This window comes from Aricia agestis, chromosome 3, assembly GCF_905147365.1.
Source record: "Aricia agestis chromosome 3, ilAriAges1.1, whole genome shotgun sequence".
NCBI lineage: Eukaryota > Metazoa > Arthropoda > Insecta > Lepidoptera > Lycaenidae > Aricia > Aricia agestis.
Window position 1 is genome coordinate 20179594 of NC_056408.1, and position 72089 is coordinate 20251682.

Sequence of the window (72089 nt, forward strand, 5' to 3'; positions counted from 1 at the left end):
CAGGAGGTTTGTTTCCCGCTTTAGGTATTAATTTTATGCAACCGGAACGCCAAATTTTTGGAAATATACCTTCTGCGATACATCTGTTGTAAACATATAGAATCGATGAATTGGCCGCTAAACACGCTTGCTTTATCATAATATTCGATATTTTATCCTCGCCCGCAGATTTTTTTATAGGCAAAAGGTTTACTATTTTAATAAACTCCTCCGGGGTTGGTACATCTGAGACCGGTGTATGAATGGGGTCTAACATTCTACTCCTAATGTCGCGATGGTGTTCATCATCCAAGGAGGGCTCGTCGTCTGGAATGAGAACGTTTAGATATGCCTTCGCCGTTTCCTCTAAACTACAAGTGTAAGAGTTGTTAATTTTAATATTTGAGAAAAAGTTTGGCTCATTACTACTACTGGGTTTAAGCTCGTGATATAAAGAGGACCAGGGACCCTCTTTATCCAGTCTATTCGAGGCATTCTTCAGCATATTATTTTTCGCTAATGTAACGGCAGCGCGATAACGTGACCTTGAAATGCGTAGGTTATTTAAACTAATTATGTAATTATCATCCGAACGGTCGTGGCCAGATTTACGAAGATTATTAATTTTGCGCCTGGCCCTTCTAAATTCCCGACGAAGATTAAGAAGATTACTGTTCCACCATTTACAGTTGTGATCTTTTTTAAGAGGTCTACGACCCAAGGCTACATCGGCACAGTAAACAAATGTGTTTGACATAATTTCCGCGCACTCATTGACGTTTAAATCCGGCCGAGTGAAGTCTCCGGCATGAGCGGTAATGAGGGAGCGGAATAATTTCCAATCGCCGTTCTTAACATTGTATTTATAGTCATTAGAATTGACTACGGTATCACTCGGGACCGCACGAGAAAACTCGTACACCAGTAAGCGGTGATCACTACATGACGCATCGGGAAGGACACGCCAATTCCTAATCTGTTCTGGACGTACGCGCTAGATAGCGTGACGTCAATCGACGATTCGCCCGTTGGGCTACTATAGGTAGGTGGTGCATCGGGGGTGTTGTGAATATGGAGGTTAAACTCCGCAATAAAGTCTTCTACAGCGGTACGTCGGTCGCGGTCAGTGTACCTAAGCTGGCCGTGCCATAAGGGCGAGGATGCATTGACGTCGGCGCCAATAATAATTTTATTACCCGCGAGAGATTGTAATACGCGGCGAAGTTGATGTAAATGTGGACTTACGGAGTCCGAGTACTGAAAATAGCAGCTTACAACGTAAAATCTAAACTGAGAAGACGAGACCTCGGCTACCGCACAGTGCGACGTCGAAAGGTTAGTTAAGGCCGTGACTGAAAATCTAGACTGAGGTGTGTAAATACCCGCGCGAGCTAGGTTATTAATTTGTACTATCTTCGACCGTAGCGACGCGAGTTGATATTGCTCCTGTACGAGCACCAAGTCTAAATTGTAATCGGAAACCAACTTTTCTAATTCTATCGTTGCGTGCTTATTATTGTGGAGGTTTAACTGTCCTATATTTAAACTATCCATACCGAGTCGTTAAAATAAGTTGCTCCATTTTAGACTTATACGTAGGACAATCTGGGGAGCCTGTGGGGTGGTCGGTCGGTTTTTTATATCGCAAACAACTACCGCAAACCGGCTTAAAGTCGTCTTTATCTTTTTTTGGGCAGCTATCCGAGCTATGACCTTCAGCGCAATGTTTACAGCATGGCTTTGTGTCACGACAGAATTTAGCGGTGTGCCCATACTGTTGACAGTTAGCGCAGCGCACGAGTTCGACGTCATCTACAAAGCGACACATCGCCCAGTCGATAAAAAGTTTTTCTTTTGTTTCGATGAGGTGTTGACGCACTTTAGGGTCTAGTTCGATACCTATCCATTTACGGTTATTGTATTCTTTGTTTAAAATACGACGTCTTACTATTTTTGTCGAACTCATGAATTGATCTTGTGTCACATTAATTTCGCCGTTTACGTTTTGGTTGTACAGGGATAATAGAAAATTATCGTCTGTAATGTGTTGTGGAACATCTTTGATGAGGATGCGCGGGCTACGCCCCTTGGGTGTCTCGAGACGGAGGCCGGCAGATTTTAGCGCTTCGACTGACTTTAATTTTTTAACTTGCGACTCGCTCGTGAGGCGCAGAAGCACGCCCGAATTAGCTGTTTTCTTAACGCCGTGAAATTGAAAACCGTCGGCCGGGTTTATGACCTTCATCAAAGCCTGCTTGGTCTCAGTTGCCGATTTTAATTCCGCCGATTTTTCTTGCGTGGGGTAGGCTATAACACATGGGAGTGGTTTACGTGTCTCGACGGGGGGAACCGATTTCGCGAGTTTCAGTTTGAGGGCCTCGGAATAAGAGACCGGAGTCGCCGCGGGGGCCGGTTTCACGACCTGATTAAGTTTAACGGATAGTAAATCTCGCTCCAAATTCGCGACTTTGGTTTCAAGTGACGAGTTTTTAATGGCAAGAAGAGAAACTATGGTTGTCAGTTTTTGTGTTAAGTTCATTATATCGGATTTATTGGCAAAGTTATTGCGCCTCGAGACAGTGTCGTTAGCGAATTCGTTAATTTTTCCCAAGTAGGAGGACGCTTCACGGACTAACTCGCAGTAATTAAACGAATCATCGACTGCGCTGCTAGTGTCTAATAATGAAATTACCGGGGACTGCGGTTCGTCCCTTATGGGTTGGTGACGTTTTTCGACTGGTGACACGGATGAAGGCGATAGTTGGGACAGCAAACGTTTGCCGGTTGAAGTTGGCGGGGAACGAGGTATGCCGTCCCTTCTTTCAAATGGGTTGGTATTTTTATCTGGCGGCATGTTATTATGGCTAGACATTATGTCTTGTTTTCAAAGTTAACAACAACAATAACACTATTTATGACTAGCTGATCGCAAGGCCGGGCGCCCGGCGCAGCGCGCGCGGTACCGACGATACAATATTTTTACCTACCTACAATTCCTTACTGTTAAAAATGAACAAAGGAAATTACTTACCGAGTTTAAATCCAATAAAATACGGGAAAATGTGTTCAAAAACTTACAGTAAACGTAGATTACACCGTTACCTAGCTTTTTACACACACTCAGCACGCAGTTAACGATTTTAACCACCGAAAACGATTTTAATTCCCGGAGCGCACGTCAGACGATGTTAACCGTACCGAGTTCGCGGAGGGAGGGGGGGGGGATTTTCCACTTTAAAGCTTCATATTTCAAAAATGGATGCCTAAATCGCGAAATGATTTTTAAATACTCGTAATATTTAAAAAAAACCTATCCAACGACACCCCACACGGTGGGGTGGACACGAAATAAAAAAATCATCCCCGCTTTGTGTGTACCTACCATAAAAAAAGTTTTATATACTTATACTTACCATTTTGTCGGCATCATTAATCCATGCCGAATTACGGCTTTGTAAGCCCTATAATATAGTCATAGCAAAACCGCAACCGCAAACTATATAAGTTTCGTTTATCGTACAGCTAAATCATACATTTTTGATAAAAGTATCCTACGTCCTATCCCAGGACTCAAAGTATCAGCAGTTTGGGCGTGATGAGGTACCGGACAGACAGACAGACAGACACTTTCGCAATTATAAATTATAATATTATTATGGATTCGAGTATAAGTAAGGTTATCAATACATAAACAAAACAAGGTTTGTCGATAAGCAACATCAAAACATTGGACATAATATGTTTTGATGTTGCTTATCGACAAACAGTGACCATATTATTATATTCTTATCAAAGCGGGAAATCTAGGTAGTCGCACTAAAAAAACCCAAAATGTCATCTCTAAGGACGTAGAATTCTACCTAAAAAGACGGTTTAGTTACAATCTATTAGAAGATTGCAAATCTATTAGAAGTTTGCCATTAAGACAACATCGACTTCGTAGGACACCCGACGGCCGACACGGGAACGAGTAAACAAAAGTGTTCCTGGCAAAAGATTTCGCTGAACGGCCTCGACCTATCGATTATTACTTTTTAACAAAACAATTAAACTGACTTCCAAGGTAAAAACAATATTCTTAAAAATATGATCTAAAAAGTATGAAATAATTCTTATTCTTCATAGCGCCTTTTTCGAAATTCGACTAAACCTCAACTAATTCTGTTGCGCTACTGAAGAATAAGAATTATTTCATACTTTTTAGATCATATTTTTAAGAATATTGTTTTTACCTTGGAAGTCGGTTTAAATTTTTTCTAAAAAAGTAATAATTTTACTATTTTTAGTTATCTACAAGACAAGGCTTCATACGTATCTCATAATCAGATCACCACTTTTGTGAACATGGTACCAAATTCGAGCTAAACCACATAAGAGCTAAACCCTAGACAACACAAAAATAATTTTGAAAATCGGACCATAAACGGCTGAGTAATCGTTGAACATAGAAAAAAAAGATACATACAGCCGAACGTATTACCTCCTCCTTTTTGGAAGTCGGTCAAAAACGGCCTAAGCGACTCTATAAATATATTACATGATTATTCTTGCTTGATAGCGAAAAGTGGGGCATTTTGCGTCTTGTGGGGGACAGCGGGACAAACGCACAGTGGATCGAATCGACAATTTCGGGGACATAGGGACCAATTTTTGTTTTTCAAATTTTTTTTTGTGCCAATGGATAGAGCTAATTAATCTTAACAAATGTTGTTCTTTGAAATTTTTTCTTAGGGTTATTATTTAAGTAGAAAAAAACATATTTTTAAATTTCTTGTATGGAATATATAATTGGAATATATAAAAAAAATATATAATCCCAAATTTTTGTCAAGTCCTGATAGATCCCGCGCTCAAACCTTTTTTTTTATATATTTTGGCTACATTGCTAGTATTATGTACCATAAATGTGTGCCTAAAGTTGCCACTCTGCCAGAAATAGCCGAAGAAAATTACAAAAGATTTAATTAGTAACTAATGACTTCTTAAAATTCCTTAAACTATTCTAGGCATATTTCATGCAAAATAATTATTATGCTAGTAAAACAATACTTATAATTACTTAAAATTAGAAAAAAAAAGAAAAATCGATTCCATGTAAATATTGTGATCGGTCATTAACTTCAAGTAACTAATCCGTTTGACAATAGTAAATAATCTTTTGTATTGTGTATTTTCTAACAATCGCTTAATGACAATGAACAGAACAACATTCAAAATAAATAGCTTAAGTAGCCTTGCATAAGGGCTTTTAATTATACCCTCATTAGCTATTATTAGTGTGGCATGGAATATAATACTATCTCGTTTTGTTTTGCTAATAGCGTAGTGTTTTAAAAATTTGCGAAGGAATTAAAAAAAAATCCAATTTTTGATACTTAAATTTTATTATTAAGTATCGAAAAAAACATAAAAAAATAGCATTAATATGGTTTTTTAACAATAAAGATTACAAATAATAATATTTTCTCCATTTAAGCGGTACATACATATTCCCTATTAATAATAAAATTGAAAAATAAAAAATAGTGAGTATACATAAAAATTACGATACCATACATACTATAATAAAAGTAATAAAATTATTTCTAAATAAATATTGCATTTAATTTACAAAACTCAAAAAGCTTGCTCACTATCAGAATGATTATCCTGTAATTCATTAACGTCAATGAACTCTATCTCAGATTCTGTCGGCAAATTTAACAGAAGCTCTTTAGCCCGTGAAGAGAGAGCTATTTTGTTATGCTTTGATAGTCTTGGTCTAAAACTTGTGATATTTGGATCTGATGATATTAAAAGATTATGTAAAATATCCTCATTTGTGGCTTTTCTACTTAATTTTCTGGAATAACTCTCTCTGAATTTCCGGAAATCTTTGTTACGAGCTTCTGCTGCTTCTTCTGACAGATTGCCGATAGGTATGGTAGCAAAATGCTGGATAATATCAGCGCCATGTATAAGCAGCTTATGTAAACTAGAAGGCATATAATACCAGGGATATAAATTTATGTAGAGTTCTGCAGTCTCTCTACAGAATAAGGAGAATTTAGAAAGGTTGACGCACTCTCCAGATGCTACAGTCTGGAGTATTACATGTAACCTTTCTATTAATTCCTTGCTTATACCAGTAATACGGGCTGCAGTGTCTGCGTCCCTGAAAAATCTTCGGGCAGTATTGCCATCATTAGTTGTTCCCTCTCCTTGTTTCACCTGGTCTATTAGTAATCCGCAATCTTCTCTAAATGCTCGCTGAATTTCGAACTTTCTAAGCTTAATTTTTTGTTGATCTTCGCCCCTGCCACTCCATTTTTTAAAATCCATACGATAGGCTGCATAAGAAAAATGGGACATTTTTTTTTTTTTTTTTTTTTTTTAATTTATTTATTTAAAGTCGCTTTAAACATCGAAGGTCATTAGCGACTACAAGTAATAACAATAATACATTAAATTACAGAATAATATTCGGTTAACCTTAGAAATTTTAAAGTGTTTTCCCAATCTAACAAACAATCTTTTAATGTACTTTGAAGTTTTACACTACTTCTTTCTGGATTGAACATAGGACAATCAATAAGAAAATGTTTTACGGTCAATTCACAATCACATCTTGTGCATTTGCTCTTAGGGGTTTTAGTAATTAGGTGAATGTGTGTAGCATTACAATGTCCTATTCTTAGTCTATTTATTACCATTTCATCTCTTCTTTTGTTAAATTTATAGGTACATTTTTCGAAGATTGATTTTCTTATTTCATATAAATAACTCTTATTATTTGTAACCCAATAGCTGTTCCATAGTTTTTTAATATTTAACCGAAAAAATTTTTTAAGATCAGAAACATTAGAAGTTAACAAACTACACTGATTTAATTTCGTAGCCTCCTTAGCTTGAGCGTCTGCTTTTTCGTTCCCCGGAATGCCCTGGTGACTAGGAATCCAAATAATTTCTATAGAAAAGTTATTACTTATTAGATTTATTAGGTTTTCTTTTATAGTATTAATTAAGGGATCAATATTTTTATTATTTAATAATGCAGTTAAACACGATAGTGAATCAGAAAATATTACATAATTTCTTGAAACAGTAGGAGTAATTCTAATAATCTCCAAACATTTTAGGATAGCTATGGCCTCACAAGTTAATATAGAAGTATAATCAGGTAGTCTATATTTATAATTACAATTTTCTGAAACGACTGCACAGCCTGTTCTGTTATTAAAAATAGATCCATCAGTATAAAACATTGTATAATCTGAATATTTCTCCGTCAGTTCATAATAATAGTTTCTATAAATATAATCTGGAGTAGATTCACGAGGGTATATTTCAGCTAGATCTACATTTATTTTAAGTACATTTTTGTCCCAAGGTGGTACCTTAAAAGGAAAATGACGTGTAAATAATGGAGGTAAGTCTAATTTAATTTCGTGTAAATAGTTTTTGACCCTTAGTCTTAGGGGAACAGCAAGAGAAGGCCGTAAACTAAATTCTATGTCTGATAATAAAGCAGATTTTAAAAAGAGAGAATCTATATTATTGACAACATGCTTGGCTGCATATGTTAGGCACAGTTCCTTCCTTCTATAAGATAAAGGCATTTCGTTACACTCAACGAGAATACTATTAACAGGACTAGTACGAAAGGCTCCTAAACTTAATCTCAAACACGTATTATGAATACTATCTAAAATTTTTAAAATATTATTTGATGCTGAGTCATATAAAACTGAACCGTAATCAATCTTTTGCATAATTAAAGCTTTGTACGTATTTTTTATACACTTACTGTCAGATCCCCAATTATTTGATGATAAAATTTTTATAATATTCATTCTGTTAAAACATTCGGACTTAAGTTTTTTTATGTGTGATACCCAATTTAATCGAGAATCGAAGGTAAGACCTAAAATTTTTATTTCATTTACTTCATTAATTTTACAGTTGTTAATGAATAGGTTAACATTTTCCTTATTTTTATTTTTTGACATTACCATTAGTTCTGTTTTGGTTTCAGAAAACTTAAAGCCCGTTTCTAGACTCCATTTACTCAAATTATTTAAAGTCTCTTGTAGTATTTTTTCAACGAGTTTTAGGTTTTTTCCAGTACATAAAATTGTTAAGTCGTCTGCAAATAAATATCCTTTAACGGGTCGTTTTATAACTTCCAAGACATTATTAATTGACAACAAAAATAAAATTACACTCAAAACAGAACCCTGTGGAAGTCCATTTTCAGTGCAGAGGGGCTCAGAAAGGACATCATTTATTTTAACCCTTATAAACCTATCTGACAAAAAATTTATAACAAAAGCTAAAACGTTACCTTTTAAATTTAACTGTTGTAAAAGCAATATTACTCTGTGTTTCCAAACCATTTCGTAAGCCTTCTCCAAATCTAGGGCAATTAGTACTACTTTATTCTTATTTGCAAACGACCTAAGGATATCTTCTTCTAAAAGGCTCAGATGATCTAGGGTTGATTTAAGTTGTCTGAAACCAAACTGAAAAGATGACAAAAATTGATTACGTTCTAAGTACCATCTGATCCTATTACTAACAATTTTTTCCAAAATTTTACAAAGGTTACATGTGAGTGAAATCGGTCTGTAACTCGATGTAGTAGTAGCTAATTTACCGGGTTTTAAGATGGGTATTACAATAGCTTCTCTCCATAAATCAGGAAAAACCTGGTTAACCCAAATGTAATTGTAAATGTCTAAAAGTCTTTCAAGAGCCAATAATGGAAGTTTTTTAATCATAACATTTGATATTTTATCAGGACCAGGGCTGGAATTTCCTAATTTTTGAATAACGAGCTTAAGTTCCTCTAAGGTAATTTTATTGTTAATAGTATTTTCATTATTTAGCTTATCAAAACCTGAACAGCTATCTTCTTTTTCTTTTTTATAACATAAAAACTCTTGTCTATAATTGTTTGAGCTTGAATTTGCAGCAAAAGCTCTAACCAATAACTCTGAATTAAGTTTAGGATTACCACAAAGCTTTCCTTCGTTATTTTTTAAAATTATTTCTGTTTTATTCTTCTTTTTACCATTTATAGAATTAATTCTCTGCCACACAGTTCCTATCTGTGTTTGACTATTTATTGATGAAACAAATTTTTGCCAATTAACTTTTATACTTTCTTTGAAAATTCTTCTAGTCTTAGATCTTACTTTACGATATTCTGTCTTCAATATTTCTTCCCTACGTTTATCCTCTTCATTATATTCTTCCAAAATTTGTTTATTTAAATTAACTTTTTTTATTTTTATATATTTTCTGTAAGCTCTTTTTGTATCTTTCAGTAACTTAGAACACTCATCGTTCCACCATGGTACCTGATTATTTCTTAGCTTACCACTTGTCCTAGGTATGTTTAATTCAGCGGAGTTAAAAATGATGTCTTTGAATTCCTTTAAAGTTTTATTGATGCAAACACATGACGTAATATTTAATTTTTCTAATTGTTTTATATGGTTTTCGATGTCATCATGGAATTTTAACCAATTAGCGTTTGAATATTTCCAATGCTTAGAACCTAATGCACGATCAGGATTTAATTCAACTTCTGCAGATATAACAATAGGATAATGGTCACTGTCATAAAGGTAGTCCAATGCATTCCAATCAAAATAAGTTGATATATTTTGAGAAGCAAAAGATAAATCAATATTACTTGTGTGGCCATTACTAGAATTAAAATGTGTGGGTTGGTTTTTATTTAAAAGGATCAAAGTATCACTTAAATCTAACCATTCTGCTATTATTTTTCCTCTTTGATCGCAACGATTAGAGCCCCAATAAAAATGGTGTCCATTGAAGTCACCTAATAGAAGAAAAGGTGTTGGAAGCTGATTAAGTAAATTGTCCAATACTAGATGGTTAATAGAACAGCTATTAGGTATGTACACGTTACAAATAGTAATCTCTAAAGGGAATTTTATTCTTATCACTACAACTTCGAGGCAGCTATTAATACAAATAACTTCAGGTAACAAATGGGGCTTAACATATGTGGCTACACCACCACTAGCAATACTGCTGTTATTTCGGTTTTTATAGAAACATTCATAATTTTTTAATTTAGCAAAATAATTATTTTTAAAATTAGTTTCTTGTATGCAAAAGCATAAAGGATCGACATCATTCAAAAGTAGTTTTATGCTTTCAAATCTTACATGAAAACCATTTACATTCCACTGCAAAATTCGCATTATGTTTATAAGCTTACCAATATATGTATATGGAATTATGTATTTTAATATTACAACTTATATAAATAATATATACCAAAAGGAAATCACTTATCTTTCATTAAACTAAGCTCTTGTAGTTTTCTCGTTAGTCTCGAACATCGGTTTTTTAAATTCCTACTAAGTTTCGGATGAATGAATAGGCACATTGTAACTAACTCAGCGGTGTTTTCAGTATAATCTTGTAAAATTTCTTGTATATTCTGTTTGTTGCGCGTTTCGTCAAGGAGTTTTCTAAATCGGTCTAATGTTAAGGGGAAGTGTGGTAAGGCATCTTCATTTTCTAATTCCTTGATTTCAATTTTAATATCCGTCCAAACCTGTTCTTCCGATCTGTTATCTAGTGTTTTCTTCTTCTTCTTTAGGTTTTTCTTACTAGGTATTTCTTCTTCTAATGAAAAATTACTATCGGTGTCATTAGTATAATCACTCGATGGTACGATTTCTTCCATAACAAGGTCAGTGGTTTGATTTAAATCAGAATGAGAAGGTTCTGATGTCGTAGAAGAACGGATTCTTTTAATACCCTTGCTGGTTTCAAAATCTTTAGACGGTAAATTAGTATTGTCTGCCTGCGACAGAACTTTTGAATTTGAAGACTCTTCTAAAATATAGTTGGGGTTTTCGGTAGGTCCTAGTGTGACATCACTAGTGTTTTTAGGAGTAGATAATATGTGGTTACCTTGAGGACAGTTTTTAGCCAAGTGTCCCATAGTATTACAAACGAAACATTTCATCGACTCGTTTGATACATATATCCAGTAATTGGTGTCTTCGTACTGGATCTGTAATGATTCCGGCAGTCTTTTTTCGTCCTCGGGGGAAACGTACAATTGTCGCCTAAAACTCATTATATGCGAGAAGCCAGGGTCCGGTATACCTACTTTCATAAAAGTAATCGGGCTTAAGATTTTAATGTTAATATCGTTAAATTTTTCTATCAAAACCTCGTTGGGAATGATCGGGCAAACATTCGATAAAACAATCCTTTTGTTTCTTGAAATCAATGGGCGAATCTCTAATAAATAATCTTTAACTTTTATTGTCTTAATTACATCAACTAGCTCATTTACAGTTTCTTTGGAATCCATGTAAACACAAATTCTTGAGTTAGCAATCCGGGAAATAAATCGAATATTCGTCGACTTTGTTACAGTTGAGAGTGCCATTAAATAATCTCTTAGCATCAATCCGTCAATCGAATCTATTACGATGGCTTGGTCTTTCTTGGGGTACATTATTCTGGAGGTAACGTTGGCATAACTTACAGTGGGGGTACTCGACATCTTCTCCATCACAAATAAGGTGCTCCTGCAGGCAGGAGCACCCGCGATAATGTTAGTTAGGTAGTTACGATAACTAGTAGGCGAGCCTTGCGTACGTCGGTGTGCGATAACGCGTGGACCGAGCGCGGTGGTCGCGAGGTAACTGAAAATGGGACATTATTAATATTGAAAATGAATATTTCGTAAAAGAACAATGACTTGCGGCTGTAAAGTAATTAATAGCTAAGGTATGATAAATAAGAATAATTATTGTTACCTATGTGAAGAAGGCACTCTACACCTTATCCAGCAGTGTAAAGATGATAGTCCGTACTGGTGAATTTCTTCATTCTTGTGTTTTTGGTCAAGCAGTTCAATATTGTTCATTTCCGATGGCTTTGCTTTGCAAATATCGCAAACGGCTGTCGACGTCTCTGATAAATATAACGTTATCTTTCCGTCAATCATCGTCAAAAGTAACTGGTGAGACACTTCAATTTGATTCAGTTTTGATGGCTGAAGCGCTTTTATTTCTTCTGTTATTCTGTTTTTAATTGACATAACAGTGGACTGGGTTTCTTTCGTAAATTGAAACATTAATGGACGACAGTAAAACGTGGACGATGGTCTTTCGTTTTCCCAAACAATAGTTCCATCGGATTGTTGTAGCCTAACTGGTACTAGACTGGCCATAAAAATACTGGAGTCTTCAAATTCTTTGTTTACTTTTTGCTTGTACACACTTTGACCAGAAGCTCCGTCAAAACCCCATTTACTTACAAGCTCTAAATTTATTGTTGCGTCCAAATCCATGGATATTGCATCCAAAAGTCTTGATACAGTCAAGTTGAGTAAAGCTTGCAGTTTAATTGAAGCCCCGTCCTCAGTAATACATAAATCTTTTTTATCTGGATAACAATTCAATTTAGCTTGTTGCAATTTGTAGTACGATGGATATAACTCTGAACCATTTTCACTCGCAGACTCTCTTAAGTTTATATATTGCCACTTTGATAACTTTAGCGAAACTAATAAAGCTAGTGCCTTATCAGGTGAATACGTATCACTCTTACTTAACCTTATCGTTGTTTAAGCATGCCTTGACTTTATTTAAATCTTCTGGATGATTGAGTAAATGGTTCATTATTTTTGAAATATCTTCGTTTCCACTATTTTTTAAACTCCTTGTTGATATGGCAGACATTTCTTCCGGAGAAAATGAAAGATTTTTATTTATTTCATCTAAACGTCTCCGTTTTTGTCGATCACATAAATCTTCAAAAGGTTTCCTCGGAGTAAACGTAGATGTGGAAGCGTCTGAAGTAGAAAGTGCTGGTGGTAGATTCTCAGTATTATCATAAACCTCGAGTTCTATTGGTTCAGTATTGATAACATCAAAATTGATTTCTTGGGGCCAATTTATTGACGATTCTAACCAATCGCCATTTTTTTTAATAAATTTAGCTAATGTTCGGTTGCATTTTTCCCATCTGGCACATATATTAGAACAAAAACGCGTACAGAACTTTCTAAGCACGGCACTATTCTCTTCAGTCACATTTATTTTCGATTGTAGAAAATCAAATAGTTTTTTACTATCTGACAAACTTTTCAATTGGTCTCTTAATACCATAAATAAATCTATACTATTCACAAGACCGTCCATTATACCAAAATAAAGAAAATTAAACACTGTGAAAATACGATGTATGTAGTAGCACGTTTAAACAATAACTAATTTTGAAATATCAATTACGATCCTTTTATAATTTTCCACACCTAACAAAGATAATTATAACTATTAATGATTGGCTAATGAGGGTATAAGCCCTTATGCAATTACTTAAGCTCTTTATTTTGAATGTTGTTCGATTCATTATCATTAGGTAAGCGATTGTTAGAAAATACACAATTCAAATTAATTACGAATTCGGCAGCCCGGGCTTCCAAAAAAAACCAGAAATTATCTAAGAAATTTATTAAACTAACTTATATTTCATTTACAATAATTGTTCCGCGATCGATCCTAGACCGGAATGGAATGACAATTTTTGATAGAACATGAATAATTACGAAAACGCGGTTATGCTGAAACTGCTGATGTGTTACCTCGAAGGCGATGGCGTTGACCGGGCACGTGCGGCTGCATCAGCATTCTCCTTTAGGGGTCCGTGCGTTATTCCTCCACCCCCAGAGAAGCAACTATTTGAGGACTTTGAGCGAGAAAGTTGCTGGCAGAGATTCTTGATTCTTTACAGGAACTGCGTAGACTGGTTGATCAGCTTGGCTGGTTGGAGTGACACCCTCGTTTAGACCACTGTCCTTTTGTCGACGCAAGCGGCGACGTCGGATGATAAGAATAAGGGAAATTGTAACTATACCAAATACTAACGTGTATAGGGGCAACGTTGTATGGTACAGTGAAGAAGATATTTGATTTAGTTGGACAGGGTTCTGTAGAATTAATTGTTCTTCCAGGTTATGTAGATTCTTCAGGTCGAAAGAATTGAGGGTCATATGGGGAATCGATATTTCTAGTTTTTTTTTTCTAATTTTAAGTAATTATAAGTATTGTTTTACTAGCATAATAATTATTTTGCATGAAATATGCCTAGAATAGTTTAAGGAATTTTAAGAAGTCATTAGTTACTAATTAAATCTTTTGTAATTTTCTTCGGCTATTTCTGGCAGAGTGGCAACTTTAGGCACACATTTATGGTACATAATACTAGCAATGTAGCCAAAATATATAAAAAAAAAGGTTTGAGCGCGGGATCTATCAGGACTTGATAAAAATTTGGGATTATATATTTTTTTCCATACAAGAAATTTAAAAATATGTTTTTTTCTACTTAAATAATAACCCTAAGAAAAAATTGCAAAGAATAACATTTGTTAAGATTAATTAGCTCTATCCATTGGCACAAAAAAAAATTTAAAAACAAAAATTGGTCCCTATGTCCCCGAAATTGTCGATTCGATCCACTGTGAAACGGCCTGAAAGCGGGACTGTCCCACCGAAATCGGGACGGATGGTCACATTATTTATAACTAGTTATGTTTTCCTCATGACATCTTGTGGTGCTGACCGCAGTCTCGGTTCGGAACCGGTGCAACACGCTGCCCCAATGGCCGTTCTACAGTAAGCTACTTTGCTATAATATTAATATTATCATAAATAATCATCAATAACATTATAAATTACAATTTTATCAGCTAATTCTATGGATCATCGCAGTGGCATAAGGTTAAATTCTAAAGCGTTGATATTATTTATTTGTTTCTCGTATTTATAAAAAGATAAAACCGGAGTCAATAAATTTTTATGATTTAAACGTTATTCGAGGTCTGTTTTACAGATTATTATTAATGTTTATTGCACATTTGTCTCGAAAGATTTTTTAATAATTTTTGATTCATTTAGATACCTACTGTTGGCGCTTTTTTTTGTTTAAATTAGTTATTTTTAGATACTGCAATTATAATAATTAAAACATGTTTTTTTGTAAGGTTAAGGATTCCGTTGTTCTGAAAATACTATACTAAATGTGTAAAATACTCGTGTCGCTGTGTTTCTTGGTTTCTTGCCAAACACAGCCAGGGCAAATAGTAGAGGAGTAATAATATACAAAAAAATATGAATAATGAGAACTATCGAAGAGTAACAAGTCAAAAATATATTAGGTTGGGGAAAAAGTTTCTTCGCATTTTATATAAAAATCAAATGGTTTTTTTTATTCTTAAAGTTTATTTACAATTGACTAAAGTATTATTATACTTAGGTGCCATTTTGTTCGATAACTTTTGCCGTCTTGTTGGTAGGGAGTAGGGACATGATCCCATTGCTATAAAAATTTTGGGGCTTCTGATGAAAAAACTGCAACAAGTGGTTTTGGCAGTCCTCTTGTGATGTCAACCTGACACTGCCTAAGGAATTCTGTAGCGACCGAAACAGGTGGAAATCTGAAGATGCAAGGTCAGGATCACTCAGGACGGCGGATGCATTAACACATCCCAGCCAAACTCCCGTAATTTTTACTGAGTGGCTAAATATGTGTGAGGTCTAGCGTTATCATGGTGAAAAACCACACCCCCTTCTGTTGATTAATTCCGGCCGCTTTCTCTTAACTTCTTGCTTTAATCTCATCAGTTGTTCGCAGTACAGTTCAGAATCGATGGTCCTGCCTGGCGGTAACAGCTCATAATGAATAATGCCCTTCCAATCCCACCACACACACATCATCACCTTGTTACGAGTTAACCCGGGTTTCGCCACAGTCTGTGAAGCCTGACCGGCCTTTGACCACGTTCTTTTTCATACGTTCTTGTCGTACGTGATCCACTTTTCATCACCAGTTATCAGCTTCTTCAAAAATGGTTCGGTTTCATTACGACGTAATAAAGAATCACCAATGAGTACACGGTTCATTAGGTTTCTTTCAGTGAGCTATTGAGGCATCCAAGTATCGAGCTTTTTTGTGTATACAGCTTTTAAAAAAAGCTGGGTACACAAAAAAGCAGGACCATCGATTTTGAACTGTACTGCGAACAACTGATTAGATTAAAGCAAGAAGTTGTGCGAAAGCGGCCGGAATTAATAATGGGGATTGATGGTCTTCAATTATTATTAAATAAAAATAAAAAAATAAAAAAAATCTTTATTCCAATTTTTAACATTACACAACCACAATAAACAAAAAATACAAAAGAAAAAAAAAGTGTACATAAGAGAATGAGAAAAAAAAGAAAGCACTATCCTAAAATAAAAGTAACAAAAATTGCATATTTAAACAACATAATATTTATGGCAGTGCAATGCCAAAAAATAAGGAAAAGGGGACCGCTCAGGTTTTGACAGCGACAGTCGCCGCTGTCCCTGGTCTTCCGCGAACCCCTACCCCCATAAATCGAGTTACGGAAAAGAAATAAAATAGTTTAAATACAAAAGGTCGATATTATATATAACATACAAGAACCTTAAGGTATTTGTTACAATATTGACATGGTGTAGGGAAATGTTTATGAATAATGTTAATTATCATAAAAATGATTATTAGGTAATTTGCGTCGACTCTACGTAAAGTTTTAAAGATTTGATCAAATATGAATTTCAGATTAGCCCTCGTGGGCCTCCTGTGTGCTGCCGTGAGCTGCCAGGAGCCTAAATCCCTCAGGTGGGTGATGCAGCAGGTCGCGAGCGAGACCAAGAACAAGTTCAACGATGACCAGAAATATGGTAAATCAGGGCCGGATTTATATTTTTTATGAGTCTATGCCACTTTAATTTTGCTGCCCATATGTACGAACTCTGCCGCCATCCCAGGACGCTGCCGCCCCCCCTAGGACGCCATAGGAAGCTACCGCCTATAGGACATGACTAATATGCCTATACATAAATCATGAGTTGTGGTAAACACTGTCAGATTTTCGACGTATTAATAGCGCTAACGTTATAACGGGCTGCTTTAGGGTTCCGTAGTCTACAAGGAACCCTTAAAATTTCGGTCTGTCCGTCCGTCTGTACGTCTGTCCGTCTGTCTGTCCGTCTGTCCATCTGTCCATCTGTCCGTCTGTCTGTCCGCGATTTTGCTTAGAGACTATAAATAGCAAAGCTGTAATTTGGCATGAATACATGTAAGTATATTAATGATGCCGACAAAATGGTACATAAAATCTTAAAAAAATATTTTTATGGTACTTCCCCTACCTACACATGAGGCGGGGGATGATTTTTTTTCTCGCATCATCATGGGGTGTTGTTGGATAGGTTTTTTTAAAATATTATAAGTATTTATACTTAGATCATTTTTCCGATTTAGGGATCCATTTGTGAACGATTAAGTTTTAAACTGGAAAAAAATCGTTAAGAGTCCAGTGTCCCCCCCCCCCCCCATTCTACCAGCTAAACGGTTGCTTCTGGAAATGTGAAAAAATTCACGGGAGTAGGAACTATGCTGAATTTAAAAGGAAAGCTACGGACAGACGGACAGACCGAAACTATAAGGGTTCCTTGTTGACTTCGGAACCCTAAAAAGGAGGAGGTTCCATGTTTGTAGATTATCCCCCTTACTAATAAAAAATAAATAAATAAATAAAATGTCTTTATTTCAGGCATAATTAATGTACCCATACAGATTATATAAAATATTATGTAAAAATAAAATAATGTTGACACTGTAAAGGGGTGTCCAGTCATAAAATCACTTCTTGTTCTGGTTCATGTGAACAGAGATCCACCGCACGTACATTAGATTATTGTAGTAGTCGTCAGAGATAGCCGCGAGTATCCTATTGCCAGAGCTGCGCAGTCTCTGCCGAAATGCAGCCACCCGAGATCTAATGATAGCAAAAAAGTCAGGGACTCCCGCCTCCGCACACATACCCGAAGCACTGCAGCTTCGCGGGAGCCGCATAAGAGTTCGGTATGCATCATTATACTGAACTCTTATACGGCTCATCGTCTTTTGTTTAAACGTTATCCACAGCTGGCAGGTGTACATGCTAAGGCAATACGCCTTAAAAAGTGTGGTTTTAACGTCCCTGCTGCAGTTGGCAAAACGTCGAGCGATCATGTTAGCTCTGACGGTAAGAGCCCTGCGCTCTCGCTCAATGTCAGCATCATCCTCCAGCCGGTCAGTCAGCAGGTGATCTAGATACCGGAACTAAACGTTGTATAAGCTTTGAATAGTTATACAGTGTTTTGTTCCTGTCACACAAGTGACATTTTTAGTTGGATTGAAGAAAACAAAACACTGTATAACTATTCAAAGCTTAAACAGCGTTTATTAGTAAGGGGGTATATGTCCAACGATTACTCCGCCGTTTATATACTGATTTTCTGTTTTTTTCTAATTGACAGATTGCACGACCTCTGAAGGCAAGAACGGGTTCTGCGTGAAGAAGGCGCAGTGCGACACTCCCACACAGAACGTCATAGACCCAACTACGGTCTTCACTTACAGGTATGTTCAGCTTATGGCGGATTATTGATTGATTGTAATTCAGTAGCCCAATTATCAGGGATCATAGGCAATTAGAATTTTGTAACCTAGATGATGTTGATGATGTTTCTGATATAGATATCAGAAACATAATCATTATTAGTAATAAAAAACGATTTAGGCTTGATGCCCAAAAAAGAGTGGGATTTTTCCAAAACAAAAATGGTAGTATAGAATATGATGATCCCAATTTTTTTCCCTTAGGTTTTGTTTCTTTGATAGACGTGACACCTTCACCTCGTGCATACGTATAGCCAGGGTTATCTCCCAACTGTTGGAAACCCTTTATAAATGAGATTTAAGCAGTCGCCATTCGTATGTCCCAGTAACTGAATAGTTAGTACTACGTAAGTTACATTCATTGGTACTTACTTAGTTTGTAACATGTTCGTAATGAAATCTACAGGGGTAAAGAATGCCACTTCCTGGAGGAATGCTGCGAGAAGAGCAAGGTGATCACGAAGACTCCCCCAGGGCCCTACAAGCCGCCAGCGCTCTGCGGCATTAGCAACCCTGGAGCCCTGTCCTTCAGAGAGACAACCGACCAGAACTTCTCTGATTTCGCCGACTTCCCCTGGATGGTCGCCATACTCAAGTGAGTTTTGTCAAAAATACTTTCATAAATTTCGGCAGTTTGCAACGGGCTGCCTCTATCGATTTTTTTAAATGAAATAAGGGGGCAAACGAGCAAACGGGTCAAAGCAACTTCCGTCGCCCATAGACACTCGCAGCATCAGAAGTGCTGCAAGTGCGTTGCCGGCCTTTTAAGAGGGAATAGGGTAATAGGGGAGGATAGAGAAGGGAAGGGTATAGGGGAGGGTAGGGAAAGGAATAGGGTAGGGGACTGGGCCTCCGGTAAACTCACTCACTCGGCGAAGCACAGTGCAAGCGCTGTTTCACGCCGGCTTTCTGTGAGAACTTGGTATTTCTCCGGTCGAGCCGGCCCATTCGTGCCGAAGCATGGCTCTCCCACGTATAAAATCCTCATATCGGGCAGCATACTAAATCCATTCATTGTTTTTCTACTAGCACTGACGACGCAGGCATACTTCACCTGGGTAGGTGAAGTAGATTGTAGCGGACCAAACGATGTCCAATCTTAAATCGCCCAATTTAATTTTCTAAAGTCGGCGCGACATACATGAGTACTAAAATGTCATCGTCATAACTCAGAGAGAATGGCTAATAGCTTATCAGAAATGTGATCGTGTCACGTGTGTTCCTCATTTCCAGAACGGGTAAGACCGATTGGGACAACGAGGACTACATCGGCGGCGGCAGCATCATCAGTCCCTCTGTGGTCATCACCGCAGCCCACAAAATCGACGACTACAACCCCGGACAGGTAACATTACTAATGCCAGTTTTCACCAACCGTCTCCTAACGCTGAGTGATCCCTAGCAGTCTTTTAGCGGGCCCTAGACGAGCAATTTTATTGCGTAATATTATTGAACGTCTAGGAGTATTGAACATCGTGCGCCTTCAATCTAATTATCAAATAAACTATTCAATAAAGTTGAAGCGTTATATTGCACATTACAATAATTGATCGTCTAAGGGCCGGCTTAGGATCATCTATCTCTCAAAGCAAACATGTTTTTGAAAAAAAATGTTTTACAAAAGTTCTTACGCCCTGGACGTAGGTGATACGCAAACATATTTTATGAAATCTTGATGCATTTATGTACCCTCGCCGCTAGATGCCTAAGCGTTAGGAGGCAGTCGGTGAAAACAAACAGCCATGTCTTGTTTTTTTGTTTTTATTTGAGATTTTTTTACTTTTTTATTTTTAACATTATGACGCACTTGTTTTGGAACCTTCGATAAGTCATAAGTATATCGATACAAGATTGTGCGTCCTATGTTAATTTTTTCTCACATTTACATCTCTTTCATCTAATTTACTGATGTAAATCCTATCTTGTTATTTCAGATAAAATGCAGAGCTGGAGAGTGGGACACGCAAGTCACGAAGGAGGTTCTCCCTCACCAAGACAGACTTGTGAAGAAAATTGTCCTTCATCCCGAATTCTTGAAACGTATGTCTTGCAAGTATTTAGCTTAGCTCCTTTTTTATAATATAATATCACATTGTAGCTCATACATTAAATTTTGTTTTACCCTCGACCCATATTAAAATCGGTATCGATGGACTCAAAAAATGAGGAGGTTTCTCATTTCGACGATTTTATATTTATATGCGGATAACTTCATCATTTACTAAAAGAAACTTAATCATTGACTAAAAGATTTTGAAGACTCTTCTCTTGGAAAGATTTTCCAAAGGTGGTCCTACGATAAGGAGATACTGTTTAAAGTAGATTTTTGTTGAACATTCTAATAACCATCATGATTTTGCAGTCCATGCGCACAACGACGTGGCGCTGCTGATCCTCAGCGAGCCCTTCACCCTGGCCCCGCACGTGGGCGTCGCCTGCCTGGGCCGCATCATGCCGCCCGCGGGCACCGAGTGCTACAGCATGGGCTGGGGCGCCCACATAAAAAAAAACACCAGCTACTCTGGAATTCTTAAGAAGGTGCTTTTCTTTTTCATTTTTTTTTTTACTTTTCCTAGAGATATTTCTAGGAGAAGTCAAAACTGTTAACTGCAGTTTGCTTTTAATGAGTTAGGGATTTTATCGCGAAGCACTTTTCTCGTTCCCAACTTTTCGCCTGATTTTCAGCCGTGGTTACGGGTGGTCTGAACTGAAAGTCTTAGAGATTCCTAGAATCATAAGATTTTCCCCAGACCGGCTTAAAGTTATCGTTGATTAAATTTTAAGTTATCTTAAGACTTACATTAACTTAACGAGTACCTATGTCATCAACGCAATCAGTTGCTTTGAGAATATTCATAATTTCGCAGTATTGTGAATATCTGGTACGATACGATAGATTTAGAAGCATCGTGGCATCGCTTCGGTAGCTCTACTGTAGGAATAGACCAATCCCTGGCGCCAGGGGCGGATCTACTATAAGGCTTTTTGGGCTGCAGCCCAGGGCCCCGCGAATACAGAGGGCCCCCAACCGAACTGAAACCAATAGACGATATTGTCAATAATAAAAATTATCCAGAATTAAAAAAAATCCGATCATAAGGTTGGCGCATTGTCCAAATGCCGTAGACGAACATATAAGGAATGAGTGCATTCAGTTAAAATACTACTTACTGCAGTATAAGACAGAGTCTTACACCTCTTGCAGTGAAATTTTTTGGATAATTTATGAAAAGAAACTTGTTGATGTTTTCCCAAACTGCTATACCATCTTAAAGATTTTTCAACGATGCCGACCACTAGCTGTGAATCAGAGCCATAGAGAAATATAATACACGGGGAGCAGAGCGTTCTTTCTCCGATGTCGTATATACTATATAGAAAATAAATACAGGACCACAATGTCATCATTAATTATCAGTTCTTTCGATAAATTTCGATTTAACAAAAGACCTACAGTGCGATGACCAAATAAAAGAATTTACAGTTTGTTAGTTGAACGCGCTAATCTCAGAAACTACTGGTCCGATTTGAAAAATTCTTTCAGTGTTAGATAGGCCGTTTATCGAGAAAGGGTAAAGGCTATATTTTATCACGCTAAGACTAATAGGAGCGAAGAAATAGAGGAAAATGTGGAAAAAACGGGGAGAAATTATTTGACAGGGCTTATTTGAACGCGCTAATCTCAAGAACTACTGGTCCGTTCTTATATGTGCCAAATAACAGAAAAATTCCTCCAGTAGTTCGTGAAATTTTTTTTTTGAGAATTTTTCAAATCTGACCAGTAGTTCCTGAGATTAGCGCGTTCAAATAAGCCTTTTCAAAAGGAAAATGTTGAAAAAACGGGAGGAAATTATTTGAAAGGGCTTATTATAAAATTATTTAATTTCCTCCCGTTTTTTTCAACATTTTCCTCTATTTCTTCGCTCCTATTAGTCGTAGCGTGATAAAATATAGCCCATAGCCTTTTTCGATAAATGGACTATCTAACACTGAAATAATTTTTCAAATCAAACCAGTAGTTCCTGAGATTAGCGCGTTCAAATTAGCCCTTTCAAATATATTTCCTCCCGTTTTTTTTTTCCACATTTTCCTCTATTTCTTCGCTCCTATTAGTCTTAGCGATAGCGTGATAAAGTATAGCCTATAGCCTTCCTCGATAAATGGGCTATCTAACACTGAAAGATTTTTTTAAATCGGACCATTAGTTCCAGAGATTAGCGCGTTCAAACAAACAAACTAAATAACAAACTCTTCCGCTTTATAATATTATTAGCATAGAATATACCTACATCACTACAGAAAACAGTTTCTTGTCAAAATAGCAATTAGTTGAGTAATTAGGTAGGGCCCCTAAGCAGTATTAGCCCAGGGCCCCACAAATTCAAGATCCGCCCCTGCCTGGCGCTCTGACTAAATAATTGAAGACGTGAGTGGAACAATCGAACAAACTGTAACATTTCGCAACATACGGACAATAACTCATTTTGCCCTAATTATTTTAATAAAACTTGTGATTTATCTACTTCATAACAGGGAAGTTTTTTCATGTTAGTTACCCTATTCATCCACTCATGACTCACGTCTTGAATAATTATGAATAGCAATGGCTCAGTCTGGCGCAAATGGTCCTAGTTGTATCTTAACATGATATTATAAAGTCACAAACACAAGAATGTGTTCTTTTTCGATCAGAATTCATTAACAATACAATACGTATGTTGTTTTCAGATTCTCCTAAAGCTAGTCCGTGACAAGCAGTGCGAGATCAACCTGAAGAACACGAAGCTCGGCTCCACGTACACCCTGCACAACTCGCTGACCTGCGCCGGCGGCGAGGAGGGCGTGGACACGTGTGTCGGTGACGGAGGGTCACCGCTTGTCTGTCCTCTGCCGGTAGGTTTCACTACTTCTTGTAACGGTAATGCTTAGTACTGACATACGGTTTGGCTCGATAGTTTAACTCCAAATCGAGCAATAACCACCGTGTGGACCGCCAAAACTGACAGCTCGAACGCTCGCTTCGAGCCGGCTCGATGGAATTAAATATGTCAAATATGTCATTTCCTTCGATTTGGAGTAAAACTATCGAGCAAAACCGTATGTGAGTACTTAGCATAACGGTTTATTTAAATATTATTAATTTTGACTACCTTTTCGTTTTTTCCAGGATCCGTCTCGGAAGTCAACCAGGTATGCGGTGTACGGCATGGTGGCTTACGGCGTGGGCTGCGGCGAGAAGGACGTGCCTGGAGTGTACGTGGACATCCCCCAAGTGTACCAGTGGGTGAAGGATCAGATGGTCGCCGAAGGGCTACCGAATACCCAGTTCGATTATTGAAGTCAGCAGAATGAATAAATACTCAGAATTTAGTTATATTTTTTGTTGTTTCTGAATTTCTCAATGCCAATTTGTAAGGTCCGTCATACAGTTAATGCCACTTTTTCGGATTGGCAACAGTAACCTGCTACTGAGTACCTACACTCTTAGCTAATTTTGGGATTGTCTTGTTAACAGAGTTCTGGCAGCATGGGAGAGCCATGCTCCAATAAAATATGAGCCTAAGCTGACTAGCGTAAATATTATATCATATTTAAAACTAAGGCTGCGTTTCCACTGAAGCGGAGCGGAGCTTAGCGGTGCCCGAATTGACTAATCGTGCTATTCCAGCGGAATGATTGCGAAGATTTCGAGCATGGTGATTGGTCAATTCGGCACCGCTAAGCTCCGCACCGCTCCGCTCCGCTTCAATGGAAACGCAGCCTTAGGGCTTGTTTCACCACTTCTTGATAAAGTGCCGGATAGGCTATCGACAACTTATCTTACAGATACTCCATACTCCATCTGTAAAAAAAAGTTGTGGAAAGCCTATCCAGCACTAATCAGGAAGTGGTGAAACAGGCCCTTAAACTTTATTCAGAATAAATTTTTACAAAATATGTATTCTTACTACTGGTGCCCACCACCGGTTCGGGAACTAACCCGGCGAGAGGAGCCAGCGTAAGAAACTAGAATCATGCCGGAGGCTCTGAATATAGAAGGTTAGGGGATTTAAAGCTAGAGAACAAGGTTGTGACCTCCCTTTTGCAAGTGTCCGTAAGCGTTGTATCAGTTACTTCTGCATTCGAATTTGATAAAACTTGGTTTAGAAATACTTTGAAAGCCGGGGAAGGACATGGTATAGTTTTTGTTGCAAAAATATGTACGGTTTCCGCGCGGAACACTTCACTTTCGTTGTCTATCGATCTAAGGATCGCGCGTAAAAGAGACAACCCTTTGGCTCTTAGGCCAAAACACTATACAACCCTTTGGCCTTTAGGCCAAAACACAATACCGCGTTGCGGCACCGCACCGCAAAAATCGCCGGCAAAAAAATTCAAAACTCGTAAAAAAACTGAATTCCGCCAAATTTGGCGTTGTGGTGCCGCAATGCGGTTATGTGTTTCGGCCCTTACACGTATAGGTATTATGACGTGTGCTGCAATTCAGGAACAGCGGGGATTTTGGTGTCGAATAAAACAGAGCTGTGAGCACCGTGTATGTATATTATGTACATGTTAGAGGCAGGTGAGGCTGCGGGCTTCAGGCGTGGAGGTGAGCTGGATGGCGGCGCTGAACCGGTCGCGCCATACCTCCGGGAAACGCACCCGGGATTCTGGTTCTGGGAAAAAAATTAAGCTGGTGAATACAAGGCCGGCAACGCACCTGCAGCTCTTCTGATGTTGCGAGTGTCCATGGGCGACGGTAGTTGCTTTCCATGATGTTAAACTTTTGCTCGTTTGCCCCCCTATTTTATAAAAAAAGCACTCGCCAAATACTAGGATAGTTAATGCTTAATGGTCAGTTTATCACTGTCAATGAACTTTCTACTCCTCCTACTATCTTTAATTTCTCCCATCAGCTTCAGCATATTCTTAGGGCTTAGAGATCAAAAGATTTTCGTGATTGGATACCGCTGAATCACAATGCGCAATCTCGAATTCGGAAACTTCATCACACGATATCCAATAAACGCTCGCGGTGCTAGGCATTGACCAATGACCGCACGGTAAAGTTTCCGAATTCGAACGAACGGCAATCGTCCTGCTGGTTCTTAAAAATACATACCTTTTTCTACTTTTTCGACTTGCTCGGTTTTGGAGGATAAAGCTGGGTACGCCGAGGGCAGGTACTGGTGGCTAGAGGACGGGCATCCTACGTGCGATCCGATACTCTTGATCCTGGGCGACACCACGTATTGCGAGAGGCACACACTTCGCCTCAGTATACTCATAATATTATCTTGAGGGATCCGAAGAAACTTCTTACGGCTCTGAAAGAAGCAGGGTTCTTAATGTTAAGCTTTTGAAGTCGGGTGGAATGTGAATAGACAGCATGTAAAAGGCGTTAGGTAGGTTTTGAAACGCTTAACAATAATTTTAAATGAGATCAAAAAGTAATATTGTTTTATGAGTTTTTTTAAATATTTTTCTATGAATTCCGTAGGTACCAGTTTGTTTCGAAGCTATTTCAAAACTGACAGGTAATTTTTTTTATCAACACTTTTTGTTGTCAGACTAGTATTCAGTCCCAAAGACACTGACTTCCATTATACAAGTACGTTGGACTTATGATACTCACCTGCTCTTGCTGTACAGCAACGACGACCTCCAGCAGCGTCAGCGGGCTATCCAACTCATTACTCGTGGGCAATGCAGACATTGAGCTGATGTGGGCGAGGTCTGCAGCTCGGTCAATATTGAGCAAGTTGTTAAAGTGCTCTCCCCAACGATTAAGAACATCTTGCTTGTTGGTCAGCAGCTCTGTGCCGTCGGGGCACATGTGAGGCTATTTTCTCTATCCACCAACTTCAAGAGAAAAGCCGAGAACAAGGTCAACCACTTTTACTATGTTTCGTTGACTTAGAAAAAGCCTTTGATAGAGTGCCTCGAGAAGCGTTATGGGTGGTACTATCGAAACTTGGATGCACGGATAAGTTTGTTAGAATGATCCGACTCCTGCATGATGGTATGCGTTGTTGTGTCAATGTACACGGCGAGCAATCAGAGTTCTTTCCGGTGAGCTGCGGCGTTAAGCAAGGCTGCGTGCTCGCACCAACTCTGTTCGCTTTGTACTTTGCAGTACTAGTTCGGGAGGCCCTGCAGACTTTATCCGAGGGAATTCGTATTCGATATCGTATCGACGGCGGCGGAGTCTTCAACCTAGCCAGGCTTAAAGCTCACACCAAAGTGTCTCACATGATTATCACCGAGATGATGTATGCAGACGATTTGTGTTTTGTGGCGGAATCCTCGGAGGGTCTACAAAGACTTATGGAGAGTCTCAATGAGTCATGTCGAAGATTTGGCCTAAAAATCAGTGTAAAGAAAACCGAGGTAATGGCTCTGGATACACTGCGTAGACCTTCGCTCGACATCAAACTCGGTAACGACTCACTTAAAATTGTGGACAAGTTCAAATATCTAGGCAGCACTATATCATCTAAGTGCCTCCTTGATGACGAGGTCAACAGCAGAATTGGAGCAGCTGCAGCAGCATTTGGCAAGCTTCGTCTCAAGGTGTTCCGCTCACACGACATAAAGCTCACTACGAAGGTGGTTGTATACATGGCAGTCGTTCTACCCAATCTGCTGTATGCATCTGAAACGTGGGTCCTATACCGCAAGCATATCCGCACATTAGATAAATTCCATCTAAGATGCCTACGCGACATTATGAACATCCATTGGTCCCAACATGTTCGAAACACGGAAGTTCTACGACGAGCTAATGTCAGCGGTATAGAGGCATATCTAATGAAACGGCAATTGAAGTGGTGCGGCCATGTCTCTCGGATGCCTAACACTGCTGTGGCCAAGCGCGTCTTTTATTCTGAACTTAGTAATGGCAAGCGAAAACAAGGCGGCCAATTACTGCGGTACAAAGACGTGCTCATGCGCCACATGAAGAAGTGTGACTTAGATCGGTCACAATGGGAGACAATGGCTGCGGGCCGATCACTATGGAAGCGGACCGTGAGCACTAAGGTGTCAGAGTATGAGAAAGTGCGTGTGGCCGAGCTAGATGCTAAACGCGACGCGCTCAAGGCTCGACCACCTGTAGCCATACACTATCATTATGTAGGAGGGGTACTGACTTGCGCTTAATGTTCTCGCACGTTTAGTGCAAAAATCGGTTACTTCAGTCACCTGCGAGCACACGAACGACGCTTGCAATAGCCGTAGACCCAAAGTCGCTGTGGCCGAAATCGGTCAGGATAGATATATAATAAACAGCTTAATGCTACCGTAGAGGAGTTAGCTTTCCAGGACTGTAGCACACTATTACTGAAAATAGGAACTGAATATGCAGTCCTAGGGACGTACAGATCACCTTCTTTTAGAGATATATCTATTTTTATGAATAAATTAAATGAACACCTCACAAATCTATCACATTTTAAGAATATAATTTTGATTGGAGATATTAATATTAACATTCTTCCAGGAAGCAATGACAGCAGTGCTCAGGACTACCTCAACTTATGTGCTTATCACGGCCTACTCCCTGCTCATACGCTCCCCACTCATCGAAGTGGATCCTGCTTAGATCACGTAATGCTTAAATCAAATTATCAACCGCTAACACTAATTTTAAACCCAACAATAACAGATCATAACGCTGTCCTACTAACATTAAATTGTCGCATGCGTAGTCACAAACAAAATTGTCAATTAATGTCTAAGTTAAACATAAATAAACTCGAGGAAGATTTATGCAAAATCGACTTTGCACCGATTTACAATAATGCAGACACTGATTTTTGTATGTCATACGTAATACAAAATCTACAAAATGCAATCCAGAAAAATACAAGGCTCTATCGCACTAGCAGTAAAAAATTAAATCTCAAGCCATGGATTACTCCCGGTCTTCTGCGCTGCATAAGACATAGGGATAAATTACATATGAAATCTAGAGAAAGTCCACACAATGCCATATTGCAAACCACATACAAACGGCATCGTAACTTTTGCAATGACTTGCTAAGACGAGTAAAAAATAATTACGATTATTTTTCCGACCCAAATATCGACCAATAGAATTGCACCATTCGACGTCACGTGGTACAACCTACATGGTATTATACTGATAATTTTTTGAAAATTTTCTCTGGTAGTTGCTATTTATATAAAAGACAAACACGTCAAACTGACAGGTTGAATTCAATTGTGTCTCATGGTGCAATTATATTGGCCGACATTTGGGACGGAAAAATAATCCCCCGAATACCACACGAGCTTCAAAATTATCTGGCATTTCCCTCAAGGTTCCCTGCAAACAAATAAAGTCGTCAAGTTTTTCAGGAAAAATCACTCGCGCTTCGCGCTCGTGATTTTTTAACCTGAAAAACTTGAATCCTTCATTTGTTTGCAACGAACCTATCGGGAAATATCCGATAATTTTGAAGCTCTTGTGGTATTATAAGTGATAAAAACATTTTGGAACGTGCTCTAGCACGTTCCAAAATGTTTTTATAACAGCAGAAAAATTGGGAAACATAATATCAAGGACATAACATACACCAAAAAGCATCACGAATCATCCTCAGTTTTGCTGAAAAATCAATCTTCAGAATTGGCATCTCTAAACATTGTAAATAATTATTTTGTAAATATTGGGGCGCACTTAGCACATAAATCACAAAGCCAATTGCACGGTCGACCATAATTATGCCGCTTTAACTTATAGATCTAACGCAATGTCTTTCTCATTAATAGACACCGATGAATCCGAGGTAGGTAGAATTATTGAAAGCCTACGGGACGACTGCGCAGTTGGATGGGATAATATCTCGTGTACAATTTTGAAAAAATTTAGACATATTCTGGTTCCACACTTAACCCATATCTTTCAAAAATGCTTATCTCAAGGTCATTTTCCTAAATGTCTAAAAAAGGCAGTCGTAGTACCGATTTATAAATCCGGTGACAAACAGGAAGTCTCAAATTACCGCCCTATCTCAATCTTACCATCATTGTCAATGATGCGTAAATCCACCACAGCAATTACTAACCAGCCACTATATGCACATCTTTGCACAACATTCTCTAATATGGCATGCACATGTCCTAGTATTGATGGGATCAACAATATAAAGTATCTAGGTATAATAATAGATGAAAATCTGTCTTTTAGGCCTCATGTAGATAAACTATGTGAAAAAGTTCGTAAGTTGATGTTTATTTTCAAGAAATTTCGTCATATACTAGACCAACATTTAATCAAGCAGGTGTATTTTGCTTTATGTCAATCGATACTACCTAACTTATTATATTACATCTTGGGGAGGAGTAGGAAAAACGCTGTTACTAACTGTTGAAAGAGCACAAAGGGCAATAATCAAAATATGTAACTTTCGATCTTTTCTTTTCCCTACTAACCAGCTTTATACGTCATTTGAAGTACTAACAGTTCGTCAGCTTTTCATCCTAAACGTAGTACTAAAGCAACACATATCTCTACCCTTCTACCCGGATTCCATCAACAAAAGGCGGAAAGATATCGTTTGTCCACTAGAAATAAATACAAAACATGCTTTTGCTGATAAGTACTACATATTTTTAGGTCCTCTTCTTTATAAAAGAATAAATGCCCTGTTAAATATATATTCTGTTAATTATTTTAATTGTAAATTAAACCTTAAAAATTTTCTTCAAAATATGTCTTATGAGGAAACAGAAAAACTTCTAGTGGTTTTGCAATAAATGAACATTAGAATAAGATTAAGTAAGTATAATATTGTGTAATAATAAATTAATATTAGTATAGGTAATTTAAAACTATAATAATTATAGTTAGTGTAACTACTTAATTTAATTTGTAACTTTAAGGCATAGCTGGGTTAGGCCGTAGATTTTTCCACTTTGTAACATAAAGTAACTTACAAACTTTTATGTTACAGTATCATAAAAGTAACATTAATTATAATAAAGCTGCATACATAACGACACAATGTGAGGCAATTTACAAATAAAAATAAACAACTTCTTACTTGAATGTAATTTTATTAATTCTTAGTAAGTAGTTAAATGCTGCAATCAACGTTTCAATTTCGTAGATATTCATGTCGATTCCAATGTACATAATTAAATTTTATTAAAACTAAAATTCATGCTGACTCTTTCTCAAGCAGACGAATGGAAATGAGAGTGAAAGGGATGGCATCACTTCTATTTTTAATAAAATTTAATTGTGTGCATTGGAATCGACATGATTATTTACTTATTTTCATTTGGCTTTTTAAAGCAATATCTTATCTAGTATCAAAAATAAATTCACGAAAGGTAAACAACAACTGTTATTGTTTCTCTAACATTCAAATACACATACTTATTTATTTAGCTTCTTTCAATCACAAATTAAAATCGCTTTACTAATATTTTTATACTTAGATAAAATCAAATCTTGAGCTAAATTCAGTAAAATGTAGAAATAACAATTAGGTAACAAGCTTAAAACGTATTTTTCCCTAAAATCTAATTTTAATTGCCAGGAAAAACTTTATAATATAAAACAAAAAGTAAATAATATCTTTTATACAAAATAGACTGTGTCACTTTCGTCACACAGATAATATTCATTGGAATCATTTTCTTGAGTAATGTTAATCTGTTTCACTATAGATACTTCAGGTACTAAATCGACATCTCGTTTTTTTGGAATTATAAATTTCACATTTCTCAAAGAATCTGTAATACTTTTTAAGAATTTAATTTTATAATATTGCTCACTATTCTTTAATTCTAAATTCATTACAAAGCCAACATAGTATTTCCAAGTTTTTTTTTTGGTAATAGCGTACTAAAACAGTGTCATTTATTTTTAAAATACTACACATTAAGTTTTGAATAGAATTTTCATCTACATCATCTTTGCTGCCGCTAATTTCAGCGTTATTTATTTTGTATTTATTATTAATTTTGTCTTTTGCTTTTATCTTGTAATCCTCATCTAACTTGTTTTCTTTGGCTCTATTCCTATCTTCATTGTCTTTATTTTCGTTATTTTCCGTTTTGATTCTGTCATTTTTGCCTTTACTCCCATCTTCTTTTCCATCTTCCGCTTTATTTTCGTCTTCTTTGGCTTTATTTATATCTTCTTCTGCTTTGTTGCAACCCTCGTTAGACTGAATCTTATCATCCTCGGCTGTGTTTGTGTTTTCTTCGGCTCTAATCTTATCTTCATTGTCTTTGTTTTCGTTTTTTTCCAACTCCGTTGCGCCAAAATTCGTTTATCGCGCGGGAAGCGTACATTTTTCCAGGATAATATGTATCCTATGTTATTCCCGGGACTCTAAAGTATATCCATACCAAATTTCAGCAATATCGGTTTAGCGGTTTGGGCGTGAAGAGGTAACAGACAGACAGATAAACTGACAGACTGACAGACAGACAGACAGACAGATACACTTTCGCATTTATAATATTAGTATGGATAAATAAATAAAATTCTTTATTTATGTAAATCCATACATATTTGTTGCAGGGGCTTCCCTTTGAGTAGTCAAAAGACACTTGTTTTTGTTGGGAATGCCTCGCTCTTCCAGCTTAATATCTAGTCTAGCACTTAGTACATAATTGCATAAGTAAATAGGTGAAAGTGATAAGTGTTTGTGAGTGTGTGTAGTGCGTGTGTAATGTGCGTGAGAAGTGGGTGAGTGAGATGTATAATCCCATCTTTTTAAGTTATTATAATATTATTATTATGCGCAGACCTTTATGGGCCCCTTATGTTACGTAACATAAAATTTTATGTTACCGGTAACAGAAAAGTATCATAAGAGTAACATAAAGTAACATAAAAGTGAAATATTTTGGATGAAAGAAGGTTATAATTTGGAAACGAAAAAGATTTGCGCTTTTAAAGACGTTTCTTTCATAAATGTAAGCTTTACCATACAAACAAATAACACAATTAACATAAACCAGCGGGTACTTATCTTTAAAAATCACAATAATTGTTTTCCAATTTCACTGACGAAAAATGCGTGCACTGTTTGACACAATCCATAGACAACAATATGGCGTCTTTTTTTTTAACTCTAATACTTCTATTCAATGTTGCCTGTCTTATAATGCCAATTCTCCTAATATTATTCAAAGTTTACATTTAACCACGATATTGGTAACATAAAAATAGTAACATAAAAGTGTAGAAATTAAAGACATGTTTTAAAATTGGGATAAACATAAATGGAATGGCGTTAAATCATAAAGAGATATTGCGTTAAATTGCTCGAACCTCCTTTTCTATTATGTATTATACAATACAGCTTACTTCAATAAATATTCGTAACATTTGTTGATTAAAGTTATGATTAAATTTATTGACAAGTTTTTTTTGTATGAAAATATATTTCCTTGTGCTCTTTGAAATTAAATTTTATAAAAACTTTTCTAGTTACAGCTAATTCGTAAAAGTTGTTTTTACCTTTAATAAAATACAACAGGATAAAAATACCAAAGCAGGTAAAAATATTAAATTGTTTGTGATATTGTATGAATCTCACTGGTTATGAAAAAAGTGGAAAAATCTACGGCCTGACCCAGCTATAGTTTGTATCGTAATAATTATTGTAGCACTAATTTTAGCCTGAAACACAGGGTATCCTAGTTCAGGCAATACTATAATCATTAAATTTGTACTTATTTAGTTTAAGTAGCTCTAATATAATAATTGTATCTCACCATCATTGTAAATACTAAATAAATATTATTATTATTATAATTAAAAAAAAATTAATTACATTGTTGTTGGGCCACGTAAATCTTTATAGTACCGTTCGAGAGCAAAAAGAAAGGCACAGAGTTTGATTTCTATCTATGACGGTACCTTGGTGGTCACTGGTCAGGCCATTTAGCCAAAACTTTTTCGTTATCGCTTCGTTATAGAATCGCCAACTAAAATCTATGGAATTGACATAAGCGTTTTTGTCTTTCAGAGCTGCTACTTTCACAATGAACTCTCTACAAGGAACACGCACACACCCTAAAGTATTATCACTTATTTTTGTTACACACTGTATAAAGAAGCGATAAAGAAAAGATATTCGCTCACCCCCCTGAGGCCCTAGCCAAATTTACTTCGCCTTATTACGAAGAGACTAGTAGATTCTTTAACGCCAATGCAATACAGAACATTTTGCCCTAGCCAACAACCGGCGAACTTACGTTTCGGTGATTCCATAACGATTTTCTCTTTACCTTCGTTTGCCCCAAAATTGTCTTTGGTTTTGTTGTCCTGTCAAATGTCAACTGTTAAATTTCAACTGTCAAATGTCAACTGTCAGTATGAGTCGTGTTCGTTTCGTTTTTTAAATGTCAATGTCAGTGTTAGTGTCAGTGTCATGTTCTAAAATCTGACAGAAATTTAATGGTATTTTAAAACATGACACACTGACACTTATGGCGGCTCTCGACATAGGCGAACGCGTTGGCCAACGCGTCTGCAGACGCGTTGGCCCAATGTGTAGAACGGGCGTTCGCGCGTTGGCCAACGTCTAAATACCTACGGCCAACGCGCGAACGCCCGTTCTACACATTGGGCCAACGCGTCTGCAGACGCGTTGGCCAACGCGTTCGCCTAATGGCGGCTCTCGTTATTTTTAACTTTGCGCATGCGCAATGTGCATTGAAAAACGAAACGAACACGACTATGGTCTCGGCTATAGACTTTATGACAAGGATTTTAGGATCACTTTCGCCATAACTCAGAGGTAAAATAACTTTGAAATGAGTTTGTTATGCCGCCAACTCAGACCGCGAATTTATTCCAATGTGAACGAGAAGTTTTTCGTGTTTTTTCTTCTTGTTAATTTATTTTCGATAGAAATTAAAATGAACGTGCAAAACAAGTAACGAACAGTATATATATTTAACAGAATACATGGAGACGTAAGTAAATTTCACAGTTGTAGTTACTACATTGATGCCTACGATGATGTTGAAAACTTATATTTTCTTAAATATTTTGCTTAAATGGTTTAGTGGTAGTGATAAAACTTACTATGTATCAATATTCAATTGTACACTTACGAAAGGATCAAGCTAATGGCATGAGGTATTAAGAGATAATAAAAGGTTTGTGATTTCAGTCTAGTTCCTTCAGACTAACCCTGAGGCATGATCCCTGTGCAATGGGCAAACCATGAACTTAATATTATTATCATGTGTAGGAATGTGATGCATATTAGATGATACTAGTTAGTAGTTCATAATATTTGTTGCTTAAATACTGAAAACCTTTATTCTATTAAATGTATTGCAGTAATGGAGATTTATCCAGGCCCGTTGGTGGTGCCCAAGGGCGCCTTCGATCTGAAAGGCTATGGGACACCCTGACCCATAGCCTTAATGCCATAGGCAATGGCTCAACAAAAACAACCAAAAAGTGGAAAAAAGTAAGTTTTAAATATAGGTTTTTAAAATGTTATAAGTAGATTTTAAGCAAGATTAAGTAAGTATTTTATTTCAATGAGAAGGTATGTAAGTAAGTATTCATTTGGTAAAATATGTTTTATACATTTGATCATTTGTAAGTAGGTATTAAATGTTTGATAATATGAACCAATAATAATTTGTATAAATTCCTTCATAATACTAGAATCCTTAGTATTTTTTACATTGCAAATAAATCAGTTACAAAGCAGTATACATGCTGCTTTTTTTCACTACAGTGAAAGTAATTCAATTGTTAATTTGCAAGGTTTTATTTCAAAGTATTTTAAAACAAATTTAGAAACAAAGTACTTAATTTGAAATCTTGATTAAAGCTTTGTACCTTAAATGTAGCTGGGGGCTAGGTATTACAAAGCTTTTTAAAAAAACAAACTCAATTCCATGTACATAATAATTGTAATTTTTATTTCATCACAGACTTTCATGATAATTTTTTTTCATCAGAATACATCATTTACTTAATAATATTATAATATATTTAGTCATAATATTAATCTTTAATCTTTTATTAAAGAAGAATTGTTTCTTATGTTTTAGATTGGTTTTAAGTTAATACAAATAAATAATTTCTTACTCTATACTACTTCTTGATAAGAGAGAAATAAATGTTTTTCAAAGTTATAATTTAAAAAAAACATGTATTTCATTTTTCATAGGTTTGGGCAGATCTAAAGTCAAAAACTAAGAAGAAGGGGCTTAGAATCCGCCTAGCTGCCAATGGCACAGGCGGTGGGCCTCATGATGGTCAGTCGCTGTCGGCACTTGATCTCAGAGTGCTGGCTATCATGGGCCTACTGGCTGTCCAAGGCCAAGAGGCTGTCCAAGAGCTGGGTTTTACCGTAAGTGATTAAAATATTAATTTGTTTCTATAATAAATTACTTTAAATGGATAATATTATATTATGTATGGTCAATGTATGAAAATATTTTCATTGATAAAACTTTTTCATTTATTTTTTTCCAGAACATTAATCTCATTGAAAGACCTGTAGACATCCAGGCAGAGCCAGCCAACATAGAGCAAATTTTTGTAAATGGTATGTGTTTTTGACTAATTTTATCAATACAATTAAACCCAATGAAACTATTTATCTTTTATAATACTTTCATACACTGTTTATTTTTTTGCAGAATACTCCCACCACCATCACCACAATCACCACAGATGATGTCGACGGAAGACATACAATATAATATAATAGAGCCAACTAATCCAAGACCATCTACCTCCACGGGGAGGCCCGCCGATGTAGGCGGTCCTAGATTAGTACCATCAGCACCTGCGGAAATAACATATACTTCCCGTCATTTGTCTTTGTAAAAAGCAGAATATAAACCTAGTTTTGTATCAGACTTTATATTTAGATTTCTATGTGTTATTGGAAAAGTTAAATAATCAAATAAAACAACATATTTTTAATAAATATTTTATTACTCTGTTTCATAAGTAAGTAATACTTGATCAAGAAACTGGGCAGGGGGATCAATATGATCTTGATGCCTTGCCGAGCCTAAAGACCATAAAATAGTCATAATATGAGCGCAGCGAAGTCCTGAATGTGTTCTGCATTAAAACTATGAATCGGTTGCTGGATATTACTAAGTACCTCCCAATTATCATTATATAAATGGAAGGAACAAATCCTACAGTTTTGTGGTACATAAAAATAATCAGTGAATAATTTTATTCTCAGCCACTTAGGAGCAGCCAGTCTTTGGGTTGAATGACAATCAGGATAAAAACAAAACTGTTGAGAACCTGAAGCTCTAGTGTACATTGGCAAGATTATACTGGGTTGGTTATTGTTGGGATGTCTTACTTCAGTGGAACAAGTAGCAGCTCGGTCAATTTTTTGCCAGCATGGATGACAGATTTTATCAGATCCATGTAACTGTAAAGAAAAATCAATATCAAAAGTCTTGAAAAGCTAGTTTGTTTGTATTTCACTATTATAATAATTCACAATACTGCACATTTATTTAGCCTCAGATTTAAAAGTTGTGGGACAAATCATAAAATAAATGGAGTCCGACCATACACAAAACTGACCACTAGACCGATTTTGATAAAATCTGAAACTGTTTTAGAGCTGTTTAAATGGATTTTGACACTTGGGAACGTGCACAAAACTGAAACTCCGAACTTGAATAAAGAACTCAAGACCAACATTTGAATTACAATACCTATAGTAAAGTTACTTAAGTACATTTTCTTTTTCTTACCTTAATTTGGAGAGGTATTTCGTTGGTTCCCTTTAAAATATTTGCCCTGCGCAAATCCATACACAAACTTGTGTAGGAGGCTTTGTCAAGACGGAAATTTTGTGTGAATAGAAGTTCCGGCATGTCTTCTATTCTCTCTAATTGCCGTCTTAGCAAAAGCCTCCTCCTGCGCCTGTCCGATATGGTGTGGTGGTGCGCGGTCCACAGCAAGCGTAATGCATGCATATTAATTAGTACTTGAGTACTTATGTTTTTAACAAGAAGTAAGAACCATTGATCGGCAGCCACACACAATTTACAGCTGAATGCACGCCATTTTGTTCTTCAACGCGATAACACCGCCTTTTTAACAATCGTTTGTGACGAAAAGAAAAGATACGAAAACGCTAGCGATTAGTGGCATTTGTGTGTGTTGTCTAGGACTTTCTATACAAAAAGCTAAGGGGCACTTCTTTATCGCAATAAAGAAGATGAACAGTGATATCGCTTTCGTCCAACTTGTAATTTGGCTACCAATGGTGTACACGATTACGACAAGAGACTCATGATAACGAACGCTTATGTCATTTCCATACATTTTTGGTTGACGATTCTATAGCGAAGCGAAAGCTCTTATTATTATTACTAGCTATATTTTGACCGAGCTTTGCTCGGTATTTGATAAAACACGAATAAAATGACATTTTCTAAAAATGATTCCTAGCTAGATCGATTTATCGCCCTCGAAACCCCCTATATACTAAATTTCATGAAAATCGTTGGAGCCGATTCCGAGATTCCACTTGTATTATATATAGTTACATACGAGTATATACAAGAATAATTGTTCGTTTAAAGATATAAAGATTGAAGTAAGTAACTGTGTAATTTAGACAAGACTAAATTAAACACCTTGTGGGGATCATTATTGCTTTTAGCTTAAAAAGCAATTCGAAACCGATGTTTTGTGCTTTTTGATACTTGAGGCATAGAAATGAAATTAAATAATGTTTATTTTTTCGTTAGATACAAATAAACACTTTTCGAACTGTTCTTCATGATTACCACCAAGAACTACCCCACGAGAAGATGAAACTTGGAAATCCTTGCCTACTATCAAATTAGAGTAAAATACTATGTGTCTCTGCTCTCTCATAGTTGGTAGTCAAAAACGTACAAAGGTCTAAAGAAATTGTTACGTTACAATTTAGTTAACCCCCGACAAAAAAGAGGGGTGTTATAAGTTTAACGTGTCTGTCGGTCTGTCTGTCTGTCTGTCTGTCTGTCTGTCTGTGGCATCGTAGCATCCAAACGGGTGGACCGATTTTGATCTAGTTTTTTTTTGTTTGAAAGCTGACTTAATTGAGAGTGTTCTTAGCTATAGTTCATCATCATCAGCCTGCTCTGTGTTGAAAAATCGCGGTTCATCTGGTTCGTGAAGGGCCGATTAGCAACTTGCAGTAGTTTGGTGGGCTTTATAATTTATTGAATTCTAGTTCGTGACATTTATGAATATTTACACATTAATGGAATGTTGACCTGGTGCTGCAGCATCACCTGGTAATCAATAGGATACCCAACTCCTCACCAACTTAGAGGTTTCGTGTTTGGGCTCATTTTAATTGCGACAACTAGTAAGACGTAAATAACCCATAAATTTTTGCATGCTGCTGCTGCAGCATCACCTGGATTCTATAAAAGCCGAGCTCCATATGAACCCAAAGTGGAGGTTTCATGTTTGGACTCATATTGACGGCCTCATCCAAAAATAACATTCCTAGATAGTTCATTGGGATATAATATTATGATCCTGTTGATAGGAATTACTCTGCATTATAACCAACACAAGTTTAAAAAGCATGAAATAAAATTAAATTAAGAAATTAAAAAAAAACCCCGCCAAACAACTTTAAAAAGTAATGAAATAACATATTTTACTGACTTTAAGTTTAAATAATTCCTAAGTGTAAAGTGATATTTTAGTCCATAATTGTTGTCAAGGTGTGTCGGGGGACCGCTAATGTAGATGTTTGATTTCACATAACATTATAGTTTAAGGGTCAGTTCACAGCGAACTGAATCGAGACAATCAGTGACATGGCGATACAAAATGCAAAAGACACTGTTGGCGGTCCCCCGACATACCGTGACAACAATTATGGACTAAAATATCACTTTACACTTAGGAATTATTTAAACTTAAAGTCAGTAAAATATGTTATTTCATTACTTTTTAAAGTTGTTTGGCGGGGGTTTTTTTAAATTTCTTAATTTAATTTTTAATCATTATATTCTAGTGCTGCCATCATCGGCCTCCTATGCGTGTACGTGAGCTGCCAGAATATTCCCATACGGATAGTGGAGGACGAAACCGACACTCTGACAATTAGTGACATGGGAGATGGTAAGTTTTGAGTATAGTGAGTATGGCAAAGTGCGCCTACCCGGCAAGTGCGCCATTGCTATAACTCCATACTGCTGATAGGAGATTCCCAATCTGCGGTGGAGCGCTTTACCACATTAAAAAATTAAAATGGTTCTCGGTGTAGAAACTAGTTATCGAGTAAGCAAAGAAAAGTAAAGGAATGTAATTGGTGTCTTCTTCACTCGGAAATATGTATTAGTTAGTTTTCCATATGTCTGCTATGTGATCTGAAAAACGAAATAGCCAAGGCAACATAGTCTATTATCACATAGCGTTTTCGGCATCAGTCCCGGGGCAGGGCAGGCAGGGCAGGCCGAATGGATACGAAAATAGACAAAAATTAAAAACCTCTCGAAAAACTTCAGATCCGAACTAGGCAATGGATATTCTGTGGCAATGGGCCATTAGGCACAACGTCGCGCGTTATAAAAAAGCTTATTGTGGATGGATGTGGATTATTGCAAAGTTATAATTTGCTGTATACAACTATGTTATAAAATCGTGTTATAACATAATGTAAGTAGGTAAGTATATAATATTTTGACACCTCTTTCCTTCCAATTATTATTTTAGCATAATTATTATATAAGTATTATGTGTCATGAGGAAAATAGCCTATAAGTACTGTACCTAATTCTGAATAATATGATTTAGAAGTTAATATTTTTGCAATACTTCGGGTGGGTTGCAACTTGCACCGAGGCGTGGTTAAAGTTAAAGTTAAGGCTAACTTTAACTTTAACCTTAACTTTGACCACAGAATTTACAGATGACAGCTGGTTCGATAAGGCTTGAAATGAACGGGGGCGGGGGCGCTGCTGGTAAAGAGAGCTGTCAAAAATGGCGTTTTTGTATGATGACAGTGTTAGTTCCTTTTTTCGCCACTGTTCAGTCGAATTATGATACCTCTTTAGATTTAAAAATAATACTCCAACGCCAACTGTTGTCAATAGAAATGTGTCATATTGTTGTCTAGAAAAATGCTTTGTAACAGCAACTTGTGAAAATGAATAAATTATATTTGTAACGCTTTACAGCCTTTAAGTTTTAAGAAATACCTTTTGGTATTTTAAACATGGTCCTTCGAGCAAAAAAGTAAATGGAAAATGTATACAGTCAACTCAAGAAGAAGAAATTAATATGGTCCCGGACCTCTGAGAATTAAATATGTTATATGGTCCCGGGCCTTTGAGACTCAACCAGAAGAACATGATCCAAAAGGACCTTCGAGAAGGTAACATGGTCCTTCATCTTTAAAATCTTCGAGGACGCATGCAGGGCCTCTGAGTACTTAATATGGTCTTGCAAGGCCTTAAAGAAATTAATAATATTATGGTCCCGGACCTCTGAGTAAAGGAATTAATATGGTCCCGGACCTCTGAGTAAAGAAATTAACATGGTCCCGAACCTCTGAGAAGTAAAGTATGGTCATGGTCTTCTTCGTCAACTCAAAAAGGACTTTTGAGTATTAAACATGGTCCTTGCGAGGGAAGGTATAAAAATACACTAAAACAATATTTAAACTATTGTTCGAGATACAAAGTAAAAAAAAAGTGAGAAGCGTAAAGGAACCTAAGAACAAAACCAAAGTAAGGTGGTAAGGGAAGTAAATAGTAATAGTAAATATAGAATTCAAAACATTATAAAATTAAATATCTCAAAAAGTCATGGTAGAAACATTCATAAAATTCAAGTCAAAGACGTCATAATAGTCAAATGTAGTCAAAGAGAGGAAAAAGTCGAGGTTTAATTTGAGAAAAAAGTACATGAAAAGAGCTAACCAGAAAGACGTCCAGATTGACAATAGTGTCAAGTGAAAAAAAAGGGATTTGAAGGAATTGAAGGATTATATTTTGATTGATGAAAACAATTTGTAAATATTGAAGCTATCACTAAATCTTATATCTTTAAACGAGCAATTATTGTATATATATATATATATATATATATATATATATATATATATATATATATATATATATATACAATAATTGCTCGTTAACACTGCACTAAACACTAGGTCACAACACTTAGCACTAAGTCCAAACACAAATCACTAGGTCCAATCACTAAGCACTATCACTGTCCTAGGTCGTAGCCAAGTCGCAGGTTTCACTGGTTCACTCACTATTGATCACTCCGAAATCGCCTTGATGAAAGCTCGAAACGAACTCACTTGCCGGGCCTGCCTGCGGCTCTTTTTATATGGCGAGACGAATTCCAGAAATTTCCCGATTCACGTAAACAAGTAAACAACCGTGGGAAATTTCTAGGAGGCTCGGGCATGTACCACAATAAAACTGCCGTCCTTGCGATAAGTGCAGTAAGTTGAATTTAATTTAGACCTTATGGACTCAGTCATAAGGTCTAAATTCAAACACGCTAACAAATAAAGGGTAAACACGTAAACAAACATTAGACCTTTCTAGAAGGTTCGAGAGTATGTACTTGCGCACCACGTGTCCGTATACCATGTACCGTAACAATATATATATATACAAGAATTGCTCGTTTAAAGATATATATATATATATATATATATATATATATATATATATATATATATATATATATATATATATATATATATATATATATATATATATATATATACAGGGTGTAACAAAAATAAGTGATAATACTTTAGGGTGTGTACGTGTTCCTTGTAGAGAGTTCACTGTGAAAGTAGCAGCGCTGAAAAACTATTTTTTTTTTCACTTTTGTATGGGGAAACTCGTGACGCTCGGGCGCTTGCCCATACAAAAGTGAAAAAAAATTTTCGTATTATATATATATATATATATATATATATATATATATATATATATATATATATATATATATATATATATATATATATATATATATATATATATATAATTGGAATCTCGGAATCGGCTCCAACGATTTTCATGAAATTTAGTATAGTCTAGGAAAATGGCTTGTAACAGCAACTTGTGAAAATGAATAAATTATATATTTTGTAACGCTTTACAGCCTTTAAGTTTTAAGAAATACCTTTTGGTATTTTAAACAGCCACGTTCATTTAAAGCCTTGTTGAGCTCAAGGTTATGGTTAAATATGGCATCCATTTTTGACTTTAACCAAAGATTTAACATTTTGCATTGTAGTTAAAGTTACAGGTATAGCTAAAGTTAGTTGGTGCAACCCACCCTAAAGAAATACTCTGGCTATAATTCTCTTCTAATTTCACATAAAAATACCTTACACCGTAAACAAAATTAGATTGACTCTAGTCATCCTGACTGCAGACAGGATTACCTTTACCTTATTGGTAAATATGGTAATTGGTAACTATGCTTCGCACTCGAGAGGGTACAGAAGATCACAGGTGCTAGCGGGGAATACTAAGTATGTAAATACAGTGCCGGTTTTAACACTACCAGCGCCCTGGGCGAGATTTTTTGTGCGCCCAGGGTGCTGGTAGTGCTTAAAAAAATGGCACCCCTTTTGTTTGCCTTCAGCGCCCCTTTTTCCCGGTGCCCTGGGCGGTCGCCCAGAGTCGTAAAACGCCGCGTGCGTAAATATCTACAATGGATACAAAGGTCTTATTGTTTCTTGGTTTCAGGCACCGAAGGTCACTGTGGAAGGGACGTAATGGAAAAGTATGAGCCGCCGAAGTTTTGCGGCATCAGCGACCCTGGCGACTGTGCCATGAAGTACAACGGCAAGGATAAGGACATCTTCGCCGGCTTCGGAGACTTCCCCTGGATGGTGGCTCTACTCAAGTAAGTGTATAAAGCTGGCAAGAACGTGACTGCTGAAAAACAACTTCTAGAGATGCTGAGGGACCTATCACTTAAGGAGTGAGCACACTGAGACGGGCCGTGCCGGGGCTCAGCGTGCCGGGGCTCATCGTAAAAATCCGCCTCCATACAATTTGTATGGAAGCGGAAATCCGCTGCGCCCCGTCTCAGTGTGCTCACTCCTTCATCAGACAGCGGTCGCGCGTTCAAGCACTTCAAGCGTTCTGCGTTTGAGCGGTCACTGGTCAGTCACACAGGAGGAATTTTGACTCGGTCAGAACGCCCCGTGTTTAAGTATATCTATACTATAATCGGCCAAGTGCGAGTCGGACTCGCGCACGAAGGGTTCCGTACCGTTAGAGCGCAAATAGGGAAAAAAATGTGTTTTTTGTATGGGAGCCCCCCTTAAATATTAACTTTATTTTCTTTTTAGTATTTGTTGTTATACTTAGCGGTTACAGAAATCTGAAATACACAATCTGTGAAAATTTCAGAAGTCTAGCTATAGCGGTTCTTGAGTTACACCCTGGAGACAGACGGACAGACAGACGGACAGATATTGAAGTCTCAGTAATAGGGTCCCGTTTTTACCCTTTGTGTACGGAACCCTAAATAATATAACAAAACACAACACAAGAGTACGCAAAGCTGCAGACCGCTTGAACGCTTGACCGCGTGACCGCTCTCTGTCTGATAGGTCCCTGAGGGTGAGTTAACATTGCAACCTTGCAGGGCGTTTCAATTTTTCCTGCCTGTCAGCTGTTGGCTTCCTATATCTTTGGAAAGGGGTCATTTAAAAACGCGACGCTTTGCGACGTTGTAATGTGGTAAAACTCTTTGTGTGCTTACTACAAACTGAGATACCTTGTGCTGTAAACAAAGGCAGCTGTGACACAGTTCATACTAGTACGGCTGCCAATGTTTTCCCTATCAGAATACTTTGCATAAATACATATTGTGTCCCTTTCATTGTAAAAAAATGTACTTAACGAAATTGATTACTTAATAAAAAATTTATTTATTTATTTATTATTTATTTAATGTAATTTGACTCACAAATCGTAATTAAATTTTATTACCTCGAAAATCTTTTGATACTTCTGTGTTTTCAAAGATGTAAAATAGGATTCTTAAGTTTGCATAAGATTATAAGGGTACTTACATAAAAGTATAATTAGAAATTATATTCAACTTTTAGCAGGACTGACGAGACCGAATGGGTGAACACGGATTACATAGGGGGTGGAAGCATCATCCACCCATCCGTAGTCATAACAGCTGCACACAAAGTCGAAAACAGGAAACCAGAAGAGGTAAATAGTAAATAGGTACTGAAAAGACAACCAAGCGAAATTATATTCTAACAGTGCTTGTTACTTGTTAGCATTCGCTTGTTTCGATGGCTAAGTTAGATGTCTGAAATTCACACCGCATAGTACACGAAATGCGGCGCGTACGGTGCGGACAAATGTGCGAGGTTTCACATCATTCATTATTCATACAACGAATTCTAAAATGTGGCGCGTACGATTACCGATGTTAATCAGGCCCTAATATAAGCAACATGTTGTATATTCCAGATTAAATGCAGAGCCGGCGAATGGGACACTGATAACAAAAAAGAAAACCTCCCACACCAAGACAGATTTGTGAAGAAAATTGTTATCCACAAAGATTACAATACATGTAAGTCTTGATACATTTTTCATTGCATGATCGCGATGAATTGCCCGAGAGACATGCTAAAACTTAGGAAAATTAGTGACAAATTTGATTGTCCCATTGTGCACCATTGGGTACGTATACATGTGCATGTACCTAGTGCCGCAAACAGACCAAACAGATATTTAAATTGATTGAATCTTGATTGAATTTTATTATTATGTCTACTAACCTAGTTTTTTTAAGTATTGTAGTATCTACTAACAAATTATGGACTTAGTCTGAAATAAATGGTTTATTATTATTATTGTTATTAAAACTGTCTTGGAAGTTGGGACCGGCAATTTATACATCAATCACATAGATAGATATATAACTATTTATTACTCACAAATTGGTACTAACTAGAAAAATGTGGGCAAGGGCAGAAGAGAAGGAGAAAGCTAAGCCCAAGCAAAGAACACAATATGATAGCGTCATATTATCCAGCATCTGTATTCTATACCCTAAGTATCATGCTTATTGCTTATCCTTGCTTTCCTATTTCGTTGATCCTGCATTTCTACTGTACCTATAACGTCTAAGTAGTGGTTATAAAGCGGCTCTTGACTCGGAGGTCATGGGTTCGATTCCCGCGTTGGAAACAAGTTATTAGCTGATAGCTACGTATAACGGAAGCTATCATTCCTGTTTTAGCGGATTCATACAACGACGTAGCGCTGTTGTTCCTCAGCGAGCCCTTCACCCTGGCGCCCCACGTGGGCGTCGCGTGCCTCGGCACCGACATGCCGGCCCCGGGCACTGAGTGCTACAGCATGGGCTGGGGCGGGGACACCCAACGAGACCAAGAATACTTCACTATTCTGAAGAAGGTTAGAGCATCTATTGTTACATTTAAGTTGTCTGTCTTGAGACTATCGCAAAAGAGTTCGACCTAAACTCATTTGTTACAGTCTCTCTCGAGACTACGATATTTATTTAATTACGAAACCCATGAGGATGCACACACAAACAAATAATATTACGATAGTCTGTCTTAAGACTTTGCTCCAAGTATAACCCTTAAATGTAGCTCGCTCTTTGCAGAATTCCCTAAAGATATTGTTTTTTTTAAAATTCATAATTCATTTATTTCATACCATATTACATTACCAGACTTGGTAGACTCCGTAGCTGAAATTTCATACTTTACTTTAACTTCCAACATTTCCAGGTTACTCTGAAGTTGGTCGAGGATGGCGAGTGCGAGAAGACATACCAGAGGGAACTGGAGAACGAGGACTTCACCCTCCATGACTCCCTGACGTGCGCCGCCAGCAAGGGGGACTTGGACACGTGCGTCGGTGACGGCGGATCGCCTCTAGTTTGTCCCGTTAAGGTAGGCAAAAAAATCAATTTTTAACATATACTTACCCTTAGATGAATGATTGGTCTCGCGCGTGCGAGCGCGCGCGCGAGACCAATCATTTATCTAGTTCAAGCATGTACGTCCAAGTTTATTTCTTTAAAGCTACTGGACCGTTTTTGTTAAGTGCGTGACAGACGTACGAACTTAAAGTACGCGGGTTTTAAATTCGCGAACTTACTCGGCTCGCGTCGGTGACACACGAGAATCGCTCATACTGGATTATCATACCCCCAGGCTCGCGGCTCGCGGCTCGCGGCTCGCGGCTTGCGGCTTGCGGCTTGCGGTTCTTTGCTGACACACAGGCGATTAAGATCGTCGAGCCATAAGTCCGCGTACTTACTCGCACGTCTGTCCCCCCCTTTAGGCTAAATCAAGAGTCAAGGAGTTGCTTTAAAATGTCACTGGCAATCTGGGGTATCCATTGCATATTTAGGCAATTTGTATTTGATAATAATCCTATGTCAGCGAAATCATAAAGGACTTGACAATGGGTCGGTGGACGGTGACCGGCGGCGTCGACTTCAATTGCGAAGCTTCATACCATAGCCCATTTTGATTTCTGACTTCACTTTTGAATTTGAAATTGTTTTTTGTTTAATTTTCACCCTTTGTCTGACTGCTATTAACGTATTTGTGACGTTACACATACTTAGCACGGCATCAGAAGACATAATTATTATAAAGTGTATCACACGTTTATTTCCTTCTTGTTTCTGTTCGCTTGTTTAAATTGTGTTTGAATAAAGAATTTGATTGTTTTCAGGGATGCGGCGAGGGCCACAGGTACGCCATATACGGCCTGGTGGCTTACGGCATGGGGTGCGGGGAGCAGGACATCCCCGGGGTGTACGTGAACATCCCCCGCATGCACCCCTGGGTCAAGGAGCAGATGGAAGCCGAGGGCATCAAGGATTATAGCTTCGATGTTTAAGTTTAATAAATTAAGCCTCCAGTACACAATGGCCCACAATGGCCTACTGCAGGCGAATTTTAACTGTAGACCACGATCACTTGGTGTAAAACACAATGTCTCTTTACTGTCTGGCAAATTGGCAATACACTGGCCATCGTCCGCCATCATACACTACTACCCCGTCTACCCAATGGCGATGGCTTGTAGTGGGCCAGCATAGACCATTGTGAAGAGGCTCCTTTGTGAGTAATTTGTTTTTATTTGATTGTAATAAACTGTATATTATTGAAATAAAACATATTCAAATATTATGTAATTGTAATCAGTTATACCAAATACAGGTCTATATGGTTGTACAAGCTTATGAAACTATTGGTTGCCTGGAAGAGACTGCTTCCAAGCGTACCGGCCGCTTTAAGAATTTTTCTGTTTTTTCGTATGGACCAAGAGCCACACATTCCTCAGTTTCGGAAAACTAAAAGTTTACCTGTATGTGACCTCAGAGAGTAAGAACGACCAGCAACTATGGAATTTTGGTCGGGTTACTTTATGAGGTACCCAGATTCCAGTTCTGAAGGTCTACTTGACCTTCCAGGAAGCTCAATTTCATAGCTTATATTGTTCGCAGTATGTGGAGGAATCTCGTCTTCCAGTGCTGGACATTTTTGTCAGTTGCTTTCCACTGCTAGACACCCTCTGAGTTTAAAGTCTTTAAGGGCCTGTTTCACCACTTCCTGATAAGTGCCGGATAGGCTATCCACCACTTAACTTGACAGATAGAGTATGGAGATTCTGTCATAAAAGTTGTGGACAGCCTATTCGGCACTTTATCAGGAAGTGGTGAAACAGGTCCTAAGAAAGTTAAAGGGTATCTGGCAATTGTCAAAAATGTCCGGTACTGCAAGACGAGATTCCTCCACTTACCGTGAAGAATACAGGGTGTAACGAAAATAGTGATAATACTTTAGAGTTTAGGGAGTGTACGTGCCTCGTGTATAAAGTTTATTGTGAAAGTAGCAGCTCTGAAAGAGTAACTTTTTTTAACTTTCGTATACGCCCCAGCCTCAGGAATTTGCCCACAAATCACCAAAATAATTTTCTCTTTCAGCGCTGCTACTTTTACAGTGAACTCCACACAAGGGTGTAGGGACACATCACACATAATATACACAGTACACAGTTACACACCCTGAAGTATTATCGCTTAGTTTTGTTACACCCGTATAATAGCAGCTCATCTCAAATCTCTACCCTATCAGCTTCAGAAGTCAGAACCCTGTTCCAGCTCACTCGCACTCTGTGCACCATTGACCACCTTTTTTCTGCTAACACCCCATGGACCGTGGTGCTCCACTCCCCGCTTAGCAAAGTTCAGGGCACAACAGCTTGTGTTAAATGATTTTGATGTATTTTCCTTAGAAAATAAGGAAATCGTACATGTTTGTGCAAACTTCAATGGCCTGATAAACTGCGGTTTGTGGTGCACCCGAAGTAGCTGGTGATACATAGTTTCTATACATCAATGTAAAATGTTGTTATTTTGTGAAACATAATATATGGTCGAATTGAGAAACCTCCTCCTTTTTAGATGTCGGTTAATAAATACTAGATATCGCCCAATGGTCGAGATTCGACCTTAGTTTCAACGACATTAGGACTACTACCTAAATTTTGTAAAAAATATTGACTTTGACTTGTTGACTTGTCTTTGGGACTCAGCTGATCTCAGACTGGCCGTGTAAGCATTGTCTAATAGTATCTTAGATTCAATAAAAAAATATAATCTATTTTCAATTTGTCAACTTGTTGTCAACAGACTTCAACCATAAATAAAAGAGTATAATTCGTATGTATAGGCTTGTCACTCAAAAATCTGTCATTTCTCATGCGTGTGTGTTGTAGTGTGTGTAATGTTTTATTTGGTAAAAAAATGTATGATAAAAGCATAATTTCAAAATAATATTAGTTCGATGCACTCCTTCACCATATAAACTATAACTGTGCAAAATTTCATGCACCTACGTTTCCCCATTTTTCGTAAAAAGGGTTACAAAGTTTTTCGTTCGCGTATTAATATTATGATGATGATGATGATTAAAGAATTGTTAATCCTACCACGGATCATATCGCCACGAAGAAGTCGACCACTGTCATGTCTTAACTAGATGTCGCCCGCAACTCCGTTGCGCCAAAATTCGATTATCGCGGGAGAACCGTACATTTTTCCGGGATAAAAAGTATCCTATGTCCTTTCTCGGGACTCAAAGTATCTCCATGCCAAATTTCAGCAAAATCGGTTCAGCGGTTCGAGCGTGAAGAGGTAACAGACAGACAGACACATTTATAATATATATTAGTATGGAAGTATGGATTAGATGTCAAATCGCATACATTTTGTTAGCGTTTACGATTATCGCTTGCCACTTGTCTAGGCCTGCAGGAAATATAATGAAAAATGATAGTTTATATTACTTTATACTTAAAACAAATCGGCCAAGTTCGTATCGGGCCACGCGCAATATAGGGTTCCGTAGTACCGCTAGTTTTTGATAATTTTTGTGTGGTCAATGAATGTACGTGTATTTATAACTTCGATCACTAATATACAAGATACACAGTCCCATAGAAAACCTCTCGAAAATCTGTCGCCGAGTAATAGAGTTTAAAAAAGTATACATTTATCTAAAATCAACCTTAATCATAGTTATTAAAGATCTTTTTATAAAACAATGTACGTATGCGTGTTTACAAAGCAATAAATTTTTACGAACGACGCACGCTTCAAACTAAATTCCTATATAAAACCATCCGCGTATATATTTAAAGTTTAAATTATTACAGTGCCCAAAAAGAACTTCAATTTTACGGCCACACTTCGCCGCTGGAACAGGGTGAAGTAAAGTATGAGTGGAGTCGAACTGCTCAACATTTTTTTGTTGATTGTAATAATTTTAATAGTCCATTTTTTTTCCGAAGTTTAATGTATAAAGTGTGGAGTAATTATTTTTTGCTTGTAATATTATGTTGTTCTAATATGTTTAATGTTATAATTAACTAAAATATACGTGTATACATTGAATATAAATGCTTAGAACATACAACGCTCGCTAAAGTCGGCTTGAAAAATTCTTCGCATATTTGCCGTGCTATAACTGATATCCAATCTCCACATCTAACTGGATCTCGAGGAAACCTAGAAAAAAAATATTCCTCAATAAAATAAATTTTAAACGTGGGAGAGCCATGCTTCGGCACGAATGGGTCGGCTCGACCGGAGAAATACCACGTTCTCACAGAAAACCGGCGTGAAACAGCGCTAGCGCTGTGTTTCGCCGAGTGAGTGAGTTTACCGGAGGCCCAATCCCCTACCCTATTCCCTTCCCTACCCTCCCCAATTCCCTTCCCATCCCTACCCTCCCCTATTACCCTATTCCCTCTTAAAAGGCCGGCAACGCACCTGCAGCTCTTCTGATGCTGCGAGTGTCCATGGGCGACGGAAGTTGCTTTCCATCAGGTGACCCGTTTGCTCGTTTGCCCCCTTATTTCATAAAAAAAATAAAAAAAAAAAAAATAATAATTAATAGCGACACCACCAAATGGAACAGAAACACAGTGTGTTACCCGAACATTTCAAGTGGGCATGATAAACTACGATAAATACCTTTAGTACCTATATGAGTATTCGCAATTGAGATGGTTTATAACTCATGTTGATTTATTTACGACTTAATTTTAAAACTGTTTTTTGTTGATTTCTTAACAAAATACCAATATTTACGATACAATTTGTATGAAATACATTAGGATAAAATTAATACTTACCGGAAATATGAAATTCTATCCTGTTTTTGTGTTTTAAACATTTGATTTTTACAATTGTTGAACGAGCACTGGGACATGCTTCCCAGCGGAGCGTTCGAGCACTACTAAATCGAAAGTCCACCAGAATGTTGCGTTTGGTGCTCTTTTAGTGAGGTCGTTTTTTGCCGCGGACTGTGTATCTTGTATATTAGTGATCGAAGATTTATAACGTGTTTTTTTTATTAAAGAAGGCAAGTCGCTGTAGCCCTGACGTCACTGCGATCCATGAGGATCTATTGTGACTCCTTCGCACTAGAGTATCATCCCCAACCCAATACTGCTCATAAATTGAACGATATGTTTGATGTTGGTGCCACGAATTTCCTCTGTGGATGAGTATTGGTGGCGACCAAGGTGCCTGTTCCTGTTCTGTAGTAGAGTAGGACAGTCGAGGAGAAGGTGAATAGGTGTTTCATCCTCCTCCTCACAGAATCTGCAAGTCGTTATGCTACAAATACCCATTTTGTTCAGGTGTTTGTTGAGCTTGCAGTGCCCATAGTTAGGCGTCTGGTAAGGATTCTTAATTGGTAATGGGCATTGTCCAAAAAAAAATCACATGTACTTTTTATTTTTTTTTTTCATTAAAATAGGGTATTTTAAGAATATAAATTAAATAATTTTGAAATTCGTTGGCTAGTTTTTTCTCAATAAATTTTTAAAGTTTCGCTCTGACGTCATCATCGGCCGCAATTGACCTCTGTAGTATGTTTTAAATTTCCTTTCAATCTTATTTATAATGGCTGGTTCGTCAAATACAAGTTCTCATTATGTGAAAGCTGATACGAGAAGCTTACCAAAAGTTCGAAACGTAATGTTGGTCGAATTTATTGCTAATTTAACGCCATTGAAGGTCAAACAAAGGTTAAACATATTTGTTTAAAAATATAAGTAACTAATGGGTATTTTTTTCGTTTATATACAGAAAAACGATCACTGACCTTATTCCTCGAAATGTTTTTGTAATGAACAAAATTAAAAAAAAATGGACAATCCCCATTTATAACGTATTCTACTACTGACTACTAACAACATCATCTCAGTCACGTTCAAAGGAATTTGAACGAAAAGTGCCTTTACATTTCTCAGAATACACTTTTTTTAGTTGATTGACTATAATTGTACCTATAACACAAGTCCTTCAGGTACTTACCACAGGTGACAGGGCCAAGCTGATGTGGTGTGAAGCGTCCATAGATATTATTATTATTATAATTACTCAATAACTTATATGAAGTCTTCTGCCGTGATAGCTTTCCTTTTAAATTCAGGATATTTCCTACTACCGTGAATTTTTTCACATTTCCTGAAGAAGCCGTTTAGCTGGTAGAAGGGGGGGACACTGGACTTTAACGATTTTTTCCACTTTAATTTTTTTTTTTTTTTTTTTTAACGGGCTTTGGCCCACCACACATTCCCACCACTGTATCTCCTATGTCGCCAGGATCGACAGCGGCATCCAACCACGAAAACCCTTTGATATGATCTCAGGGAGCCCGAGGGACATGCTAAAGCTGTCTTGGGACCCGCAACGAAATTAATCAGAAGAAAATAGGAGGAGTAGGAAGAATTCCAGATTCCCTCCCCAATATAAAGCGGGAGACAGCACAAAGTTGCAGTGACCGAAAGTCAAAGAACTGAAGGGGAGAAGCACCACGGGAATTTAACGTTAATAATAATAGTGACTACTATGCTACAGCTAAATTAATTTATTGTGTTAGACTGTTGCCAATAGTAATTGTGACAAAAACGCTTGAAGGCACGGAAGTTCCTAGCGCTGTCCACGAGATCACCGTAGTATGCGACACCAAATGTGCAGAGTAGGTTGTTTAGCATTGTAGTTCTTTCGTCCTGCCAGAGACTGCACTCCCAGAGAACATGATGAGCTGTTTGTTCAAACATGTTGCCTTCGGTCGAGCACTCGCACATGGGTGATGCTACCAGATTAAATCCGTAGAGTTTGGCCTTAAAATTTCCATGACCGGTCAGGAATTGAGAAACGCAGTGATCAATATCCATCCAATGTTTGGATAGTCGTTCACGAATATTAGGGAAAAAATTATAAAGATGTCGCCCTTTGGTGGAACAGTCCCAACGCGTCTGCCATTCGGAGATTAGGCTTTGCAAAGAGTTTTCTAAAGGTTCAAACAATCTTGCTATTTTATTTTTATCGCGAGCGCTTAAAAAGAACGGGTTGTCAATGTTTTTGTTATGATAGTACATTGTCGCACGACGCTGAATCTCAAGGTCAACGGGTAAAACTCCGGCTAACACGGGCAAGGCTTCGGTGCTTGTGGTTCTGTAAGCTTTGCACAAGAATATAAGAGCAAGACGTTGGCTTTGTAGCAACTTGCGACGAGCCGCGCCGATAGTTGCTCTGTCGGCCCACACGGGGGCCCCGTAGCAAATGCTACCAAGGTAAGTAGCAGTGTAAATTAATTTTAGGGTTTTGAATGAAAGGCCCCATGTCGAAGTAGATATTTTGGTAAAGGAGTAAAAGTTGCGTTTCGCTTTCTCACCGGTTTGAATTATATGTTCTAAAAATGTAAATTTATTTTCTAAGTAAAAACCAAGATAACAGAGCGACTGTTTGCGTTTAACGTTAATATTGTCAAGTTTAATGCTAGGGGAAGATATAAGGGAACCTTTTAAAAGAATTTGGTAAGTTTTTTGCGCGGCGAATTTCAGACGATTACGCTTACCCCAGTCAGATATTAAATTAAGACTACTGTTGGCTTTAGACTCAATTTCGGAACGCGAGTTTGCTTGAACGATAAGAAACCCGTCATCGGCGTAACCAACTAGTATACAAAGCGGTGGAAGTGGAAGACTTAACAAATCGTCGAATCCGATGTTCCATAATTTAGGCGAAATTACCGATCCTTGAGGGCAGCCGCACGTTAAATCTTTGACATGTGTACAATGTCCTAGACGAAGCTTAGTTTGACCGTTAGAAAAGTAAGAATGTATTATAGAATAAATATTGCAGTAACACCCTCGATTTTTTAGTTTTAATAGCACCATCGGCCACCAGGCATGGTCGAAGGCCCCGGAAATATCTAATGAAATAGCGACCACGTATTTAGTTTCCGACAAATTAACTATTTTTCTTACTTCTAACGCCGCGTCCACAGTCGATTTCCCGGCGGTGAAACCGAACTGGTGGCTATGGAATTTAGGGCCACCGGGTAGCAGGCGAGGTACGATGAGACGTTCTAGTAATTTACCTAAGCAAGGCAGTAACGTTATCGGACGGTAAGATTTTGGGTCGTCAGGAGGTTTGTTTCCCGCTTTAGGTATTAATTTTATGCAACCGGAACGCCAAATTTTTGGAAATATACCTTCTGCGATACATCTGTTGTAAACATATAGAATCGATGAATTGGCCGCTAAACACGCTTGCTTTATCATAATATTCGATATTTTATCCTCGCCCGCAGATTTTTTTATAGGCAAAAGGTTTACTATTTTAATAAACTCCTCCGGGGTTGGTACATCTGAGACCGGTGTATGAATGGGGTCTAACATTCTACTCCTAATGTCGCGATGGTGTTCATCATCCAAGGAGGGCTCGTCGTCTGGAATGAGAACGTTTAGATATGCCTTCGCCGTTTCCTCTAAACTACAAGTGTAAGAGTTGTTAATTTTAATATTTGAGAAAAAGTTTGGCTCATTACTACTACTGGGTTTAAGCTCGTGATATAAAGAGGACCAGGGACCCTCTTTATCCAGTCTATTCGCGGCATTCTTCAGCATATTATTTTTCGCTAATGTAACGGCAGCGCGATAACGTGACCTTGAAATGCGTAGGTTATTTAAACTAATTATGTAATTATCATCCGAACGGTCGTGGCCAGATTTACGAAGATTATTAATTTTGCGCCTGGCCCTTCTAAATTCCCGACGAAGATTAAGAAGATTACTGTTCCATCATTTACAGTTGTGATCTTTTTTAAGAGGTCTACGACCCAAGGCTACATCGGCACAGTAAACAAATGTGTTTGACATAATTTCCGCGCACTCATTGACGTTTAAATCCGGCCGAGTGAAGTCTCCGGCATGAGCGGTAATGAGGGAGCGGAATAATTTCCAATCGCCGTTCTTAACATTGTATTTATAGTCATTAGAATTGACTACGGTATCACTCGGGACCGCACGAGAAAACTCGTACACCAGTAAGCGGTGATCACTACATGACGCATCGGGAAGGACACGCCAATTCCTAATCTGTTCTGGACGTACGCGCTAGATAGCGTGACGTCAATCGACGATTCGCCCGTTGGGCTACTATAGGTAGGTGGTGCATCGGGGGTGTTGTGAATATGGAGGTTAAACTCCGCAATAAAGTCTTCTACAGCGGTACGTCGGTCGCGGTCAGTGTACCTAAGCTGGCCGTGCCATAAGGGCGAGGATGCATTGACGTCGGCGCCAATAATAATTTTATTACCCGCGAGAGATTGTAATACGCGGCGAAGTTGATGTAAATGTGGACTTACGGAGTCCGAGTACTGAAAATAGCAGCTTACAACGTAAAATCTAAACTGAGAAGACGAGACCTCGGCTACCGCACAGTGCGACGTCGAAAGGTTAGTTAAGGCCGTGACTGAAAATCTAGACTGAGGTGTGTAAATACCCGCGCGAGCTAGGTTATTAATTTGTACTATCTTCGACCGTAGCGACGCGAGTTGATATTGCTCCTGTACGAGCACCAAGTCTAAATTGTAATCGGAAACCAACTTTTCTAATTCTATCGTTGCGTGCTTATTATTGTGGAGGTTTAACTGTCCTATATTTAAACTATCCATACCGAGTCGTTAAAATAAGTTGCTCCATTTTAGACTTATACGTAGGACAATCTGGGGAGCCTGTGGGGTGGTCGGTCGGTTTTTTATATCGCAAACAACTACCGCAAACCGGCTTAAAGTCGTCTTTATCTTTTTTTGGGCAGCTATCCGAGCTATGACCTTCAGCGCAATGTTTACAGCATGGCTTTGTGTCACGACAGAATTTAGCGGTGTCCCCATACTGTTGACAGTTAGCGCAGCGCACGAGTTCGACGTCATCTACAAAGCGACACATCGCCCAGTCGATAAAAAGTTTTTCTTTTGTTTCGATGAGGTGTTGACGCACTTTAGGGTCTAGTTCGATACCTATCCATTTGCGGTTATTGTATTCTTTGTTTAAAATACGACGTCTTACTATTTTTGTCGAACTCATGAATTGATCTTGTGTCACATTAATTTCGCCGTTTACGTTTTGGTTGTACAGGGATAATAGAAAATTATCGTCTGTAATGTGTTGTGGAACGCCCCTTGGGTGTCTCGAGACGGAGGCCGGCAGATTTTAGCGCTTCGACTGACTTTAATTTTTTAACTTGCGACTCGCTCGTGAGGCGCAGAAGCACGCCCGAATTAGCTGTTTTCTTAACGCCGTGAAATTGAAAACCGTCGGCCGGGTTTATGACCTTCATCAAAGCCTGCTTGGTCTCAGTTGCCGATTTTAATTCCGCCGATTTTTCTTGCGTGGGGTAGGCTATAACACATGGGAGTGGTTTACGTGTCTCGACGGGGGGAACCGATTTCGCGAGTTTCAGTTTGAGGGCCTCGGAATAAGAGACCGGAGTCGCCGCGGGGGCCGGTTTCACGACCTGATTAAGTTTAACGGATAGTAAATCTCGCTCCAAATTCGCGACTTTGGTTTCAAGTGACGAGTTTTTAATGGCAAGAAGAGAAACTATGGTTGTCAGTTTTTGTGTTAAGTTCATTATATCGGATTTATTGGCAAAGTTATTGCGCCTCGAGACAGTGTCGTTAGCGAATTCGTTAATTTTTCCCAAGTAGGAGGACGCTTCACGGACTAACTCGCAGTAATTAAACGAATCATCGACTGCGCTGCTAGTGTCTAATAATGAAATTACCGGGGACTGCGGTTCGTCCCTTATGGGTTGGTGACGTTTTTCGACTGGTGACACGGATGAAGGCGATAGTTGGGACAGCAAACGTTTGCCGGTTGAAGTTGGCGGGGAACGAGGTATGCCGTCCCTTCTTTCAAATGGGTTGGTATTTTTATCTGGCGGCATGTTATTATGGCTAGACATTATGCCTTGTTTTCAAAGTTAACAACAACAATAACACTATTTATGACTAGCTGATCGCAAGGCCGGGCGCCCGGCGCAGCGCGCGCGGTACCGACGATACAATATTTTTACCTACCTACAATTCCTTACTGTTAAAAATGAACAAAGGAAATTACTTACCGAGTTTAAATCCAATAAAATACGGGCAAATGTGTTCAAAAACTTACAGTAAACGTAGATTACACCGTTACCTAGCTTTTTACACACACTCAGCACGCAGTTAACGATTTTAACCACCGAAAACGATTTTAATTCCCGGAGCGCACGTCAGACGATGTTAACCGTACCGAGTTCGCGGAGGGAGGGGGGGGGGATTTTCCACTTTAAAGCTTCATATTTCAAAAATGGATGCCTAAATCGCGAAATGATTTTTAAATACTCGTAATATTTAAAAAAAACCTATCCAACGACACCCCACACGGTGGGGTGGACACGAAATAAAAAAATCATCCCCGCTTTGTGTGTACCTACCATAAAAAAAGTTTTATATACTTATACTTACCATTTTGTCGGCATCATTAATCCATGCCGAATTACGGCTTTGTAAGCCCTATAATATAGTCATAGCAAAACCGCAACCGCAAACTATATAAGTTTCGTTTATCGTACAGCTGAATCATACATTTTTGATAAAAGTATCCTACGTCCTATCCCAGGACTCAAAGTATCAGCAGTTTGGGCGTGATGAGGTACCGGACAGACAGACAGACAGACACTTTCGCAATTATAAATTATAATATTATTATGGATTCGAGTATAAGTAAGGTTATCAACACATAAACAAAACAAGGTTTGTCGATAAGCAACATCAAAACATTGGACATAATATGTTTTGATGTTGCTTATCGACAAACAGTGACCATATTATTATATTCTTATCAAAGCGGGAAATCTAGGTAGTCGCACTAAAAAAACCCAAAATGTCATCTCTAAGGACGTAGAATTCTACCTAAAAAGACGGTTTAGTTACAATCTATTAGAAGATTGCAAATCTATTAGAAGTTTGCCATTAAGACAACATCGACTTCGTAGGACACCCGACGGCCGACACGGGAACGAGTAAACAAAAGTGTTCCTGGCAAAAGATTTCGCTGAACGGCCTCGACCTATCGATTATTACTTTTTAACAAAACAATTAAACTGACTTCCAAGGTAAAAACAATATTCTTAAAAATATGATCTAAAAAGTATGAAATAATTCTTATTCTTCATAGCGCCTTTTTCGAAATTCGACTAAACCTCAACTAATTCTGTTGCGCTACTGAAGAATAAGAATTATTTCATACTTTTTAGATCATATTTTTAAGAATATTGTTTTTACCTTGGAAGTCGGTTTAAATTTTTTCTAAAAAAGTAATAATTTTACTATTTTTAGTTATCTACAAGACAAGGCTTCATACGTATCTCATAATCAGATCACCACTTTTGTGAACATGGTACCAAATTCGAGCTAAACCACATAAGAGCTAAACCCTAGACAACACAAAAATAATTTTGAAAATCGGACCATAAACGGCTGAGTAATCGTTGAACATAGAAAAAAAAGATACATACAGCCGAACGTATTACCTCCTCCTTTTTGGAAGTCGGTCAAAAACGGCCTAAGCGACTCTATAAATATATTACATGATTATTCTTGCTTGATAGCGAAAAGTGGGGCATTTTGCGTCTTGTGGGGGACAGCGGGACAAACGCACAGTGGATCGAATCGACAATTTCGGGGACATAGGGACCAATTTTTGTTTTTCAAATTTTTTTTTGTGCCAATGGATAGAGCTAATTAATCTTAACAAATGTTGTTCTTTGAAATTTTTTCTTAGGGTTATTATTTAAGTAGAAAAAAACATATTTTTAAATTTCTTGTATGGAAAAAAATATATAATCCCAAATTTTTGTCAAGTCCTGATAGATCCCGCGCTCAAACCTTTTTTTTTATATATTTTGGCTACATTGCTAGTATTATGTACCATAAATGTGTGCCTAAAGTTGCCACTCTGCCAGAAATAGCCGAAGAAAATTACAAAAGATTTAATTAGTAACTAATGACTTCTTAAAATTCCTTAAACTATTCTAGGCATATTTCATGCAAAATAATTATTATGCTAGTAAAACAATACTTATAATTACTTAAAATTAGAAAAAAAAAAGAAAAATCGATTCCATGTAAATATTGTGATCGGTCATTAACTTCAAGTAACTAATCCGTTTGACAATAGTAAATAATCTTTTGTATTGTGTATTTTCTAACAATCGCTTAATGACAATGAACAGAACAACATTCAAAATAAATAGCTTAAGTAGCCTTGCATAAGGGCTTTTAATTATACCCTCATTAGCTATTATTAGTGTGGCATGGAATATAATACTATCTCGTTTTGTTTTGCTAATAGCGTAGTGTTTTAAAAATTTGCGAAGGAATTAAAAAAAAATCCAATTTTTGATACTTAAATTTTATTATTAAGTATCGAAAAAAACATAAAAAAATAGCATTAATATGGTTTTTTAACAATAAAGATTACAAATAATAATATTTTCTCCATTTAAGCGGTACATACATATTCCCTATTAATAATAAAATTGAAAAATAAAAAATAGTGAGTATACATAAAAATTACGATACCATACATACTATAATAAAAGTAATAAAATTATTTCTAAATAAATATTGCATTTAATTTACAAAACTCAAAAAGCTTGCTCACTATCAGAATGATTATCCTGTAATTCATTAACGTCAATGAACTCTATCTCAGATTCTGTCGGCAAATTTAACAGAAGCTCTTTAGCCCGTGAAGAGAGAGCTATTTTGTTATGCTTTGATAGTCTTGGTCTAAAACTTGTGATATTTGGATCTGATGATATTAAAAGATTATGTAAAATATCCTCATTTGTGGCTTTTCTACTTAATTTTCTGGAATAACTCTCTCTGAATTTCCGGAAATCTTTGTTACGAGCTTCTGCTGCTTCTTCTGACAGATTGCCGATAGGTATGGTAGCAAAATGCTGGATAATATCAGCGCCATGTATAAGCAGCTTATGTAAACTAGAAGGCATATAATACCAGGGATATAAATTTATGTAGAGTTCTGCAGTCTCTCTACAGAATAAGGAGAATTTAGAAAGGTTGACGCACTCTCCAGATGCTACAGTCTGGAGTATTACATGTAACCTTTCTATTAATTCCTTGCTTATACCAGTAATACGGGCTGCAGTGTCTGCGTCCCTAAAAAATCTTCGGGCAGTATTGCCATCATTAGTTGTTCCCTCTCCTTGTTTCACCTGGTCTATTAGTAATCCGCAATCTTCTCTAAATGCTCGCTGAATTTCGAACTTTCTAAGCTTAATTTTTTGTTGATCTTCGCCCCTGCCACTCCATTTTTTAAAATCCATACGATAGGCTGCATAAGAAAAATGGGACATTATTAATATTGAAAATGAATATTTCGTAAAAGAACAATGACTTGCGGCTGTAAAGTAATTAATAGCTAAGGTATGATAAATAAGAATAATTATTGTTACCTATGTGAAGAAGGCACTCTACACCTTATCCAGCAGTGTAAAGATGATAGTCCGTACTGGTGAATTTCTTCATTCTTGTGTTTTTGGTCAAGCAGTTCAATATTGTTCATTTCCGATGGCTTTGCTTTGCAAATATCGCAAACGGCTGTCGACGTCTCTGATAAATATAACGTTATCTTTCCGTCAATCATCGTCAAAAGTAACTGGTGAGACACTTCAATTTGATTCAGTTTTGATGGCTGAAGCGCTTTTATTTCTTCTGTTATTCTGTTTTTAATTGACATAACAGTGGACTGGGTTTCTTTCGTAAATTGAAACATTAATGGACGACAGTAAAACGTGGACGATGGTCTTTCGTTTTCCCAAACAATAGTTCCATCGGATTGTTGTAGCCTAACTGGTACTAGACTGGCCATAAAAATACTGGAGTCTTCAAATTCTTTGTTTACTTTTTGCTTGTACACACTTTGACCAGAAGCTCCGTCAAAACCCCATTTACTTACAAGCTCTAAATTTATTGTTGCGTCCAAATCCATGGATATTGCATCCAAAAGTCTTGATACAGTCAAGTTGAGTAAAGCTTGCAGTTTAATTGAAGCCCCGTCCTCAGTAATACATAAATCTTTTTTATCTGGATAACAATTCAATTTAGCTTGTTGCAATTTGTAGTACGATGGATATAACTCTGAACCATTTTCACTCGCAGACTCTCTTAAGTTTATATATTGCCACTTTGATAACTTTAGCGAAACTAATAAAGCTAGTGCCTTATCAGGTGAATACGTATCACTCTTAACCTTATCGTTGTTTAAGCATGCCTTGACTTTATTTAAATCTTCTGGATGATTGAGTAAATGGTTCATTATTTTTGAAATATCTTCGTTTCCACTATTTTTTAAACTCCTTGTTGATATGGCAGACATTTCTTCCGGAGAAAATGAAAGATTTTTATTTATTTCATCTAAACGTCTCCGTTTTTGTCGATCACATAAATCTTCAAAAGGTTTCCTCGGAGTAAACGTAGATGTGGAAGCGTCTGAAGTAGAAAGTGCTGGTGGTAGATTCTCAGTATTATCATAAACCTCGAGTTCTATTGGTTCAGTATTGATAACATCAAAATTGATTTCTTGGGGCCAATTTATTGACGATTCTAACCAATCGCCATTTTTTTTAATAAATTTAGCTAATGTTCGGTTGCATTTTTCCCATCTGGCACATATATTAGAACAAAAACGCGTACAGAACTTTCTAAGCACGGCACTATTCTCTTCAGTCACATTTATTTTCGATTGTAGAAAATCAAATAGTTTTTTACTATCTGACAAACTTTTCAATTGGTCTCTTAATACCATAAATAAATCTATACTATTCACAAGACCGTCCATTATACCAAAATAAAGAAAATTAAACACTGTGAAAATACGATGTATGTAGTAGCACGTTTAAACAATAACTAATTTTGAAATATCAATTACGATCCTTTTATAATTTTCCACACCTAACAAAGATAATTATAACTATTAATGATTGGCTAATGAGGGTATAAGCCCTTATGCAATTACTTAAGCTCTTTATTTTGAATGTTGTTCGATTCATTATCATTAGGTAAGCGATTGTTAGAAAATACACAATTCAAATTAATTACGAATTCGGCAGCCCGGGCTTCCAAAAAAAACCAGAAATTATCTAAGAAATTTATTAAACTAACTTATATTTCATTTACAATAATTGTTCCGCGATCGATCCTAGACCGGAATGGAATGACAATTTTTGATAGAACATGAATAATTACGAAAACGCGGTTATGCTGAAACTGCTGATGTGTTACCTCGAAGGCGATGGCGTTGACCGGGCACGTGCGGCTGCATCAGCATTCTCCTTTAGGGGTCCGTGCGTTATTCCTCCACCCCCAGAGAAGCAACTATTTGAGGACTTTGAGCGAGAAAGTTGCTGGCAGAGATTCTTGATTCTTTACAGGAACTGCGTAGACTGGTTGATCAGCTTGGCTGGTTGGAGTGACACCCTCGTTTAGACCACTGTCCTTTTGTCGACGCAAGCGGCGACGTCGGATGATAAGAATAAGGGAAATTGTAACTATACCAAATACTAACGTGTATAGGGGCAACGTTGTATGGTACAGTGAAGAAGATATTTGATTTAGTTGGACAGGGTTCTGTAGAATTAATTGTTCTTCCAGGTTATGTAGATTCTTCAGGTCGAAAGAATTGAGGGTCATATGGGGAATCGATATTTCTAGTTTTTTTTTTCTAATTTTAAGTAATTATAAGTATTGTTTTACTAGCATAATAATTATTTTGCATGAAATATGCCTAGAATAGTTTAAGGAATTTTAAGAAGTCATTAGTTACTAATTAAATCTTTTGTAATTTTCTTCGGCTATTTCTGGCAGAGTGGCAACTTTAGGCACACATTTATGGTACATAATACTAGCAATGTAGCCAAAATATATAAAAAAAAAGGTTTGAGTGCGGGATCTATCAGGACTTGACAAAAATTTGGGATTATATATTTTTTTCCATACAAGAAATTTAAAAATATGTTTTTTTCTACTTAAATAATAACCCTAAGAAAAAATTGCAAAGAATAACATTTGTTAAGATTAATTAGCTCTATCCATTGGCACAAAAAAAAATTTAAAAACAAAAATTGGTCCCTATGTCCCCGAAATTGTCGATTCGATCCACTGTGAAACGGCCTGAAAGCGGGACTGTCCCACCGAAATCGGGACGGATGGTCACATTATTTATAACTAGTTATGTTTTCCTCATGACATCTTGTGGTGCTGACCGCAGTCTCGGTTCGGAACCGGTACAACACGCTGCCCCAATGGCCGTTCTACAGTAAGCTACTTTGCTATAATATTAATATTATCATAAATAATCATCAATAACATTATAAATTACAATTTTATCAGCTAATTCTATGGATCATCGCAGTGGCATAAGGTTAAATTCTAAAGCGTTGATATTATTTATTTGTTTCTCGTATTTATAAAAAGATAAAACCGGAGTCAATAAATTTTTATGATTTAAACGTTATTCGAGGTCTGTTTTACAGATTATTATTAATGTTTATTGCACATTTGTCTCGAAAGATTTTTTAATAATTTTTGATTCATTTAGATACCTACTGTTGGCGCTTTTTTTTGTTTAAATTAGTTATTTTTAGATACTGCAATTATAATAATTAAAACATGTTTTTTTGTAAGGTTAAGGATTCCGTTGTTCTGAAAATACTATACTAAATGTGTAAAATACTCGTGTCGCTGTGTTTCTTGGTTTCTTGCCAAACACAGCCAGGGCAAATAGTAGAGGAGTAATAATATACAAAAAAATATGAATAATGAGAACTATCGAAGAGTAACAAGTCAAAAATATATTAGGTTGGGGAAAAAGTTTCTTCGCATTTTATATAAAAATCAAATGGTTTTTTTTATTCTTAAAGTTTATTTACAATTGACTAAAGTATTATTATACTTAGGTGCCATTTTGTTCGATAACTTTTGCCGTCTTGTTGGTAGGGAGTAGGGACATGATCCCATTGCTATAAAAATTTTGGGGCTTCTGATGAAAAAACTGCAACAAGTGGTTTTGGCAGTCCTCTTGTGATGTCAACCTGACACTGCCTAAGGAATTCTGTAGCGACCGAAACAGGTGGAAATCTGAAGATGCAAGGTCAGGACGGCGGATGCATTAACACATCCCAGCCAAACTCCCGTAATTTTTACTGAGTGGCTAAATATGTGTGAGGTCTAGCGTTATCATGGTGAAAAACCACACCCCCTTCTGTTGATTAATTCCGGCCGCTTTCTCTTAACTTCTTGCTTTAATCTCATCAGTTGTTCGCAGTACAGTTCAGAATCGATGGTCCTGCCTGGCGGTAACAGCTCATAATGAATAATGCCCTTCCAATCCCACCACACACACATCATCACCTTGTTACGAGTTAACCCGGGTTTCGCCACAGTCTGTGAAGCCTGACCGGCCTTTGACCACGTTCTTTTTCATACGTTCTTGTCGTACGTGATCCACTTTTCATCACCAGTTATCAGCTTCTTCAAAAATGGTTCGGTTTCATTACGTCGTAATAAAGAATCACCAATGAGTACACGGTTCATTAGGTTTCTTTCAGTGAGCTATTGAGGCATCCAAGTATCGAGCTTTTTTGTGTATACAGCTTTTAAAAAAAGCTGGGTACACAAAAAAGCAGGACCATCGATTTTGAACTGTACTGCGAACAACTGATTAGATTAAAGCAAGAAGTTGTGCGAAAGCGGCCGGAATTAATAATGGGGATTGATGGTCTTCAATTATTATTAAATAAAAATAAAAAAATAAAAAAAATCTTTATTCCAATTTTTAACATTACACAACCACAATAAACAAAAAATACAAAAGAAAAAAAAAGTGTACATAAGAGAATGAGAAAAAAAAAGAAAGCACTATCCTAAAATAAAAGTAACAAAAATTGCATATTTAAACAACATAATATTTATGGCAGTGCAATGCCAAAAAATAAGGAAAAGGGGACCGCTCAGGTTTTGACAGCGACAGTCGCCGCTGTCCCTGGTCTTCCGCGAACCCCTACCCCCATAAATCGAGTTACGGAAAAGAAATAAAATAGTTTAAATACAAAAGGTCGATATTATATATAACATACAAGAACCTTAAGGTATTTGTTACAATATTGACATGGTGTAGGGAAATGTTTATGAATAATGTTAATTATCATAAAAATGATTATTAGGTAATTTGCGTCGACTCTACGTAAAGTTTTAAAGATTTGATCAAATATGAATTTCAGATTAGCCCTCGTGGGCCTCCTGTGTGCTGCCGTGAGCTGCCTGGAGCCTGAATCCCTCAGGTGGCTGATGCAGCAGGTCGCGAGCGAGACCAAGAACAAGTTCAACGATGACCAGAAATATGGTAAATCAGGGCCGGATTTATATTTTTTATGAGTATAGGCCACTTTAATTTTGCTGCCCATATGTACGAACTCTGCCGCCATCCCAGGACGCTGCCGCCCCCCCTAGGACGCCATAGGAAGCTACCGCCTATAGGACATGACTAATATGCCTATACATAAATCATGAGTTGTGGTAAACACTGTCAGATTTTCGACGTATTAATAGCGCTAACGTTATAACGGGCTGCTTTAGGGTTCCGTAGTCTACAAGGAACCCTTAAAATTTCGGTCTGTCCGTCCGTCTGTACGTCTGTCCGTCTGTCTGTCCGTCTGTCCATCTGTCCATCTGTCCGTCTGTCTGTCCGCGATTTTGCTTAGAGACTATAAATAGCAAAGCTGTAATTTGGCATGAATACATGTAAGTATATTAATGATGCCGACAAAATGGTACATAAAATCTTAAAAAAATATTTTTATGGTACTTCCCCTACCTACACATGAGGCGGGGGATGATTTTTTTTCTCGCATCATCATGGGGTGTTGTTGGATAGGTTTTTTTAAAATATTATAAGTATTTATACTTAGATCATTTTTCCGATTTAGGGATCCATTTGTGAACGATTAAGTTTTAAACTGGAAAAAAATCGTTAAGAGTCCAGTGTCCCCCCCCCCCCCCCCATTCTACCAGCTAAACGGTTGCTTCTGGAAATGTGAAAAAATTCACGGGAGTAGGAACTATGCTGAATTTAAAAGGAAAGCTACGGACAGACGGACAGACCGAAACTATAAGGGTTCCTTGTTGACTTCGGAACCCTAAAAAGGAGGAGGTTCCATGTTTGTAGATTATCCCCCTTACTAATAAAAAATAAATAAATAAATAAAATGTCTTTATTTCAGGCATAATTAATGTACCCATACAGATTATATAAAATATTATGTAAAAATAAAATAATGTTGACACTGTAAAGGGGTGTCCAGTCATAAAATCACTTCTTGTTCTGGTTCATGTGAACAGAGATCCACCGCACGCACGTACATTAGATTATTGTAGTAGTCGTCAGAGATAGCCGCGAGTATCCTATTGCCAGAGCTGCGCAGTCTCTGCCGAAATGCAGCCACCCGAGATCTAATGATAGCAAAAAAGTCAGGGACTCCCGTCTCCGCACACATACCCGAAGCACTGCAGCTTCGCGGGAGCCGCATAAGAGTTCGGTATGCATCATTATACTGAACTCTTATACGGCTCATCGTCTTTTGTTTAAACGTTATCCACAGCTGGCAGGTGTACATGCTAAGGCAATACGCCTTAAAAAGTGTGGTTTTAACGTCCCTGCTGCAGTTGGCAAAACGTCGAGCGATCATGTTAGCTCTGACGGTAAGAGCCCTGCGCTCTCGCTCAATGTCAGCATCATCCTCCAGCCGGTCAGTCAGCAGGTGATCTAGATACCGGAACTAAACGTTGTATAAGCTTTGAATAGTTATACAGTGTTTTGTTCCTGTCACACAAGTGACATTTTTAGTTGGATTGAAGAAAACAAAACACTGTATAACTATTCAAAGCTTAAACAGCGTTTATTAGTAAGGGGGTATATGTCCAACGATTACGCCGCCGTTTATATACTGATTTTCTGTTTTTTTCTAATTGACAGATTGCACGACCTCTGAAGGCAAGAACGGGTTCTGCGTGAAGAAGGCGCAGTGCGACACTCCCACACAGAACGTCATAGACCCAACTACGGTCTTCACTTACAGGTATGTTCAGCTTATGGCGGATTATTGATTGATTGTAATTCAGTAGCCCAATTATCAGGGATCATAGGCAATTAGAATTTTGTAACCTAGATGATGTTGATGATGTTTCTGATATAGATATCAGAAACATAATCATTATTAGTAATAAAAAACGATTTAGGCTTGATGCCCAAAAAAGAGTGGGATTTTTCCAAAACAAAAATGGTAGTATAGAATATGATGATCCCAATTTTTTTCCCTTAGGTTTTGTTTCTTTGATAGACGTGACACCTTCACCTCGTGCATACGTATAGCCAGGGTTATCTCCCAACTGTTGGAAACCCTTTATAAATGAGATTTAAGCAGTCGCCATTCGTATGTCCCAGTAACTGAATAGTTAGTACTACGTAAGTTACATTCATTGGTACTTACTTAGTTTGTAACATGTTCGTAATGAAATCTACAGGGGTAAAGAATGCCACTTCCTGGAGGAATGCTGCGAGAAGAGCAAGGTGATCACGAAGACTCCCCCAGGGCCCTACAAGCCGCCAGCGCTCTGCGGCATTAGCAACCCTGGAGCCCTGTCCTTCAGAGAGACAACCGACCAGAACTTCTCTGATTTCGCCGACTTCCCCTGGATGGTCGCCATACTCAAGTGAGTTTTGTCAAAAATACTTTCATAAATTTCGGCAGTTTGCAACGGGCTGCCTCTATCGATTTTTTTAAATGAAATAAGGGGGCAAACGAGCAAACGGGTCAAAGCAACTTCCGTCGCCCATAGACACTCGCAGCATCAGAAGTGCTGCAAGTGCGTTGCCGGCCTTTTAAGAGGGAATAGGGTAATAGGGGAGGATAGAGAAGGGAAGGGTATAGGGGAGGGTAGGGAAAGGAATAGGGTAGGGGACTGGGCCTCCGGTAAACTCACTCACTCGGCGAAGCACAGTGCAAGCGCTGTTTCACGCCGGCTTTCTGTGAGAACTTGGTATTTCTCCGGTCGAGCCGGCCCATTCGTGCCGAAGCATGGCTCTCCCACGTATAAAATCCTCATATCGGGCAGCATACTAAATCCATTCATTGTTTTTCTACTAGCACTGACGACGCAGGCATACTTCACCTGGGTAGGTGAAGTAGATTGTAGCGGACCAAACGATGTCCAATCTTAAATCGCCCAATTTAATTTTCTAAAGTCGGCGCGACATACATGAGTACTAAAATGTCATCGTCATAACTCAGAGAGAATGGCTAATAGCTTATCAGAAATGTGATCGTGTCACGTGTGTTCCTCATTTCCAGAACGGGTAAGACCGATTGGGACAACGAGGACTACATCGGCGGCGGCAGCATCATCAGTCCCTCTGTGGTCATCACCGCAGCCCACAAAATCGACGACTACAACCCCGGACAGGTAACATTACTAATGCCAGTTTTCACCAACCGTCTCCTAACGCTGAGTGATCCCTAGCAGTCTTTTAGCGGGCCCTAGACGAGCAATTTTATTGCGTAATATTATTGAACGTCTAGGAGTATTGAACATCGTGCGCCTTCAATCTAATTATCAAATAAACTATTCAATAAAGTTGAAGCGTTATATTGCACATTACAATAATTGATCGTCTAAGGGCCGGCTTAGGATCATCTATCTCTCAAAGCAAACATGTTTTTGAAAAAAAATGTTTTACAAAAGTTCTTACGCCCTGGACGTAGGTGATACGCAAACATATTTTATGAAATCTTGATGCATTTATGTACCCTCGCCGCTAGATGCCTAAGCGTTAGGAGGCAGTCGGTGAAAACAAACAGCCATGTCTTGTTTTTTTGTTTTTATTTGAGATTTTTTTACTTTTTTATTTTTAACATTATGACGCACTTGTTTTGGAACCTTCGATAAGTCATAAGTATATCGATACAAGATTGTGCGTCCTATGTTAATTTTTTCTCACATTTACATCTCTTTCATCTAATTTACTGATGTAAATCCTATCTTGTTATTTCAGATAAAATGCAGAGCTGGAGAGTGGGACACGCAAGTCACGAAGGAGGTTCTCCCTCACCAAGACAGACTTGTGAAGAAAATTGTCCTTCATCCCGAATTCTTGAAACGTATGTCTTGCAAGTATTTAGCTTAGCTCCTTTTTTATAATATAATATCACATTGTAGCTCATACATTAAATTTTGTTTCACCCTCGACCCATATCAAAATCGGTATCGATGGACTCAAAAAATGAGGAGGTTTCTCATTTCGACGATTTTATATTTAAATGCGGATAACTTCATCATTTACTAAAAGAAACTTAATCATTGACTAAAAGATTTTGAAGACTCTTCTCTTGGAAAGATTTTCCAAAGGTGGTCCTACGATAAGGAGATACTGTTTAAAGTAGATTTTTGTTGAACATTCTAATAACCATCATGATTTTGCAGTCCATGCGCACAACGACGTGGCGCTGCTGATCCTCAGCGAGCCCTTCACCCTGGCCCCGCACGTGGGCGTCGCCTGCCTGGGCCGCATCATGCCGCCCGCGGGCACCGAGTGCTACAGCATGGGCTGGGGCGCCGACATAAAAAAAAAAACCAGCTACTCTGGAATTCTTAAGAAGGTGCTTTTCTTTTTCAACTTTTTTTTACTTTTCCTAGAGATATCTCTAGGAGAAGTCAAAACTGTTAACTGCAGTTTGCTTTTAATGAGTTAGGGATTTTATCGCGAAGCACTTTTCTCGTTCTCAACTTTTCGCCTGATTTTCAGCCGTGGTTACGGGTGGTCTGAGCTGAAAGTCTTAGAGATTCCTAGAATCATAAGATTTTCCCCAGACCGGCTTAAAGTTATCGTTGATTAAATTTTAAGTTATCTTAAGACTTACATTAACTTAACGAGTATGTCATCAACGCAATCAGTTGCTTTGAGAATATTCATAATTTCGCAGTATTGTGAATATCTGGTACGATACGATAGATTTAGAAGCATCGTGGCATCGCTTCGGTAGCTCTACTGTAGGAATAGACCAATCCCTGGCGCCAGGGGCGGATCTACTATAAGGCTTTTTGGGCTGCAGCCCAGGGCCCCGCGAATACAGAGGGCCCCCAACCGAACTGAAACCAGTAGACGATATTGTCAATAATAAAAATTATCCAGAATTAAAAAAAATCCGATCATAAGGTTGGCGCATTGTCCAAATGCCGTAGACGAACATATAAGGAATGAGTGCATTCAGTTAAAATACTACTTACTGCAGTATAAGACTGAGTCTTACACCTCTTGCAGTGAAATTTTTTGGATAATTTATGAAAAGAAACTTGTTGATGTTTTCCCAAACTGCTATACCATCTTAAATATTTTTCAACGATGCCGACCACTAGCTGTGAATCAGAGCCATAGAGAAATATAATACACGGGGAGCAGAGCGTTCTTTCTCCGTTGTCGTATATACTATATAGAAAATAAATACAGGACCACAATGTCATCATTAATTATCAGTTCTTTCGATAAATTTCGATTTAACAAAAGACCTACAGTGCGATGACCAAATAAAAGAATTTACAGTTTGTTAGTTGAACGCGCTAATCTCAGAAACTACTGGTCCGATTTGAAAAATTCTTTCAGTGTTAGATAGCCCGTTTATCGAGAAAGGGTAAAGGCTATATTTTATCACGCTAAGACTAATAGGAGCGAAGAAATAGAGGAAAATGTGGAAAAAACGGGGAGAAATTATTTGACAGGGCTTATTTGAACGCGCTAATCTCAAGAACTACTGGTCCGTTCTTATCTGTGCCAAATAACAGAAAAATTCCTCCAGTAGTTCGTGAAATTTTTTTTTTGAGAATTTTTCAAATCTGACCAGTAGTTCCTGAGATTAGCGCGTTCAAATAAGCCTTTTCAAAAGGAAAATGTTGAAAAAACGGGAGGAAATTATTTGAAAGGGCTTATTATAAAATTAGTTAATTTCCTCCCGTTTTTTTCAACATTTTCCTCTATTTCTTCGCTCCTATTAGTCGTAGCGTGATAAAATATAGCCCATAGCCTTTTTCGATAAATGGACTATCTAACACTGAAATAATTTTTCAAATCAAACCAGTAGTTCCTGAGATTAGCGCGTTCAAATAAGCCCTTTCAAATATATTTCCTCCCGTTTTTTTTTCCACATTTTCCTCTATTTCTTCGCTCCTATTAGTCTTAGCGATAGCGTGATAAAGTATAGCCTATAGCCTTCCTCGATAAATGGGCTATCTAACACTGAAAGATTTTTTTAAATCGGACCATTAGTTCCAGAGATTAGCGCGTTCAAACAAACAAACTAAATAACAAACTCTTCCGCTTTATAATATTATTAGCATAGAATATACCTACATCACTACAGAAAACAGTTTCTTGTCAAAATAGCAATTAGTTGAGTAATTAGGTAGGGCCCCTAAGCAGTATTAGCCCAGGGCCCCACAAATTCAAGATCCGCCCCTGCCTGGCGCTCTGACTAAATAATTGAAGACGTGAGTGGAACAATCGAACAAGTAACATTTCGCAACATACGGACAATAACTCATTTTGCCCTA

General features: G+C 37.6%; 5 protein-coding genes and 1 long non-coding RNA gene across 6 annotated transcripts in view; 4 read left to right on the forward strand and 2 right to left on the reverse strand.

Annotated features, from left to right (window-relative positions):
* Positions 1 to 1446: 1446 nt before the first annotated feature.
* LOC121740259 lies at positions 1447 to 2909 on the reverse strand. Its single transcript, XM_042132911.1, has 2 exons — positions 1511 to 2909; positions 1447 to 1473 (listed from the first exon to the last, which is right to left on the reverse strand). Exon 1 carries the CDS (start codon positions 2849 to 2851, stop codon positions 1526 to 1528), a length of 1326 nt encoding a protein of 441 aa, XP_041988845.1. The 5' UTR covers positions 2852 to 2909; the 3' UTR covers positions 1447 to 1473; positions 1511 to 1525.
* Positions 2910 to 10282: 7373 nt separating this feature from the next.
* Positions 10283 to 11640, reverse strand: LOC121740568. Its single transcript, XM_042133303.1, has 2 exons — positions 11504 to 11640; positions 10283 to 11020 (listed from the first exon to the last, which is right to left on the reverse strand). Exons 1-2 carry the CDS (start codon positions 11528 to 11530, stop codon positions 10283 to 10285), a joined length of 765 nt encoding a protein of 254 aa, XP_041989237.1. The 5' UTR covers positions 11531 to 11640.
* Positions 11641 to 14584: 2944 nt separating this feature from the next.
* Positions 14585 to 23877, forward strand: LOC121740264 (phenoloxidase-activating factor 2-like). The gene is made up of 9 exons (XM_042132917.1): positions 14585 to 14642; positions 16615 to 16736; positions 18360 to 18462; positions 18908 to 19096; positions 19735 to 19846; positions 20436 to 20541; positions 20864 to 21039; positions 23230 to 23394; positions 23669 to 23877. The coding sequence occupies exons 1-9, from the start codon at positions 14629 to 14631 to the stop codon at positions 23837 to 23839; spliced, it is 1158 nt and encodes a 385-aa protein (XP_041988851.1). The 5' UTR covers positions 14585 to 14628; the 3' UTR covers positions 23840 to 23877.
* Positions 23878 to 35748: 11871 nt separating this feature from the next.
* On the forward strand, positions 35749 to 36205 carry LOC121740271. Its single transcript, XR_006037623.1, has 3 exons — positions 35749 to 35837; positions 35963 to 36035; positions 36130 to 36205. It is a non-coding gene; the product is annotated as an uncharacterized LOC121740271 (long non-coding RNA).
* Positions 36206 to 37736: 1531 nt separating this feature from the next.
* LOC121740569 (phenoloxidase-activating factor 2-like) lies at positions 37737 to 47394 on the forward strand. Its single transcript, XM_042133305.1, has 8 exons — positions 37737 to 37741; positions 39498 to 39604; positions 43216 to 43375; positions 44592 to 44706; positions 44974 to 45079; positions 45752 to 45927; positions 46269 to 46433; positions 47227 to 47394. The coding sequence occupies exons 1-8, from the start codon at positions 37737 to 37739 to the stop codon at positions 47392 to 47394; spliced, it is 1002 nt and encodes a 333-aa protein (XP_041989239.1).
* An 18308-nt stretch (positions 47395 to 65702) lies between these two features.
* Positions 65703 to 72089, forward strand: part of LOC121740570 (phenoloxidase-activating factor 2-like) — a 7289-nt gene continuing 902 nt past the window's right edge. The window contains exons 1-6 of the mRNA XM_042133306.1: positions 65703 to 65835; positions 67465 to 67567; positions 68013 to 68201; positions 68840 to 68951; positions 69541 to 69646; positions 69969 to 70144. Coding sequence (XP_041989240.1) covers positions 65703 to 65835; positions 67465 to 67567; positions 68013 to 68201; positions 68840 to 68951; positions 69541 to 69646; positions 69969 to 70144 — 819 coding nt within the window. The remainder of the gene's footprint in view (positions 65836 to 67464; positions 67568 to 68012; positions 68202 to 68839; positions 68952 to 69540; positions 69647 to 69968; positions 70145 to 72089) is intronic.

Excerpts from the sequence above, each read along its gene's own strand:
- LOC121740259 (XM_042132911.1), bottom strand. The coding sequence starts at position 2,851 with ATGTCTAGCCATAATAACATGCCGCCAGATAAAAATACCAACCCATTT.
- LOC121740568 (XM_042133303.1), bottom strand. The coding sequence starts at position 11,530 with ATGGAGAAGATGTCGAGTACCCCCACT. Across the intron at positions 11,021-11,503 it reads AGATGTCGAGTACCCCCACT|ATCCAGTACGAAGACACCAA; the intron begins GTAAGTTATGCC and ends GAATCATTACAG.
- LOC121740264 (XM_042132917.1), top strand. Across the intron at positions 19,847-20,435 it reads ACGACTACAACCCCGGACAG|ATAAAATGCAGAGCTGGAGA; the intron begins GTAACATTACTA and ends TTGTTATTTCAG. Across the intron at positions 21,040-23,229 it reads ACTCTGGAATTCTTAAGAAG|ATTCTCCTAAAGCTAGTCCG; the intron begins GTGCTTTTCTTT and ends TGTTGTTTTCAG.
- LOC121740569 (XM_042133305.1), top strand. Across the intron at positions 39,605-43,215 it reads AATTAGTGACATGGGAGATG|GCACCGAAGGTCACTGTGGA; the intron begins GTAAGTTTTGAG and ends TCTTGGTTTCAG. Across the intron at positions 45,080-45,751 it reads CCACAAAGATTACAATACAT|CGGATTCATACAACGACGTA; the intron begins GTAAGTCTTGAT and ends TTCCTGTTTTAG.